This window comes from Cornus florida, unplaced genomic scaffold, assembly GCF_030987335.1.
Source record: "Cornus florida cultivar Cherokee Brave unplaced genomic scaffold, ASM3098733v1 CherokeeBrave_3.0.0_Hap2_Chr01, whole genome shotgun sequence".
NCBI lineage: Eukaryota > Viridiplantae > Streptophyta > Magnoliopsida > Cornales > Cornaceae > Cornus > Cornus florida.
In genome coordinates, this window is record NW_026775571.1 from 8,971,637 (window position 1) to 9,043,725 (window position 72,089).

Genomic DNA, 72,089 nt, shown 5'->3' on the forward strand with positions numbered 1-72,089 from the left:
AAAAGATTCAATCTTTATACATTAAAATGGTCTAGAGACATAATAAGTCCCCAAATTGAGGTAATTCAATTCAAGGACTCAATCTTAACTCATTAAAACACTCTTCGTTACGTCAAAGCGAATTCGAATAAGTTTAAATCAAGACTCTCATTTTCTTTCAAAGATTTAATCTTTATACAATAAAATGGTCTAGTGACATAATAGGCACATCGATTGAGGTATTTTCATTCGAAAAATTTATCTTTAGTCTTTAAAACACTCATCGCGACTTCATAGGGAACTTGAACAAGTTAAACTCAAAGCTCTCATTTTCTTTCAAAGATTCAGTCTTTATACGATTAAAAGGTCTAGTGGCATGATTTAATACCTTGATTGAAGTAATTTCATTCAAAGATTCAATCTTTACTCACTGAAACACTCTTCGTGATCTCAAAGGGAACTCAAATAAGTTTAACTCAAACCTCTAATTTTCTTTTAAAGATTTAATATTTATACATTAAAATGGTCTAGTGACATAATAGGTTCATTGATTGAGGCATTTTCATTCAAAGATTCAATCTTTAGTCATTAAAACACTCTTCGCGACTTTATAGGGGACTCGAATATGTTAAACTCAAAACTCTCATTTTCTTTCAATGACTCAATCTTTATACATTAAAAAGGCCTAGTGACATAATAGGTACCTTGATTGAGGTAATTTCATTCAGAGATTCAATCTTTATTCATTAAAACACACTTGGTGACGTCAAAGCGAACTCGAATATGTTGAACTCAAAACTCTAATTTTCTTTCAAAGATTTAATCTTTATACATTCAAATGGTCTAGTGACATATTGGGTACCTTCATTGACGTAATTTCATTCAAACCTTTAATGTTTATACATTAAAATGGTCTAGTGACATAATAGGTACCTTGATTGGGGTATTCTCGTACAAAGATTCAATCTTTAGTCATTAAAACACTCTTCGCGACTTCAGATGGAACTTGAAAAAGTTAAACTCAAAACTCTCATTTGTTTTCAAGGATTCAATCTTTATACATTAAAAGGTCTGATGACGTAATAGTTACCTTGATTGATGTAATCTCATCACAGATTCAGTCTTTAGTCTCTAAAACACTCTTTATAACGTCAAAAGAAACTCGAATAGGTTTAACTCAAAACTCCCATTTTCTTTCAAAGATTTAGAAATTGGGTAATACAATGGTTCAGTGACGTAACAAGTACCTTGACTGAGGTACTTTCATTCAAAGATTCAATCTTTTCTCATTAAAGCACTCTTCTGGACGTCAAAGGGAACTCGAACAAGCTTAACTCAAAACTCTCATTTTCTTTCTAAGATTTAATCTTTATAGATTAAAAAGGTATACTGACATAATAGGTACCTTGATTGAGGTATTTTTCTTTCAAAGATTCCACCTTTTGTCATTAAAGCACTCTTCGCAACTCTATAGGGAACTCGAAAAAGTTAATCTCAAAACTCTAATTTTCATTCAAAGATTCAATCTTTATACGTTAAAAAGGACTAGTGACATAATAGGTACCTTGATTGAGATAATTTCTTTCAAAGATTCAATCTTGACCCATGAAAACACTCTTCGGAACGTCGAAGGAAACTCGAATAAGTTTAACTCAATACTCTCGCTTTTCTTTCAAAGATTCAATCTTGAACCATTAAAGAGGTCCAGTGACATAATAGGTACCTTGATTGAAGTAATTTCATTCAAAGATTCAATCTTTACTCATTAAAACGCTATTCGTGACGTCAAAGCGAACTCGAATAAGATTAACTCAAAACTCTCATTTTCTTTCAAAGATTCAATTCTTTATATATTAAAAACGTCTAGGGACATAACAGGTACCTAGATTGAGGTAGTTTCATTCAAAGATTCAATCCTTACTCATTAAAACAATCTTCGTGAAGTCAAAGGGAACTCGAACGAGTTTAACAAAAAACTCTCATTTTTTTCAAAGATTTAATCTTTATACATTAAAATGGTCTAGTGACATAATATATACCTCGATTGAGGTATTTTCATTCAAGGATTCAATCTCTACTCATTAAAACACTCTTCGGGACGTCAATCGGAACTTGAATAAGTTTTACTAAAAACTCTCATTTTCTTTCAATGATTCAATTTTTATACATTATAATAGGCGAGTGGTATAGTAGGTACCTTGATTGATGTATTTTCTTTCAAAGATTCAATCTTTACTCATTAAAGCACTCTTCTGGATGTCAAAGGGTACTCTCAAATAAGTTTAACTCAAAACTCTAATTTTCTTTCAAAGATTCAATCTTCATAGATTAAAAAGGTCTAGTGACATAATAGGTACCTTGATTGAGATATTTTCTTTCAAGGATTAAATCTTTAGGGATTAAAACACTCTTCGCAACTTCATAGGGAACTCGAATAAGTTAAACTCGGAACTCTAATTTTCATTCAAAGATTTAACCTTTATAAGTTAAAAAGGTCTAGTGACATAATAGGTACCTTGATTGACATAATTTCATTCAAAGATTCAACCTTTGCTCATAAAATCCCTCTTCGGAATGTCGAAGGGAACTCGAATGAATTTGACTCGAAACTCTCATTTTATTTCAAAGATTCAATCTTTAAACATTAAATAGATCTAGTGACATAATAGGTACCTTGATTGAGGAAATTTCAATTAAAGATTCAACTTTCACTCATTAAAACACTCTTTGTGACGTCAAAGGGAACTCGAATATGTTTTAACTCAAAACTCTCATTTTCTTTCAAAGATTTAATCTCTGTACATTAAAATGGTCCAGTGACATAATAGGTCGAATGACATAATTGGTACATTGAATGAGGTAATTTCAATCAAAGATTGAATCTTTACTCATTAAAACGTTCTTCGTGACGTCAAAGGGAACTTGAATTAGCTTTGCACAAAACTCTCATTTTCTTTCAAAGATTTAATCTTCTTACGTTAAAACGGGTCTACTGACATAATATGTACCTTGATTGTTGTATTTTCATTCAAAGATTCATTTTTTACTCTTTAAAACGCTCTTCGGGACGTCAATGGGAACTCGATTAAGTTTAACTCAAATCTCACATTTTCTTTCAAAGATTCAATCTTTATACATTAAAAAGGTGGAGTGACATAAAAGGTACCTTGATTGGGGTATTTTCATACAAAGATTTAATCTTCAGTCATTGAAACACTGTTCACGACTTCCTAGGGAGCTTGAATAAGTTAAACTCAAAACTCAAATTTTCTTTAAAAGATTCAATCTTTATACATTAAAATGGTCTAGAGACATAATAAGTCCCCAAATTGAGGTAATTCAATTCAAGGACTCAATCTTAACTCATTAAAACACTCTTCGTTACGTCAAAGCGAATTCGAATAAGTTTAAATCAAGACTCTCATTTTCTTTCAAAGATTTAATCTTTATACAATAAAATGGTCTAGTGACATAATAGGCACATCGATTGAGGTATTTTCATTCGAAAAATTTATCTTTAGTCTTTAAAACACTCATCGCGACTTCATAGGGAACTTGAACAAGTTAAACTCAAAGCTCTCATTTTCTTTCAAAGATTCAGTCTTTATACGATTAAAAGGTCTAGTGGCATGATTTAATACCTTGATTGAAGTAATTTCATTCAAAGATTCAATCTTTACTCACTGAAACACTCTTCGTGATCTCAAAGGGAACTCAAATAAGTTTAACTCAAACCTCTAATTTTCTTTTAAAGATTTAATATTTATACATTAAAATGGTCTAGTGACATAATAGGTTCATTGATTGAGGCATTTTCATTCAAAGATTCAATCTTTAGTCATTAAAACACTCTTCGCGACTTTATAGGGGACTCGAATATGTTAAACTCAAAACTCTCATTTTCTTTCAATGACTCACTCTTTATACATTAAAAAGGCCTAGTGACATAATAGGTACCTTGATTGAGGTAATTTCATTCAGAGATTCAATCTTTATTCATTAAAACACACTTGGTGACGTCAAAGCGAACTCGAATATGTTGAACTCAAAACTCTAATTTTCTTTCAAAGATTTAATCTTTATACATTCAAATGGTCTAGTGACATATTGGGTACCTTCATTGACGTAATTTCATTCAAACCTTTAATGTTTATACATTAAAATGGTCTAGTGACATAATAGGTACCTTGATTGGGGTATTCTCGTACAAAGATTCAATCTTTAGTCATTAAAACACTCTTCGCGACTTCAGATGGAACTTGAAAAAGTTAAACTCAAAACTCTCATTTGTTTTCAAGGATTCAATCTTTATACATTAAAAGGTCTGATGACGTAATAGTTACCTTGATTGATGTAATCTCATCACAGATTCAGTCTTTACTCTCTAAAACACTCTTTATAACGTCAAAAGAAACTCGAATAGGTTTAACTCAAAACTCCCATTTTCTTTCAAAGATTTAGAAATTGGGTAATACAATGGTTCAGTGACGTAACAAGTACCTTGACTGAGGTACTTTCATTCAAAGATTCAATCTTTTCTCATTAAAGCACTCTTCTGGACGTCAAAGGGAACTCGAACAAGCTTAACTCAAAACTCTCATTTTCTTTCTAAGATTTAATCTTTATAGATTAAAAAGGTATACTGACATAATAGGTACCTTGATTGAGGTATTTTTCTTTCAAAGATTCCACCTTTTGTCATTAAAGCACTCTTCGCAACTCTATAGGGAACTCGAAAAAGTTAATCTCAAAACTCAAATTTTCATTCAAAGATTCAATCTTTATACGTTAAAAAGGACTAGTGACATAATAGGTACCTTGATTGAGATAATTTCTTTCAAAGATTCAATCTTGACCCATGAAAACACTCTTCGGAACGTCGAAGGAAACTCGAATAAGTTTAACTCAATACTCTCGCTTTTCTTTCAAAGATTCAATCTTGAACCATTAAAGAGGTCCAGTGACATAATAGGTACCTTGATTGAAGTAATTTCATTCAAAGATTCAATCTTTACTCATTAAAACGCTATTCGTGACGTCAAAGCGAACTCGAATAAGATTAACTCAAAACTCTCATTTTCTTTCAAAGATTCAATTCTTTATATATTAAAAACGTCTAGGGACATAACAGGTACCTAGATTGAGGTAGTTTCATTCAAAGATTCAATCCTTACTCATTAAAACATTCTTCGTGAAGTCAAAGGGAACTCGAACGAGTTTAACAAAAAACTCTCATTTTTTTCAAAGATTTAATCTTTATACATTAAAATGGTCTAGTGACATAATATATACCTCGATTGAGGTATTTTCATTCAAGGATTCAATCTCTACTCATTAAAACACTCTTCGGGACGTCAATCGGAACTTGAATAAGTTTTACTAAAAACTCTCATTTTCTTTCAATGATTCAATTTTTATACATTATAATAGGCGAGTGGTATAGTAGGTACCTTGATTGATGTATTTTCTTTCAAAGATTCAATCTTTACTCATTAAAGCACTCTTCTGGACGTCAAAGGGTACTCTCAAATAAGTTTAACTCAAAACTCTAATTTTCTTTCAAAGATTCAATCTTCATAGATTAAAAAGGTCTAGTGACATAATAGGTACCTTGATTGAGATATTTTCTTTCAAGGATTAAATCTTTAGGGATTAAAACACTCTTCGCAACTTCATAGGGAACTCGAATAAGTTAAACTCGGAACTCTAATTTTCATTCAAAGATTTAACCTTTATAAGTTAAAAAGGTCTAGTGACATAATAGGTACCTTGATTGACATAATTTCATTCAAAGATTCAACCTTTGCTCATAAAATCCCTCTTCGGAATGTCGAAGGGAACTCGAATGAATTTGACTCGAAACTCTCATTTTATTTCAAAGATTCAATCTTTAAACATTAAATAGATCTAGTGACATAATAGGTACCTTGATTGAGGAAATTTCAATTAAAGATTCAACTTTCACTCATTAAAACACTCTTTGTGACGTCAAAGGGAACTCGAATATGTTTTAACTCAAAACTCTCATTTTCTTTCAAAGATTTAATCTCTGTACATTAAAATGGTCCAGTGACATAATAGGTCGAATGACATAATTGGCACATTGAATGAGGTAATTTCAATCAAAGATTGAATCTTTACTCATTAAAACGTTCTTCGTGACGTCAAAGGGAACTTGAATTAGCTTTGCACAAAACTCTCATTTTCTGTCAAAGATTTAATCTTCTTACGTTAAAACGGGTCTACTGACATAATATGTACCTTGATTGTTGTATTTTCATTCAAAGATTCATTTTTTACTCTTTAAAACGCTCTTCGGGACGTCAATGGGAACTCGATTAAGTTTAACTCAAATCTCACATTTTCTTTCAAAGATTTAATCTTTATACATTAAAAAGGTGGAGTGACATAAAAGGTACCTTGATTGGGGTATTTTCATACAAAGATTTAATCTTCAGTCATTGAAACACTGTTCGCGACTTCCTAGGGAGCTTGAATAAGTTAAACTCAAAACTCAAATTTTCTTTAAAAGATTCAATCTTTATACATTAAAATGGTCTAGAGACATAATAAGTCCCCAAATTGAGGTAATTCAATTCAAGGACTCAATCTTAACTCATTAAAACACTCTTCGTTACGTCAAAGCGAATTCGAATAAGTTTAAATCAAGACTCTCATTTTCTTTCAAAGATTTAATCTTTATACAATAAAATGGTCTAGTGACATAATAGGCACATCGATTGAGGTATTTTCATTCGAAAAATTTATCTTTAGTCTTTAAAACACTCATCGCGACTTCATAGGGAACTTGAACAAGTTAAACTCAAAGCTCTCATTTTCTTTCAAAGATTCAGTCTTTATACGATTAAAAGGTCTAGTGGCATGATTTAATACCTTGATTGAAGTAATTTCATTCAAAGATTCAATCTTTACTCACTGAAACACTCTTCGTGATCTCAAAGGGAACTCAAATAAGTTTAACTCAAACCTCTAATTTTCTTTTAAAGATTTAATATTTATACATTAAAATGGTCTAGTGACATAATAGGTTCATTGATTGAGGCATTTTCATTCAAAGATTCAATCTTTAGTCATTAAAACACTCTTCGCGACTTTATAGGGGACTCGAATATGTTAAACTCAAAACTCTCATTTTCTTTCAATGACTCAATCTTTATACATTAAAAAGGCCTAGTGACATAATAGGTACCTTGATTGAGGTAATTTCATTCAGAGACTCAATCTTTATTCATTAAAACACACTTGGTGACGTCAAAGCGAACTCGAATATGTTGAACTCAAAACTCTAATTTTCTTTCAAAGATTTAATCTTTATACATTCAAATGGTCTAGTGACATATTGGGTACCTTCATTGACGTAATTTCATTCAAACCTTTAATGTTTATACATTAAAATGGTCTAGTGACATAATAGGTACCTTGATTGGGGTATTCTCGTACAAAGATTCAATCTTTAGTCATTAAAACACTCTTCGCGACTTCAGATGGAACTTGAAAAAGTTAAACTCAAAACTCTCATTTGTTTTCAAGGATTCAATCTTTATACATTAAAAGGTCTGATGACGTAATAGTTACCTTGATTGATGTAATTTCATCACAGATTCAGTCTTTACTCTCTAAAACACTCTTTATAACGTCAAAAGAAACTCGAATAGGTTTAACTCAAAACTCCCATTTTCTTTCAAAGATTTAGAAATTGGGTAATACAATGGTTCAGTGACGTAACAAGTACCTTGACTGAGGTACTTTCATTCAAAGATTCAATCTTTTCTCATTAAAGCACTCTTCTGGACGTCAAAGGGAACTCGAACAAGCTTAACTCAAAACTCTCATTTTCTTTCTAAGATTTAATCTTTATAGATTAAAAAGGTATACTGACATAATAGGTACCTTGATTGAGGTATTTTTCTTTCAAAGATTCCACCTTTTGTCATTAAAGCACTCTTCGCAACTCTATAGGGAACTCGAAAAAGTTAATCTCAAAACTCTAATTTTCATTCAAAGATTCAATCTTTATACGTTAAAAAGGACTAGTGACATAATAGGTACCTTGATTGAGATAATTTCTTTCAAAGATTCAATCTTGACTCATGAAAACACTCTTCGGAACGTCGAAGGAAACTCGAATAAGTTTAACTCAAAACTCTCGCTTTTCTTTCAAAGATTCAATCTTGAACCATTAAAGAGGTCCAGTGACATAATAGGTACCTTGATTGAAGTAATTTCATTCAAAGATTCAATCTTAACTCATTAAAACGCTATTCGTGACGTCAAAGCGAACTCGAATAAGATTAACTCAAAACTCTCATTTTCTTTCAAAGATTCAATTCTTTATATATTAAAAACGTCTAGGGACATAACAGGTACCTAGATTGAGGTAGTTTCATTCAAAGATTCAATCCTTACTCATTAAAACACTCTTCGTGAAGTCAAAGGGAACTCGAACGAGTTTAACAAAAAACTCTCATTTTTTTCAAAGATTTAATCTTTATACATTAAAATGGTCTAGTGACATAATATATACCTCGATTGAGGTATTTTCATTCAAGGATTCAATCTCTACTCATTAAAACACTCTTCGGGACGTCAATCGGAACTTGAATAAGTTTTACTAAAAACTCTCATTTTCTTTCAATGATTCAATTTTTATACATTATAATAGGCGAGTGGTATAGTAGGTACCTTGATTGATGTATTTTCTTTCAAAGATTCAATCTTTACTCATTAAAGCACTCTTCTGGACGTCAAAGGGTACTCTCAAATAAGTTTAACTCAAAACTCTAATTTTCTTTCAAAGATTCAATCTTCATAGATTAAAAAGGTCTAGTGACATAATAGGTACCTTGATTGAGATATTTTCTTTCAAGGATTAAATCTTTAGGGATTAAAACACTCTTCGCAACTTCATAGGGAACTCGAATAAGTTAAACTCGGAACTCTAATTTTCATTCAAAGATTTAACCTTTATAAGTTAAAAAGGTCTAGTGACATAATAGGTACCTTGATTGACATAATTTCATTCAAAGATTCAACCTTTGCTCATAAAATCCCTCTTCGGAATGTCGAAGGGAACTCGAATGAATTTGACTCGAAACTCTCATTTTATTTCAAAGATTCAATCTTTAAACATTAAATAGATCTAGTGACATAATAGGTACCTTGATTGAGGAAATTTCAATTAAAGATTCAACTTTCACTCATTAAAACACTCTTTGTGACGTCAAAGGGAACTCGAATATGTTTTAACTCAAAACTCTCATTTTCTTTCAAAGATTTAATCTCTGTACATTAAAATGGTCCAGTGACATAATAGGTCGAATGACATAATTGGTACATTGAATGAGGTAATTTCAATCAAAGATTGAATCTTTACTCATTAAAACGTTCTTCGTGACGTCAAAGGGAACTTGAATTAGCTTTGCACAAAACTCTCATTTTCTTTCAAAGATTTAATCTTCTTACGTTAAAACGGGTCTACTGACATAATATGTACCTTGATTGTTGTATTTTCATTCAAAGATTCATTTTTTACTCTTTAAAACGCTCTTCGGGACGTCAATGGGAACTCGATTAAGTTTAACTCAAATCTCACATTTTCTTTCAAAGATTCAATCTTTATACATTAAAAAGGTGGAGTGACATAAAAGGTACCTTGATTGGGGTATTTTCATACAAAGATTTAATCTTCAGTCATTGAAACACTGTTCGCGACTTCCTAGGGAGCTTGAATAAGTTAAACTCAAAACTCAAATTTTCTTTAAAAGATTCAATCTTTATACATTAAAATGGTCTAGAGACATAATAAGTCCCCAAATTGAGGTAATTCAATTCAAGGACTCAATCTTAACTCATTAAAACACTCTTCGTTACGTCAAAGCGAATTCGAATAAGTTTAAATCAAGACTCTCATTTTCTTTCAAAGATTTAATCTTTATACAATAAAATGGTCTAGTGACATAATAGGCACATCGATTGAGGTATTTTCATTCGAAAAATTTATCTTTAGTCTTTAAAACACTCATCGCGACTTCATAGGGAACTTGAACAAGTTAAACTCAAAGCTCTCATTTTCTTTCAAAGATTCAGTCTTTATACGATTAAAAGGTCTAGTGGCATGATTTAATACCTTGATTGAAGTAATTTCATTCAAAGATTCAATCTTTACTCACTGAAACACTCTTCGTGATCTCAAAGGGAACTCAAATAAGTTTAACTCAAACCTCTAATTTTCTTTTAAAGATTTAATATTTATACATTAAAATGGTCTAGTGACATAATAGGTTCATTGATTGAGGCATTTTCATTCAAAGATTCAATCTTTAGTCATTAAAACACTCTTCGCGACTTTATAGGGGACTCGAATATGTTAAACTCAAAACTCTCATTTTCTTTCAATGACTCAATCTTTATACATTAAAAAGGCCTAGTGACATAATAGGTACCTTGATTGAGGTAATTTCATTCAGAGATTCAATCTTTATTCATTAAAACACACTTGGTGACGTCAAAGCGAACTCGAATATGTTGAACTCAAAACTCTAATTTTCTTTCAAAGATTTAATCTTTATACATTCAAATGGTCTAGTGACATATTGGGTACCTTCATTGACGTAATTTCATTCAAACCTTTAATGTTTATACATTAAAATGGTCTAGTGACATAATAGGTACCTTGATTGGGGTATTCTCGTACAAAGATTCAATCTTTAGTCATTAAAACACTCTTCGCGACTTCAGATGGAACTTGAAAAAGTTAAACTCAAAACTCTCATTTGTTTTCAAGGATTCAATCTTTATACATTAAAAGGTCTGATGACGTAATAGTTACCTTGATTGATGTAATCTCATCACAGATTCAGTCTTTACTCTCTAAAACACTCTTTATAACGTCAAAAGAAACTCGAATAGGTTTAACTCAAAACTCCCATTTTCTTTCAAAGATTTAGAAATTGGGTAATACAATGGTTCAGTGACGTAACAAGTACCTTGACTGAGGTACTTTCATTCAAAGATTCAATCTTTTCTCATTAAAGCACTCTTCTGGACGTCAAAGGGAACTCGAACAAGCTTAACTCAAAACTCTCATTTTCTTTCTAAGATTTAATCTTTATAGATTAAAAAGGTATACTGACATAATAGGTACCTTGATTGAGGTATTTTTCTTTCAAAGATTCCACCTTTTGTCATTAAAGCACTCTTCGCAACTCTATAGGGAACTCGAAAAAGTTAATCTCAAAACTCTAATTTTCATTCAAAGATTCAATCTTTATACGTTAAAAAGGACTAGTGACATAATAGGTACCTTGATTGAGATAATTTCTTTCAAAGATTCAATCTTGACTCATGAAAACACTCTTCGGAACGTCGAAGGAAACTCGAATAAGTTTAACTCAAAACTCTCGCTTTTCTTTCAAAGATTCAATCTTGAACCATTAAAGAGGTCCAGTGACATAATAGGTACCTTGATTGAAGTAATTTCATTCAAAGATTCAATCTTTACTCATTAAAACGCTATTCGTGACGTCAAAGCGAACTCGAATAAGATTAACTCAAAACTCTCATTTTCTTTCAAAGATTCAATTCTTTATATATTAAAAACGTCTAGGGACATAACAGGTACCTAGATTGAGGTAGTTTCATTCAAAGATTCAATCCTTACTCATTAAAACACTCTTCGTGAAGTCAAAGGGAACTCGAACGAGTTTAACAAAAAACTCTCATTTTTTTCAAAGATTTAATCTTTATACATTAAAATGGTCTAGTGACATAATATATACCTCGATTGAGGTATTTTCATTCAAGGATTCAATCTCTACTCATTAAAACACTCTTCGGGACGTCAATCGGAACTTGAATAAGTTTTACTAAAAACTCTCATTTTCTTTCAATGATTCAATTTTTATACATTATAATAGGCGAGTGGTATAGTAGGTACCTTGATTGATGTATTTTCTTTCAAAGATTCAATCTTTACTCATTAAAGCACTCTTCTGGACGTCAAAGGGTACTCTCAAATAAGTTTAACTCAAAACTCTAATTTTCTTTCAAAGATTCAATCTTCATAGATTAAAAAGGTCTAGTGACATAATAGGTACCTTGATTGAGATATTTTCTTTCAAGGATTAAATCTTTAGGGATTAAAACACTCTTCGCAACTTCATAGGGAACTCGAATAAGTTAAACTCGGAACTCTAATTTTCATTCAAAGATTTAACCTTTATAAGTTAAAAAGGTCTAGTGACATAATAGGTACCTTGATTGACATAATTTCATTCAAAGATTCAACCTTTGCTCATAAAATCCCTCTTCGGAATGTCGAAGGGAACTCGAATGAATTTGACTCGAAACTCTCATTTTATTTCAAAGATTCAATCTTTAAACATTAAATAGATCTAGTGACATAATAGGTACCTTGATTGAGGAAATTTCAATTAAAGATTCAACTTTCACTCATTAAAACACTCTTTGTGACGTCAAAGGGAACTCGAATATGTTTTAACTCAAAACTCTCATTTTCTTTCAAAGATTTAATCTCTGTACATTAAAATGGTCCAGTGACATAATAGGTCGAATGACATAATTGGTACATTGAATGAGGTAATTTCAATCAAAGATTGAATCTTTACTCATTAAAACGTTCTTCGTGACGTCAAAGGGAACTTGAATTAGCTTTGCACAAAACTCTCATTTTCTTTCAAAGATTTAATCTTCTTACGTTAAAACGGGTCTACTGACATAATATGTACCTTGATTGTTGTATTTTCATTCAAAGATTCATTTTTTACTCTTTAAAACGCTCTTCGGGACGTCAATGGGAACTCGATTAAGTTTAACTCAAATCTCACATTTTCTTTCAAAGATTCAATCTTTATACATTAAAAAGGTGGAGTGACATAAAAGGTACCTTGATTGGGGTATTTTCATACAAAGATTTAATCTTCAGTCATTGAAACACTGTTCGCGACTTCCTAGGGAGCTTGAATAAGTTAAACTCAAAACTCAAATTTTCTTTAAAAGATTCAATCTTTATACATTAAAATGGTCTAGAGACATAATAAGTCCCCAAATTGAGGTAATTCAATTCAAGGACTCAATCTTAACTCATTAAAACACTCTTCGTTACGTCAAAGCGAATTCGAATAAGTTTAAATCAAGACTCTCATTTTCTTTCAAAGATTTAATCTTTATACAATAAAATGGTCTAGTGACATAATAGGCACATCGATTGAGGTATTTTCATTCGAAAAATTTATCTTTAGTCTTTAAAACACTCATCGCGACTTCATAGGGAACTTGAACAAGTTAAACTCAAAGCTCTCATTTTCTTTCAAAGATTCAGTCTTTATACGATTAAAAGGTCTAGTGGCATGATTTAATACCTTGATTGAAGTAATTTCATTCAAAGATTCAATCTTTACTCACTGAAACACTCTTCGTGATCTCAAAGGGAACTCAAATAAGTTTAACTCAAACCTCTAATTTTCTTTTAAAGATTTAATATTTATACATTAAAATGGTCTAGTGACATAATAGGTTCATTGATTGAGGCATTTTCATTCAAAGATTCAATCTTTAGTCATTAAAACACTCTTCGCGACTTTATAGGGGACTCGAATATGTTAAACTCAAAACTCTCATTTTCTTTCAATGACTCAATCTTTATACATTAAAAAGGCCTAGTGACATAATAGGTACCTTGATTGAGGTAATTTCATTCAGAGATTCAATCTTTATTCATTAAAACACACTTGGTGACGTCAAAGCGAACTCGAATATGTTGAACTCAAAACTCTAATTTTCTTTCAAAGATTTAATCTTTATACATTCAAATGGTCTAGTGACATATTGGGTACCTTCATTGACGTAATTTCATTCAAACCTTTAATGTTTATACATTAAAATGGTCTAGTGACATAATAGGTACCTTGATTGGGGTATTCTCGTACAAAGATTCAATCTTTAGTCATTAAAACACTCTTCGCGACTTCAGATGGAACTTGAAAAAGTTAAACTCAAAACTCTCATTTGTTTTCAAGGATTCAATCTTTATACATTAAAAGGTCTGATGACGTAATAGTTACCTTGATTGATGTAATCTCATCACAGATTCAGTCTTTACTCTCTAAAACACTCTTTATAACGTCAAAAGAAACTCGAATAGGTTTAACTCAAAACTCCCATTTTCTTTCAAAGATTTAGAAATTGGGTAATACAATGGTTCAGTGACGTAACAAGTACCTTGACTGAGGTACTTTCATTCAAAGATTCAATCTTTTCTCATTAAAGCACTCTTCTGGACGTCAAAGGGAACTCGAACAAGCTTAACTCAAAACTCTCATTTTCTTTCTAAGATTTAATCTTTATAGATTAAAAAGGTATACTGACATAATAGGTACCTTGATTGAGGTATTTTTCTTTCAAAGATTCCACCTTTTGTCATTAAAGCACTCTTCGCAACTCTATAGGGAACTCGAAAAAGTTAATCTCAAAACTCTAATTTTCATTCAAAGATTCAATCTTTATACGTTAAAAAGGACTAGTGACATAATAGGTACCTTGATTGAGATAATTTCTTTCAAAGATTCAATCTTGACTCATGAAAACACTCTTCGGAACGTCGAAGGAAACTCGAATAAGTTTAACTCAAAACTCTCGCTTTTCTTTCAAAGATTCAATCTTGAACCATTAAAGAGGTCCAGTGACATAATAGGTACCTTGATTGAAGTAATTTCATTCAAAGATTCAATCTTTACTCATTAAAACGCTATTCGTGACGTCAAAGCGAACTCGAATAAGATTAACTCAAAACTCTCATTTTCTTTCAAAGATTCAATTCTTTATATATTAAAAACGTCTAGGGACATAACAGGTACCTAGATTGAGGTAGTTTCATTCAAAGATTCAATCCTTACTCATTAAAACACTCTTCGTGAAGTCAAAGGGAACTCGAACGAGTTTAACAAAAAACTCTCATTTTTTTCAAAGATTTAATCTTTATACATTAAAATGGTCTAGTGACATAATATATACCTCGATTGAGGTATTTTCATTCAAGGATTCAATCTCTACTCATTAAAACACTCTTCGGGACGTCAATCGGAACTTGAATAAGTTTTACTAAAAACTCTCATTTTCTTTCAATGATTCAATTTTTATACATTATAATAGGCGAGTGGTATAGTAGGTACCTTGATTGATGTATTTTCTTTCAAAGATTCAATCTTTACTCATTAAAGCACTCTTCTGGACGTCAAAGGGTACTCTCAAATAAGTTTAACTCAAAACTCTAATTTTCTTTCAAAGATTCAATCTTCATAGATTAAAAAGGTCTAGTGACATAATAGGTACCTTGATTGAGATATTTTCTTTCAAGGATTAAATCTTTAGGGATTAAAACACTCTTCGCAACTTCATAGGGAACTCGAATAAGTTAAACTCGGAACTCTAATTTTCATTCAAAGATTTAACCTTTATAAGTTAAAAAGGTCTAGTGACATAATAGGTACCTTGATTGACATAATTTCATTCAAAGATTCAACCTTTGCTCATAAAATCCCTCTTCGGAATGTCGAAGGGAACTCGAATGAATTTGACTCGAAACTCTCATTTTATTTCAAAGATTCAATCTTTAAACATTAAATAGATCTAGTGACATAATAGGTACCTTGATTGAGGAAATTTCAATTAAAGATTCAACTTTCACTCATTAAAACACTCTTTGTGACGTCAAAGGGAACTCGAATATGTTTTAACTCAAAACTCTCATTTTCTTTCAAAGATTTAATCTCTGTACATTAAAATGGTCCAGTGACATAATAGGTCGAATGACATAATTGGTACATTGAATGAGGTAATTTCAATCAAAGATTGAATCTTTACTCATTAAAACGTTCTTCGTGACGTTAAAGGGAACTTGAATTAGCTTTGCACAAAACTCTCATTTTCTTTCAAAGATTTAATCTTCTTACGTTAAAACGGGTCTACTGACATAATATGTACCTTGATTGTTGTATTTTCATTCAAAGATTCATTTTTTACTCTTTAAAACGCTCTTCGGGACGTCAATGGGAACTCGATTAAGTTTAACTCAAATCTCACATTTTCTTTCAAAGATTCAATCTTTATACATTAAAAAGGTGGAGTGACATAAAAGGTACCTTGATTGGGGTATTTTCATACAAAGATTTAATCTTCAGTCATTGAAACACTGTTCGCGACTTCCTAGGGAGCTTGAATAAGTTAAACTCAAAACTCAAATTTTCTTTAAAAGATTCAATCTTTATACATTAAAATGGTCTAGAGACATAATAAGTCCCCAAATTGAGGTAATTCAATTCAAGGACTCAATCTTAACTCATTAAAACACTCTTCGTTACGTCAAAGCGAATTCGAATAAGTTTAAATCAAGACTCTCATTTTCTTTCAAAGATTTAATCTTTATACAATAAAATGGTCTAGTGACATAATAGGCACATCGATTGAGGTATTTTCATTCGAAAAATTTATCTTTAGTCTTTAAAACACTCATCGCGACTTCATAGGGAACTTGAACAAGTTAAACTCAAAGCTCTCATTTTCTTTCAAAGATTCAGTCTTTATACGATTAAAAGGTCTAGTGGCATGATTTAATACCTTGATTGAAGTAATTTCATTCAAAGATTCAATCTTTACTCACTGAAACACTCTTCGTGATCTCAAAGGGAACTCAAATAAGTTTAACTCAAACCTCTAATTTTCTTTTAAAGATTTAATATTTATACATTAAAATGGTCTAGTGACATAATAGGTTCATTGATTGAGGCATTTTCATTCAAAGATTCAATCTTTAGTCATTAAAACACTCTTCGCGACTTTATAGGGGACTCGAATATGTTAAACTCAAAACTCTCATTTTCTTTCAATGACTCAATCTTTATACATTAAAAAGGCCTAGTGACATAATAGGTACCTTGATTGAGGTAATTTCATTCAGAGATTCAATCTTTATTCATTAAAACACACTTGGTGACGTCAAAGCGAACTCGAATATGTTGAACTCAAAACTCTAATTTTCTTTCAAAGATTTAATCTTTATACATTCAAATGGTCTAGTGACATATTGGGTACCTTCATTGACGTAATTTCATTCAAACCTTTAATGTTTATACATTAAAATGGTCTAGTGACATAATAGGTACCTTGATTGGGGTATTCTCGTACAAAGATTCAATCTTTAGTCATTAAAACACTCTTCGCGACTTCAGATGGAACTTGAAAAAGTTAAACTCAAAACTCTCATTTGTTTTCAAGGATTCAATCTTTATACATTAAAAGGTCTGATGACGTAATAGTTACCTTGATTGATGTAATCTCATCACAGATTCAGTCTTTACTCTCTAAAACACTCTTTATAACGTCAAAAGAAACTCGAATAGGTTTAACTCAAAACTCCCATTTTCTTTCAAAGATTTAGAAATTGGGTAATACAATGGTTCAGTGACGTAACAAGTACCTTGACTGAGGTACTTTCATTCAAAGATTCAATCTTTTCTCATTAAAGCACTCTTCTGGACGTCAAAGGGAACTCGAACAAGCTTAACTCAAAACTCTCATTTTCTTTCTAAGATTTAATCTTTATAGATTAAAAAGGTATACTGACATAATAGGTACCTTGATTGAGGTATTTTTCTTTCAAAGATTCCACCTTTTGTCATTAAAGCACTCTTCGCAACTCTATAGGGAACTCGAAAAAGTTAATCTCAAAACTCTAATTTTCATTCAAAGATTCAATCTTTATACGTTAAAAAGGACTAGTGACATAATCGGTACCTTGATTGAGATAATTTCTTTCAAAGATTCAATCTTGACTCATGAAAACACTCTTCGGAACGTCGAAGGAAACTCGAATAAGTTTAACTCAAAACTCTCGCTTTTCTTTCAAAGATTCAATCTTGAACCATTAAAGAGGTCCAGTGACATAATAGGTACCTTGATTGAAGTAATTTCATTCAAAGATTCAATCTTTACTCATTAAAACGCTATTCGTGACGTCAAAGCGAACTCGAATAAGATTAACTCAAAACTCTCATTTTCTTTCAAAGATTCAATTCTTTATATATTAAAAACGTCTAGGGACATAACAGGTACCTAGATTGAGGTAGTTTCATTCAAAGATTCAATCCTTACTCATTAAAACACTCTTCGTGAAGTCAAAGGGAACTCGAACGAGTTTAACAAAAAACTCTCATTTTTTTCAAAGATTTAATCTTTATACATTAAAATGGTCTAGTGACATAATATATACCTCGATTGAGGTATTTTCATTCAAGGATTCAATCTCTACTCATTAAAACACTCTTCGGGACGTCAATCGGAACTTGAATAAGTTTTACTAAAAACTCTCATTTTCTTTCAATGATTCAATTTTTATACATTATAATAGGCGAGTGGTATAGTAGGTACCTTGATTGATGTATTTTCTTTCAAAGATTCAATCTTTACTCATTAAAGCACTCTTCTGGACGTCAAAGGGTACTCTCAAATAAGTTTAACTCAAAACTCTAATTTTCTTTCAAAGATTCAATCTTCATAGATTAAAAAGGTCTAGTGACATAATAGGTACCTTGATTGAGATATTTTCTTTCAAGGATTAAATCTTTAGGGATTAAAACACTCTTCGCAACTTCATAGGGAACTCGAATAAGTTAAACTCGGAACTCTAATTTTCATTCAAAGATTTAACCTTTATAAGTTAAAAAGGTCTAGTGACATAATAGGTACCTTGATTGACATAATTTCATTCAAAGATTCAACCTTTGCTCATAAAATCCCTCTTCGGAATGTCGAAGGGAACTCGAATGAATTTGACTCGAAACTCTCATTTTATTTCAAAGATTCAATCTTTAAACATTAAATAGATCTAGTGACATAATAGGTACCTTGATTGAGGAAATTTCAATTAAAGATTCAACTTTCACTCATTAAAACACTCTTTGTGACGTCAAAGGGAACTCGAATATGTTTTAACTCAAAACTCTCATTTTCTTTCAAAGATTTAATCTCTGTACATTAAAATGGTCCAGTGACATAATAGGTCGAATGACATAATTGGTACATTGAATGAGGTAATTTCAATCAAAGATTGAATCTTTACTCATTAAAACGTTCTTCGTGACGTCAAAGGGAACTTGAATTAGCTTTGCACAAAACTCTCATTTTCTTTCAAAGATTTAATCTTCTTACGTTAAAACGGGTCTACTGACATAATATGTACCTTGATTGTTGTATTTTCATTCAAAGATTCATTTTTTACTCTTTAAAACGCTCTTCGGGACGTCAATGGGAACTCGATTAAGTTTAACTCAAATCTCACATTTTCTTTCAAAGATTCAATCTTTATACATTAAAAAGGTGGAGTGACATAAAAGGTACCTTGATTGGGGTATTTTCATACAAAGATTTAATCTTCAGTCATTGAAACACTGTTCGCGACTTCCTAGGGAGCTTGAATAAGTTAAACTCAAAACTCAAATTTTCTTTAAAAGATTCAATCTTTATACATTAAAATGGTCTAGAGACATAATAAGTCCCCAAATTGAGGTAATTCAATTCAAGGACTCAATCTTAACTCATTAAAACACTCTTCGTTACGTCAAAGCGAATTCGAATAAGTTTAAATCAAGACTCTCATTTTCTTTCAAAGATTTAATCTTTATACAATAAAATGGTCTAGTGACATAATAGGCACATCGATTGAGGTATTTTCATTCGAAAAATTTATCTTTAGTCTTTAAAACACTCATCGCGACTTCATAGGGAACTTGAACAAGTTAAACTCAAAGCTCTCATTTTCTTTCAAAGATTCAGTCTTTATACGATTAAAAGGTCTAGTGGCATGATTTAATACCTTGATTGAAGTAATTTCATTCAAAGATTCAATCTTTACTCACTGAAACACTCTTCGTGATCTCAAAGGGAACTCAAATAAGTTTAACTCAAACCTCTAATTTTCTTTTAAAGATTTAATATTTATACATTAAAATGGTCTAGTGACATAATAGGTTAATTGATTGAGGCATTTTCATTCAAAGATTCAATCTTTAGTCATTAAAACACTCTTCGCGACTTTATAGGGGACTCGAATATGTTAAACTCAAAACTCTCATTTTCTTTCAATGACTCAATCTTTATACATTAAAAAGGCCTAGTGACATAATAGGTACCTTGATTGAGGTAATTTCATTCAGAGATTCAATCTTTATTCATTAAAACACACTTGGTGACGTCAAAGCGAACTCGAATATGTTGAACTCAAAACTCTAATTTTCTTTCAAAGATTTAATCTTTATACATTCAAATGGTCTAGTGACATATTGGGTACCTTCATTGACGTAATTTCATTCAAACCTTTAATGTTTATACATTAAAATGGTCTAGTGACATAATAGGTACCTTGATTGGGGTATTCTCGTACAAAGATTCAATCTTTAGTCATTAAAACACTCTTCGCGACTTCAGATGGAACTTGAAAAAGTTAAACTCAAAACTCTCATTTGTTTTCAAGGATTCAATCTTTATACATTAAAAGGTCTGATGACGTAATAGTTACCTTGATTGATGTAATCTCATCACAGATTCAGTCTTTACTCTCTAAAACACTCTTTATAACGTCAAAAGAAACTCGAATAGGTTTAACTCAAAACTCCCATTTTCTTTCAAAGATTTAGAAATTGGGTAATACAATGGTTCAGTGACGTAACAAGTACCTTGACTGAGGTACTTTCATTCAAAGATTCAATCTTTTCTCATTAAAGCACTCTTCTGGACGTCAAAGGGAACTCGAACAAGCTTAACTCAAAACTCTCATTTTCTTTCTAAGATTTAATCTTTATAGATTAAAAAGGTATACTGACATAATAGGTACCTTGATTGAGGTATTTTTCTTTCAAAGATTCCACCTTTTGTCATTAAAGCACTCTTCGCAACTCTATAGGGAACTCGAAAAAGTTAATCTCAAAACTCTAATTTTCATTCAAAGATTCAATCTTTATACGTTAAAAAGGACTAGTGACATAATAGGTACCTTGATTGAGATAATTTCTTTCAAAGATTCAATCTTGACTCATGAAAACACTCTTCGGAACGTCGAAGGAAACTCGAATAAGTTTAACTCAAAACTCTCGCTTTTCTTTCAAAGATTCAATCTTGAACCATTAAAGAGGTCCAGTGACATAATAGGTACCTTGATTGAAGTAATTTCATTCAAAGATTCAATCTTTACTCATTAAAACGCTATTCGTGACGTCAAAGCGAACTCGAATAAGATTAACTCAAAACTCTCATTTTCTTTCAAAGATTCAATTCTTTATATATTAAAAACGTCTAGGGACATAACAGGTACCTAGATTGAGGTAGTTTCATTCAAAGATTCAATCCTTACTCATTAAAACACTCTTCGTGAAGTCAAAGGGAACTCGAACGAGTTTAACAAAAAACTCTCATTTTTTTCAAAGATTTAATCTTTATACATTAAAATGGTCTAGTGACATAATATATACCTCGATTGAGGTATTTTCATTCAAGGATTCAATCTCTACTCATTAAAACACTCTTCGGGACGTCAATCGGAACTTGAATAAGTTTTACTAAAAACTCTCATTTTCTTTCAATGATTCAATTTTTATACATTATAATAGGCGAGTGGTATAGTAGGTACCTTGATTGATGTATTTTCTTTCAAAGATTCAATCTTTACTCATTAAAGCACTCTTCTGGACGTCAAAGGGTACTCTCAAATAAGTTTAACTCAAAACTCTAATTTTCTTTCAAAGATTCAATCTTCATAGATTAAAAAGGTCTAGTGACATAATAGGTACCTTGATTGAGATATTTTCTTTCAAGGATTAAATCTTTAGGGATTAAAACACTCTTCGCAACTTCATAGGGAACTCGAATAAGTTAAACTCGGAACTCTAATTTTCATTCAAAGATTTAACCTTTATAAGTTAAAAAGGTCTAGTGACATAATAGGTACCTTGATTGACATAATTTCATTCAAAGATTCAACCTTTGCTCATAAAATCCCTCTTCGGAATGTCGAAGGGAACTCGAATGAATTTGACTCGAAACTCTCATTTTATTTCAAAGATTCAATCTTTAAACATTAAATAGATCTAGTGACATAATAGGTACCTTGATTGAGGAAATTTCAATTAAAGATTCAACTTTCACTCATTAAAACACTCTTTGTGACGTCAAAGGGAACTCGAATATGTTTTAACTCAAAACTCTCATTTTCTTTCAAAGATTTAATCTCTGTACATTAAAATGGTCCAGTGACATAATAGGTCGAATGACATAATTGGTACATTGAATGAGGTAATTTCAATCAAAGATTGAATCTTTACTCATTAAAACGTTCTTCGTGACGTCAAAGGGAACTTGAATTAGCTTTGCACAAAACTCTCATTTTCTTTCAAAGATTTAATCTTCTTACGTTAAAACGGGTCTACTGACATAATATGTACCTTGATTGTTGTATTTTCATTCAAAGATTCATTTTTTACTCTTTAAAACGCTCTTCGGGACGTCAATGGGAACTCGATTAAGTTTAACTCAAATCTCACATTTTCTTTCAAAGATTCAATCTTTATACATTAAAAAGGTGGAGTGACATAAAAGGTACCTTGATTGGGGTATTTTCATACAAAGATTTAATCTTCAGTCATTGAAACACTGTTCGCGACTTCCTAGGGAGCTTGAATAAGTTAAACTCAAAACTCAAATTTTCTTTAAAAGATTCAATCTTTATACATTAAAATGGTCTAGAGACATAATAAGTCCCCAAATTGAGGTAATTCAATTCAAGGACTCAATCTTAACTCATTAAAACACTCTTCGTTACGTCAAAGCGAATTCGAATAAGTTTAAATCAAGACTCTCATTTTCTTTCAAAGATTTAATCTTTATACAATAAAATGGTCTAGTGACATAATAGGCACATCGATTGAGGTATTTTCATTCGAAAAATTTATCTTTAGTCTTTAAAACACTCATCGCGACTTCATAGGGAACTTGAACAAGTTAAACTCAAAGCTCTCATTTTCTTTCAAAGATTCAGTCTTTATACGATTAAAAGGTCTAGTGGCATGATTTAATACCTTGATTGAAGTAATTTCATTCAAAGATTCAATCTTTACTCACTGAAACACTCTTCGTGATCTCAAAGGGAACTCAAATAAGTTTAACTCAAACCTCTAATTTTCTTTTAAAGATTTAATATTTATACATTAAAATGGTCTAGTGACATAATAGGTTCATTGATTGAGGCATTTTCATTCAAAGATTCAATCTTTAGTCATTAAAACACTCTTCACGACTTTATAGGGGACTCGAATATGTTAAACTCAAAACTCTCATTTTCTTTCAATGACTCAATCTTTATACATTAAAAAGGCCTAGTGACATAATAGGTACCTTGATTGAGGTAATTTCATTCAGAGATTCAATCTTTATTCATTAAAACACACTTGGTGACGTCAAAGCGAACTCGAATATGTTGAACTCAAAACTCTAATTTTCTTTCAAAGATTTAATCTTTATACATTCAAATGGTCTAGTGACATATTGGGTACCTTCATTGACGTAATTTCATTCAAACCTTTAATGTTTATACATTAAAATGGTCTAGTGACATAATAGGTACCTTGATTGGGGTATTCTCGTACAAAGATTCAATCTTTAGTCATTAAAACACTCTTCGCGACTTCAGATGGAACTTGAAAAAGTTAAACTCAAAACTCTCATTTGTTTTCAAGGATTCAATCTTTATACATTAAAAGGTCTGATGACGTAATAGTTACCTTGATTGATGTAATCTCATCACAGATTCAGTCTTTACTCTCTAAAACACTCTTTATAACGTCAAAAGAAACTCGAATAGGTTTAACTCAAAACTCCCATTTTCTTTCAAAGATTTAGAAATTGGGTAATACAATGGTTCAGTGACGTAACAAGTACCTTGACTGAGGTACTTTCATTCAAAGATTCAATCTTTTCTCATTAAAGCACTCTTCTGGACGTCAAAGGGAACTCGAACAAGCTTAACTCAAAACTCTCATTTTCTTTCTAAGATTTAATCTTTATAGATTAAAAAGGTATACTGACATAATAGGTACCTTGATTGAGGTATTTTTCTTTCAAAGATTCCACCTTTTGTCATTAAAGCACTCTTCGCAACTCTATAGGGAACTCGAAAAAGTTAATCTCAAAACTCTAATTTTAATTCAAAGATTCAATCTTTATACGTTAAAAAGGACTAGTGACATAATAGGTACCTTGATTGAGATAATTTCTTTCAAAGATTCAATCTTGACTCATGAAAACACTCTTCGGAACGTCGAAGGAAACTCGAATAAGTTTAACTCAAAACTCTCGCTTTTCTTCCAAAGATTCAATCTTGAACCATTAAAGAGGTCCAGTGACATAATAGGTACCTTGATTGAAGTAATTTCATTCAAAGATTCAATCTTTACTCATTAAAACGCTATTCGTGACGTCAAAGCGAACTCGAATAAGATTAACTCAAAACTCTCATTTTCTTTCAAAGATTCAATTCTTTATATATTAAAAACGTCTAGGGACATAACAGGTACCTAGATTGAGGTAGTTTCATTCAAAGATTCAATCCTTACTCATTAAAACACTCTTCGTGAAGTCAAAGGGAACTCGAACGAGTTTAACAAAAAACTCTCATTTTTTTCAAAGATTTAATCTTTATACATTAAAATGGTCTAGTGACATAATATATACCTCGATTGAGGTATTTTCATTCAAGGATTCAATCTCTACTCATTAAAACACTCTTCGGGACGTCAATCGGAACTTGAATAAGTTTTACTAAAAACTCTCATTTTCTTTCAATGATTCAATTTTTATACATTATAATAGGCGAGTGGTATAGTAGGTACCTTGATTGATGTATTTTCTTTCAAAGATTCAATCTTTACTCATTAAAGCACTCTTCTGGACGTCAAAGGGTACTCTCAAATAAGTTTAACTCAAAACTCTAATTTTCTTTCAAAGATTCAATCTTCATAGATTAAAAAGGTCTAGTGACATAATAGGTACCTTGATTGAGATATTTTCTTTCAAGGATTAAATCTTTAGGGATTAAAACACTCTTTGCAACTTCATAGGGAACTCGAATAAGTTAAACTCGGAACTCTAATTTTCATTCAAAGATTTAACCTTTATAAGTTAAAAAGGTCTAGTGACATAATAGGTACCTTGATTGACATAATTTCATTCAAAGATTCAACCTTTGCTCATAAAATCCCTCTTCGGAATGTCGAAGGGAACTCGAATGAATTTGACTCGAAACTCTCATTTTATTTCAAAGATTCAATCTTTAAACATTAAATAGATCTAGTGACATAATAGGTACCTTGATTGAGGAAATTTCAATTAAAGATTCAACTTTCACTCATTAAAACACTCTTTGTGACGTCAAAGGGAACTCGAATATGTTTTAACTCAAAACTCTCATTTTCTTTCAAAGATTTAATCTCTGTACATTAAAATGGTCCAGTGACATAATAGGTCGAATGACATAATTGGCACATTGAATGAGGTAATTTCAATCAAAGATTGAATCTTTACTCATTAAAACGTTCTTCGTGACGTCAAAGGGAACTTGAATTAGCTTTGCACAAAACTCTCATTTTCTGTCAAAGATTTAATCTTCTTACGTTAAAACGGGTCTACTGACATAATATGTACCTTGATTGTTGTATTTTCATTCAAAGATTCATTTTTTACTCTTTAAAACGCTCTTCGGGACGTCAATGGGAACTCGATTAAGTTTAACTCAAATCTCACATTTTCTTTCAAAGATTCAATCTTTATACATTAAAAAGGTGGAGTGACATAAAAGGTACCTTGATTGGGGTATTTTCATACAAAGATTTAATCTTCAGTCATTGAAACACTGTTCGCGACTTCCTAGGGAGCTTGAATAAGTTAAACTCAAAACTCAAATTTTCTTTAAAAGATTCAATCTTTATACATTAAAATGGTCTAGAGACATAATAAGTCCCCAAATTGAGGTAATTCAATTCAAGGACTCAATCTTAACTCATTAAAACACTCTTCGTTACGTCAAAGCGAATTCGAATAAGTTTAAATCAAGACTCTCATTTTCTTTCAAAGATTTAATCTTTATACAATAAAATGGTCTAGTGACATAATAGGCACATCGATTGAGGTATTTTCATTCGAAAAATTTATCTTTAGTCTTTAAAACACTCATCGCGACTTCATAGGGAACTTGAACAAGTTAAACTCAAAGCTCTCATTTTCTTTCAAAGATTCAGTCTTTATACGATTAAAAGGTCTAGTGGCATGATTTAATACCTTGATTGAAGTAATTTCATTCAAAGATTCAATCTTTACTCACTGAAACACTCTTCGTGATCTCAAAGGGAACTCAAATAAGTTTAACTCAAACCTCTAATTTTCTTTTAAAGATTTAATATTTATACATTAAAATGGTCTAGTGACATAATAGGTTCATTGATTGAGGCATTTTCATTCAAAGATTCAATCTTTAGTCATTAAAACACTCTTCGCGACTTTATAGGGGACTCGAATATGTTAAACTCAAAACTCTCATTTTCTTTCAATGACTCAATCTTTATACATTAAAAAGGCCTAGTGACATAATAGGTACCTTGATTGAGGTAATTTCATTCAGAGATTCAATCTTTATTCATTAAAACACACTTGGTGACGTCAAAGCGAACTCGAATATGTTGAACTCAAAACTCTAATTTTCTTTCAAAGATTTAATCTTTATACATTCAAATGGTCTAGTGACATATTGGGTACCTTCATTGACGTAATTTCATTCAAACCTTTAATGTTTATACATTAAAATGGTCTAGTGACATAATAGGTACCTTGATTGGGGTATTCTCGTACAAAGATTCAATCTTTAGTCATTAAAACACTCTTCGCGACTTCAGATGGAACTTGAAAAAGTTAAACTCAAAACTCTCATTTGTTTTCAAGGATTCAATCTTTATACATTAAAAGGTCTGATGACGTAATAGTTACCTTGATTGATGTAATCTCATCACAGATTCAGTCTTTACTCTCTAAAACACTCTTTATAACGTCAAAAGAAACTCGAATAGGTTTAACTCAAAACTCCCATTTTCTTTCAAAGATTTAGAAATTGGGTAATACAATGGTTCAGTGACGTAACAAGTACCTTGACTGAGGTACTTTCATTCAAAGATTCAATCTTTTCTCATTAAAGCACTCTTCTGGACGTCAAAGGGAACTCGAACAAGCTTAACTCAAAACTCTCATTTTCTTTCTAAGATTTAATCTTTATAGATTAAAAAGGTATACTGACATAATAGGTACCTTGATTGAGGTATTTTTCTTTCAAAGATTCCACCTTTTGTCATTAAAGCACTCTTCGCAACTCTATAGGGAACTCGAAAAAGTTAATCTCAAAACTCTAATTTTCATTCAAAGATTCAATCTTTATACGTTAAAAAGGACTAGTGACATAATAGGTACCTTGATTGAGATAATTTCTTTCAAAGATTCAATCTTGACTCATGAAAACACTCTTCGGAACGTCGAAGGAAACTCGAATAAGTTTAACTCAAAACTCTCGCTTTTCTTTCAAAGATTCAATCTTGAACCATTAAAGAGGTCCAGTGACATAATAGGTACCTTGATTGAAGTAATTTCATTCAAAGATTCAATCTTTACTCATTAAAACGCTATTCGTGACGTCAAAGCGAACTCGAATAAGATTAACTCAAAACTCTCATTTTCTTTCAAAGATTCAATTCTTTATATATTAAAAACGTCTAGGGACATAACAGGTACCTAGATTGAGGTAGTTTCATTCAAAGATTCAATCCTTACTCATTAAAACACTCTTCGTGAAGTCAAAGGGAACTCGAACGAGTTTAACAAAAAACTCTCATTTTTTTCAAAGATTTAATCTTTATACATTAAAATGGTCTAGTGACATAATATATACCTCGATTGAGGTATTTTCATTCAAGGATTCAATCTCTACTCATTAAAACACTCTTCGGGACGTCAATCGGAACTTGAATAAGTTTTACTAAAAACTCTCATTTTCTTTCAATGATTCAATTTTTATACATTATAATAGGCGAGTGGTATAGTAGGTACCTTGATTGATGTATTTTCTTTCAAAGATTCAATCTTTACTCATTAAAGCACTCTTCTGGACGTCAAAGGGTACTCTCAAATAAGTTTAACTCAAAACTCTAATTTTCTTTCAAAGATTCAATCTTCATAGATTAAAAAGGTCTAGTGACATAATAGGTACCTTGATTGAGATATTTTCTTTCAAGGATTAAATCTTTAGGGATTAAAACACTCTTCGCAACTTCATAGGGAACTCGAATAAGTTAAACTCGGAACTCTAATTTTCATTCAAAGATTTAACCTTTATAAGTTAAAAAGGTCTAGTGACATAATAGGTACCTTGATTGACATAATTTCATTCAAAGATTCAACCTTTGCTCATAAAATCCCTCTTCGGAATGTCGAAGGGAACTCGAATGAATTTGACTCGAAACTCTCATTTTATTTCAAAGATTCAATCTTTAAACATTAAATAGATCTAGTGACATAATAGGTACCTTGATTGAGGAAATTTCAATTAAAGATTCAACTTTCACTCATTAAAACACTCTTTGTGACGTCAAAGGGAACTCGAATATGTTTTAACTCAAAACTCTCATTTTCTTTCAAAGATTTAATCTCTGTACATTAAAATGGTCCAGTGACATAATAGGTCGAATGACATAATTGGTACATTGAATGAGGTAATTTCAATCAAAGATTGAATCTTTACTCATTAAAACGTTCTTCGTGACGTCAAAGGGAACTTGAATTAGCTTTGCACAAAACTCTCATTTTCTTTCAAAGATTTAATCTTCTTACGTTAAAACGGGTCTACTGACATAATATGTACCTTGATTGTTGTATTTTCATTCAAAGATTCATTTTTTACTCTTTAAAACGCTCTTCGGGACGTCAATGGGAACTCGATTAAGTTTAACTCAAATCTCACATTTTCTTTCAAAGATTCAATCTTTATACATTAAAAAGGTGGAGTGACATAAAAGGTACCTTGATTGGGGTATTTTCATACAAAGATTTAATCTTCAGTCATTGAAACACTGTTCGCGACTTCCTAGGGAGCTTGAATAAGTTAAACTCAAAACTCAAATTTTCTTTAAAAGATTCACATAATAAGTCCCCAAATTGAGGTAATTCAATTCAAGGACTCAATCTTAACTCATTAAAACACTCTTCGTTACGTCAAAGCGAATTCGAATAAGTTTAAATCAAGACTCTCATTTTCTTTCAAAGATTTAATCTTTATACAATAAAATGGTCTAGTGACATAATAGGCACATCGATTGAGGTATTTTCATTCGAAAAATTTATCTTTAGTCTTTAAAACACTCATCGCGACTTCATAGGGAACTTGAACAAGTTAAACTCAAAGCTCTCATTTTCTTTCAAAGATTCAGTCTTTATACGATTAAAAGGTCTAGTGGCATGATTTAATACCTTGATTGAAGTAATTTCATTCAAAGATTCAATCTTTACTCACTGAAACACTCTTCGTGATCTCAAAGGGAACTCAAATAAGTTTAACTCAAACCTCTAATTTTCTTTTAAAGATTTAATATTTATACATTAAAATGGTCTAGTGACATAATAGGTTCATTGATTGAGGCATTTTCATTCAAAGATTCAATCTTTAGTCATTAAAACACTCTTCGCGACTTTATAGGGGACTCGAATATGTTAAACTCAAAACTCTCATTTTCTTTCAATGACTCAATCTTTATACATTAAAAAGGCCTAGTGACATAATAGGTACCTTGATTGAGGTAATTTCATTCAGAGATTCAATCTTTATTCATTAAAACACACTTGGTGACGTCAAAGCGAACTCGAATATGTTGAACTCAAAACTCTAATTTTCTTTCAAAGATTTAATCTTTATACATTCAAATGGTCTAGTGACATATTGGGTACCTTCATTGACGTAATTTCATTCAAACCTTTAATGTTTATACATTAAAATGGTCTAGTGACATAATAGGTACCTTGATTGGGGTATTCTCGTACAAAGATTCAATCTTTAGTCATTAAAACACTCTTCGCGACTTCAGATGGAACTTGAAAAAGTTAAACTCAAAACTCTCATTTGTTTTCAAGGATTCAATCTTTATACATTAAAAGGTCTGATGACGTAATAGTTACCTTGATTGATGTAATCTCATCACAGATTCAGTCTTTACTCTCTAAAACACTCTTTATAACGTCAAAAGAAACTCGAATAGGTTTAACTCAAAACTCCCATTTTCTTTCAAAGATTTAGAAATTGGGTAATACAATGGTTCAGTGACGTAACAAGTACCTTGACTGAGGTACTTTCATTCAAAGATTCAATCTTTTCTCATTAAAGCACTCTTCTGGACGTCAAAGGGAACTCGAACAAGCTTAACTCAAAACTCTCATTTTCTTTCTAAGATTTAATCTTTATAGATTAAAAAGGTATACTGACATAATAGGTACCTTGATTGAGGTATTTTTCTTTCAAAGATTCCACCTTTTGTCATTAAAGCACTCTTCGCAACTCTTTAGGAAACTCGAAAAAGTTAATCTCAAAACTCTAATTTTCATTCAAAGATTCAATCTTTATACGTTAAAAAGGACTAGTGACATAATAGGTACCTTGATTGAGATAATTTCTTTCAAAGATTCAATCTTGACTCATGAAAACACTCTTCGGAACGTCGAAGGAAACTCGAATAAGTTTAACTCAAAACTCTCGCTTTTCTTTCAAAGATTCAATCTTGAACCATTAAAGAGGTCCAGTGACATAATAGGTACCTTGATTGAAGTAATTTCATTCAAAGATTCAATCTTTACTCATTAAAACGCTATTCGTGACGTCAAAGCGAACTCGAATAAGATTAACTCAAAACTCTCATTTTCTTTCAAAGATTCAATTCTTTATATATTAAAAACGTCTAGGGACATAACAGGTACCTAGATTGAGGTAGTTTCATTCAAAGATTCAATCCTTACTCATTAAAACACTCTTCGTGAAGTCAAAGGGAACTCGAACGAGTTTAACAAAAAACTCTCATTTTTTTCAAAGATTTAATCTTTATACATTAAAATGGTCTAGTGACATAATATATACCTCGATTGAGGTATTTTCATTCAAGGATTCAATCTCTACTCATTAAAACACTCTTCGGGACGTCAATCGGAACTTGAATAAGTTTAACTAAAAACTCTCATTTTCTTTCAATGATTCAATTTTTATACATTATAATAGGCGAGTGGTATAGTAGGTACCTTGATTGATGTATTTTCTTTCAAAGATTCAATCTTTACTCATTAAAGCACTCTTCTGGACGTCAAAGGGTACTCTCAAATAAGTTTAACTCAAAACTCTAATTTTCTTTCAAAGATTCAATCTTCATAGATTAAAAAGGTCTAGTGACATAATAGGTACCTTGATTGAGATATTTTCTTTCAAGGATTAAATCTTTAGGGATTAAAACACTCTTTGCAACTTCATAGGGAACTCGAATAAGTTAAACTCGGAACTCTAATTTTCATTCAAAGATTTAACCTTTATAAGTTAAAAAGGTCTAGTGACATAATAGGTACCTTGATTGACATAATTTCATTCAAAGATTCAACCTTTGCTCATAAAATCCCTCTTCGGAATGTCGAAGGGAACTCGAATGAATTTGACTCGAAACTCTCATTTTATTTCAAAGATTCAATCTTTAAACATTAAATAGATCTAGTGACATAATAGGTACCTTGATTGAGGAAATTTCAATTAAAGATTCAACTTTCACTCATTAAAACACTCTTTGTGACGTCAAAGGGAACTCGAATATGTTTTAACTCAAAACTCTCATTTTCTTTCAAAGATTTAATCTCTGTACATTAAAATGGTCCAGTGACATAATAGGTCGAATGACATAATTGGTACATTGAATGAGGTAATTTCAATCAAAGATTGAATCTTTACTCATTAAAACGTTCTTCGTGACGTCAAAGGGAACTTGAATTAGCTTTGCACAAAACTCTCATTTTCTTTCAAAGATTTAATCTTCTTACGTTAAAACGGGTCTACTGACATAATATGTACCTTGATTGTTGTATTTTCATTCAAAGATTCATTTTTTACTCTTTAAAACGCTCTTCGGGACGTCAATGGGAACTCGATTAAGTTTAACTCAAATCTCACATTTTCTTTCAAAGATTCAATCTTTATACATTAAAAAGGTGGAGTGACATAAAAGGTACCTTGATTGGGGTATTTTCATACAAAGATTTAATCTTCAGTCATTGAAACACTGTTCGCGACTTCCTAGGGAGCTTGAATAAGTTAAACTCAAAACTCAAATTTTCTTTAAAAGATTCAATCTTTATACATTAAAATGGTCTAGAGACATAATAAGTCCCCAAATTGAGGTAATTCAATTCAAGGACTCAATCTTAACTCATTAAAACACTCTTCGTTACGTCAAAGCGAATTCGAATAAGTTTAAATCAAGACTCTCATTTTCTTTCAAAGATTTAATCTTTATACAATAAAATGGTCTAGTGACATAATAGGCACATCGATTGAGGTATTTTCAGTCGAAAAATTTATCTTTAGTCTTTAAAACACTCATCGCGACTTCATAGGGAACTTGAACAAGTTAAACTCAAAGCTCTCATTTTCTTTCAAAGATTCAGTCTTTATACGATTAAAAGGTCTAGTGGCATGATTTAATACCTTGATTGAAGTAATTTCATTCAAAGATTCAATCTTTACTCACTGAAACACTCTTCGTGATCTCAAAGGGAACTCAAATAAGTTTAACTCAAACCTCTAATTTTCTTTTAAAGATTTAATATTTATACATTAAAATGGTCTAGTGACATAATAGGTTCATTGATTGAGGCATTTTCATTCAAAGATTCAATCTTTAGTCATTAAAACACTCTTCGCGACTTTATAGGGGACTCGAATATGTTAAACTCAAAACTCTCATTTTCTTTCAATGACTCAATCTTTATACATTAAAAAGGCCTAGTGACATAATAGGTACCTTGATTGAGGTAATTTCATTCAGAGATTCAATCTTTATTCATTAAAACACACTTGGTGACGTCAAAGTGAACTCGAATATGTTGAACTCAAAACTCTAATTTTCTTTCAAAGATTTAATCTTTATACATTCAAATGGTCTAGTGACATATTGGGTACCTTCATTGACGTAATTTCATTCAAACCTTTAATGTTTATACATTAAAATGGTCTAGTGACATAATAGGTACCTTGATTGGGGTATTCTCGTACAAAGATTCAATCTTTAGTCATTAAAACACTCTTCGCGACTTCAGATGGAACTTGAAAAAGTTAAACTCAAAACTCTCATTTGTTTTCAAGGATTCAATCTTTATACATTAAAAGGTCTGATGACGTAATAGTTACCTTGATTGATGTAATCTCATCACAGATTCAGTCTTTACTCTCTAAAACACTCTTTATAACGTCAAAAGAAACTCGAATAGGTTTAACTCAAAACTCCCATTTTCTTTCAAAGATTTAGAAATTGGGTAATACAATGGTTCAGTGACGTAACAAGTACCTTGACTGAGGTACTTTCATTCAAAGATTCAATCTTTTCTCATTAAAGCACTCTTCTGGACGTCAAAGGGAACTCGAACAAGCTTAACTCAAAACTCTCATTTTCTTTCTAAGATTTAATCTTTATAGATTAAAAAGGTATACTGACATAATAGGTACCTTGATTGAGGTATTTTTCTTTCAAAGATTCCACCTTTTGTCATTAAAGCACTCTTCGCAACTCTATAGGGAACTCGAAAAAGTTAATCTCAAAACTCTAATTTTCATTCAAAGATTCAATCTTTATACGTTAAAAAGGACTAGTGACATAATAGGTACCTTGATTGAGATAATTTCTTTCAAAGATTCAATCTTGACTCATGAAAACACTCTTCGGAACGTCGAAGGAAACTCGAATAAGTTTAACTCAAAACTCTCGCTTTTCTTTCAAAGATTCAATCTTGAACCATTAAAGAGGTCCAGTGACATAATAGGTACCTTGATTGAAGTAATTTCATTCAAAGATTCAATCTTTACTCATTAAAACGCTATTCGTGACGTCAAAGCGAACTCGAATAAGATTAACTCAAAACTCTCATTTTCTTTCAAAGATTCAATTCTTTATATATTAAAAACGTCTAGGGACATAACAGGTACCTAGATTGAGGTAGTTTCATTCAAAGATTCAATCCTTACTCATTAAAACACTCTTCGTGAAGTCAAAGGGAACTCGAACGAGTTTAACAAAAAACTCTCATTTTTTTCAAAGATTTAATCTTTATACATTAAAATGGTCTTGTGACATAATATATACCTCGATTGAGGTATTTTCATTCAAGGATTCAATCTCTACTCATTAAAACACTCTTCGGGACGTCAATCGGAACTTGAATAAGTTTAACTAAAAACTCTCATTTTCTTTCAATGATTCAATTTTTATACATTATAATAGGCGAGTGGTATAGTAGGTACCTTGATTGATGTATTTTCTTTCAAAGATTCAATCTTTACTCATTAAAGCACTCTTCTGGACGTCAAAGGGTACACTCAAATAAGTTTAACTCAAAACTCTAATTTTCTTTCAAAGATTCAATCTTCATAGATTAAAAAGGTCTAGTGACATAATAGGTACCTTGATTGAGATATTTTCTTTCAATGATTAAATCTTTAGGGATTAAAACACTCTTCGCAACTTCATAGGGAACTCGAATAAGTTAAACTCGGAACTCTAATTTTCATTCAAAGATTTAACCTTTATAAGTTAAAAAGGTCTAGTGACATAATAGGTACCTTGATTGACATAATTTCATTCAAAGATTCAACCTTTGCTCATAAAATCCCTCTTCGGAATGTCGAAGGGAACTCGAATGAATTTGACTCGAAACTCTCATTTTATTTCAAAGATTCAATCTTTAAACATTAAATAGATCTAGTGACATAATAGGTACCTTGATTGAGGAAATTTCAATTAAAGATTCAACTTTCACTCATTAAAACACTCTTTGTGACGTCAAAGGGAACTCGAATATGTTTTAACTCAAAACTCTCATTTTCTTTCAAAGATTTAATCTCTGTACATTAAAATGGTCCAGTGACATAATAGGTCGAATGACATAATTGGTACATTGAATGAGGTAATTTCAATCAAAGATTGAATCTTTACTCATTAAAACGTTCTTCGTGACGTCAAAGGGAACTTGAATTAGCTTTGCACAAAACTCTCATTTTCTTTCAAAGATTTAATCTTCTTACGTTAAAACGGGTCTACTGACATAATATGTACCTTGATTGTTGTATTTTCATTCAAAGATTCATTTTTTACTCTTTAAAACGCTCTTCGGGACGTCAATGGGAGCTCGATTAAGTTTAACTCAAATCTCACATTTTCTTTCAAAGATTCAATCTTTATACATTAAAAAGGTGGAGTGACATAAAAGGTACCTTGATTGGGGTATTTTCATACAAAGATTTAATCTTCAGTCATTGAAACACTGTTCGCGACTTCCTAGGGAGCTTGAATAAGTTAAACTCAAAACTCAAATTTTCTTTAAAAGATTCAATCTTTATACATTAAAATGATCTAGAGACATAATAAGTCCCCAAATTGAGGTAATTCAATTCAAGGACTCAATCTTTACTCTTTAAAACACTCTTCGTTACGTCAAAGCGAATTCGAATAAGTTTAAATCAAGACTCTCATTTTCTTTCAAAGATTTAATCTTTATACAATAAAATGGTCTAGTGACATAATAGGCACATCGATTGAGGTATTTTCATTCGAAAAATTTATCTTTAGCCTTTAAAACACTCATCGGGACTTCATAGGGAACTTGAACAAGTTAAACTCAAAGCCCTTATTTTCTTTCAAAGATTCAGTCTTATACGATTAAAAGGTCTAGTGGCATAGTTAATACCTTGATTGAAGTAATTTCATTCAAAGATTCAATCTTTACTCACTGAAACACTCTTCGTGATCTCAAAGGGAACTCAAATAAGTTTAACTCAAACCTCTCATTTTCTTTTAAAGATTTAATATTTATACATTAAAATGGTCTAGTGACATAATAGGTTCATTGATTGAGGCATTTTCATTCACAGATTCAATCTTTAGTCATTAAAACACTCTTCGCGACTTTATAGGGGACTCGAATATGTTAAACTCAAAACTCTCATTTTCTTTCAATGACTCAATCTTTATACATTAAAAAGGCCTAGTGACATAATAGGTACCTTGATTGAGGTAATTTCATTCAGAGATTCAATCTTTATTCATTAAAACACACTTCGTGACGTCAAAGCGAACTCGAATATGTTGAACTCAAAACTCTAATTTTCTTTCAAAGATTTAATCTTTATACATTCAAATGGTCTAGTGACATATTGGGTACCTTCATTGACGTAATTTCATTCAAACCTTTAATGTTTATACATTAAAATGGTCTAGTGACGTAATAGGTACCTTGATTGGGGTATTCTCGTACAAAGATTCAATCTTTAGTCATTAAAACACTCTTCGCGACTTCAGAAGGAACTTGAAAAAGTTAAACTCAAAACTCTCATTTGTTTTCAATGATTCAATCTTTATACATTAAAAGGTCTGATGACGTAATAGTTACCTTGATTGATGTAATCTCATCACAGATTCAGTCTTTACTCTCTAAAACACTCTTTATAACGTCAAAAGAAACTCGAATAGGTTTAACTCAAAACTCCCATTTTCTTTCAAAGATTTAGAAATTAGGTAATACAATGGTTCAGTGACGTAACAAGTACCTTGACTGAGGTACTTTCATTCAAAGATTCAATCTTTTCTCATTAAAGCACTCTTCTGGACGTCAAAGGGAACTCGAACAAGCTTAACTCAAAACTCTCATTTTCTTTCTAAGATTTAATCTTTATAGATTAAAAAGGTATACTGACATAATAGGTACCTTGATAGAGGTATTTTTCTTTCAAAGATTCCACCTTTTGTCATTAAAGCACTCTTCGCAACTCTATAGGGAACTCGAAAAAGTTAATCTCAAAACTCTAATTTTCATTGAAAGATTCAATCTTTATACGTTAAAAAGGACTAGTGACATAATAGGTACCTTGATTGAGATAATTTCTTTCAAAGATTCAATCTTTACTCATGAAAACACTCTTCGGAACGTCGAAGGAAACTCGAATAAGTTTAACTCAAAACTCTCGCTTTTCTTTCAAAGATTCAATCTTGAACCATTAAAGAGGTCCAGTGACATAATAGGTACCTTGATTGAAGTAATTTCATTCAAAGATTCAATCTTTACTCATTAAAACGCTATTCGTGACGTCAAAGCGAACTCGAATAAGATTAACTCAAAACTCTCATTTTCTTTCAAAGATTCAATTCTTTATATATTAAAAACGTCTAGGGACATAACAGGTACCTAGATTGAGGTAGTTTCATTCAAAGATTCAATCCTTACTCATTACAACACTCTTCGTGAAGTCAAAGGGAACTCGAACGAGTTTAACAAAAAACTCTCATTTTTTTCAAAGATTTAATCTTTATACATTAAAATGGTCTAGTGACATAATATATACCTCGATTGAGGTATTTTCATTCAAGGATTCAATCTCTACTCATTAAAACACTCTTCGGGACGTCAATCGGAACTTGAATAAGTTTTACTAAAAACTCTCATTTTCTTTCAATGATTCAATTTTTATACATTATAATAGGCGAGTGGTATAGTAGGTACCTTGATTGATGTATTTTCTTTCAAAGATTCAATCTTTACTCATTAAAGCACTCTTCTGGACGTCAAAGGGTACACTCAAATAAGTTTAACTCAAAACTCTAATTTTCTTTCAAAGATTCAATCTTCATAGATTAAAAAGGTCTAGTGACATAATAGGTACCTTGATTGAGATATTTTCTTTCAAGGATTAAATCTTTAGGGATTAAAACACTCTTCGCAACTTCATAGGGAACTCGAATAAGTTAAACTCGGAACTCTAATTTTCGTTCAAAGATTTAACCTTTATAAGTTAAAAAGGTCTAGTGACATAATAGGTACCTTGATTGACATAATTTCATTCAAAGATTCAACCTTTGCTCATAAAATCCCTCTTCGGAATGTCGAAGGGAACTCGAATGAATTTGACTCGAAACTCTCATTTTATTTCAAAGATTCAATCTTTAAACATTAAATAGATCTAGTGACATAATAGGTACCTTGATTGAGGAAATTTCAATTAAAGATTCAACTTTCACTCATTAAAACACTCTTTGTGACGTCAAAGGGAACTCGAATATGTTTTAACTCAAAACTCTCATTTTCTTTCAAAGATTTAATCTCTGTACATTAAAATGGTCCAGTGACATAATAGGTCGAATGACATAATTGGTACATTGAATGAGGTAATTTCAATCAAAGATTGAATCTTTACTCATTAAAACGTTCTTCGTGACGTCAAAGGGAACTTGAATTAGCTTTGCACAAAACTCTCATTTTCTTTCAAAGATTTAATCTTCTTACGTTAAAACGGGTCTACTGACATAAATTTGTTCCTTGATTGTTGTATTTTCATCAAAGATTCATTTTTTACTCTTTAAAACGCTCTTCGGGACGTCAATGGGAACTCGATTAAGTTTAACTCAAATCTCACATTTTCTTTCAAAGATTCAATCTTTATACATTAAAAAGGTGGAGTGACATAAAAGGTACCTTGATTGGGGTATTTTCATACAAAGATTTAATCTTCAGTCATTGAAACACTGTTCGCGACTTCCTAGGGAGCTTGAATAAGTTAAACTCAAAACTCAAATTTTCTTTAAAAGATTCAATCTTTATACATTAAAATGGTCTAGAGACATAATAAGTCCCCAAATTGAGGTAATTCAATTCAAGGACTCAATCTTAACTCATTAAAACACTCTTCGTTACGTCAAAGCGAATTCGAATAAGTTTAAATCAAGACTCTCATTTTCTTTCAAAGATTTAATCTTTATACAATAAAATGGTCTAGTGACATAATAGGCACATCGATTGAGGTATTTTCATTCGAAAAATTTATCTTTAGTCTTTAAAACACTCATCGCGACTTCATAGGGATTGAACAAGTTAAACTCAAAGCTCTCATTTTCTTTCAAAGATTCAGTCTTTATACGATTAAAAGGTCTAGTGGCATGATTTAATACCTTGATTGAAGTAATTTCATTCAAAGATTCAATCTTTACTCACTGAAACACTCTTTGTGATCTCAAAGGGAACTCAAATAAGTTTAACTCAAACCTCTAATTTTCTTTTAAAGATTTAAAATTTATACATTAAAATGGTCTAGTGACATAATAGGTTCATTGATTGAGGCATTTTCATTCAAAGATTCAATCTTTAGTCATTAAAACACTCTTCGCGACTTTATAGGGGACTCGAATATGTTAAACTCAAAACTCTCATTTTCTTTCAATGACTCAATCTTTATACATTAAAAAGGCCTAGTGACATAATAGGTACCTTGATTGAGGTAATTTCATTCAGAGATTCAATCTTTATTCATTAAAACACACTTGGTGACGTCAAAGCGAACTCGAATATGTTTAACTCAAAACTCTAATTTTCTTTCAAAGATTTAATCTTTATACATTCAAATGGTCTAGTGACATATTGGGTACCTTCATTGACGTAATTTCATTCAAACCTTTAATGTTTATACATTAAAATGGTCTAGTGACATAATAGGTACCTTGATTGGGGTATTCTCGTACAAAGATTCAATCTTTAGTCATTAAAACACTCTTCGCGACTTCAGATGGAACTTGAAAAAGTTAAACTCAAAACTCTCATTTGTTTTCAAGGATTCAATCTTTATACATTAAAAGGTCTGATGACGTAATAGTTACCTTGATTGATGTAATCTCATCACAGATTCAGTCTTTACTCTCTAAAACACTCTTTATAACGTCAAAAGAAACTCGAATAGGTTTAACTCAAAACTCCCATTTTCTTTCAAAGATTTAGAAATTGGGTAATACAATGGTTCAGTGACGTAACAAGTACCTTGACTAAGGTACTTTCATTCAAAGATTCAATCTTTTCTCATTAAAGCACTCTTCTGGACATCAAAGGGAACTCGAACAAGCTTAACTCAAAACTCTCATTTTCTTTCTAAGATTTAATCTTTATAGATTAAAAAGGTATACTGACATAATAGGTACCTTGATTGAGGTATTTTTCTTTCAAAGATTCCACCTTTTGTCATTAAAGCACTCTTCGCAACTCTATAGGGAACTCGAAAAAGTTAATCTCAAAACTCTAATTTTCATTCAAAGATTCAATCTTTATACGTTAAAAAGGACTAGTGACATAATAGGTACCTTGATTGAGATAATTTCTTTCAAAGATTCAATCTTTACTCATGAAAACACTCTTCGGAACGTCGAAGGAAACTCGAATAAGTTTAACTCAAAACTCTCGCTTTTCTTTCAAAGATTCAATCTTGAACCATTAAAGAGGTCCAGTGACATAATAGGTACCTTGATTGAAGTAATTTCATTCAAAGATTCAATCTTTGCTCATTAAAACGCTATTCGTGACGTCAAAGCGAACTCGAATAAGATTAACTCAAAACTCTCATTTTCTTTCAAAGATTCAATTCTTTATATATTAAAAACGTCTAGGGACATAACAGGTACCTAGATTGAGGTAGTTTCATTCAAAGATTCAATCCTTACTCATTAAAACACTCTTCGTGAAGTCAAAGGGAACTCGAACGAGTTTAACAAAAAACTCTCATTTTTTTCAAAGATTTTATCTTTATACATTAAAATGGTCTAGTGACATAATATATACCTCGATTGAGGTATTTTCATTCAAGGATTCAATCTCTACTCATTAAAACACTCTTCGGGACGTCAATCGGAACTTGAATAAGTTTAACTAAAAACTCTCATTTTCTTTCAATGATTCAATTTTTATACATTATAATAGGCGAGTGGTATAGTAGGTACCTTGATTGATGTATTTTCTTTCAAAGATTCAATCTTTACTCATTAAAGCACTCTTCTGGACGTCAAAGGGTACTCTCAAATAAGTTTAACTCAAAACTCTAATTTTCTTTCAAAGATTTAATCTTTATAGATTAAAAAGGTCTAGTGACATAATAGGTACCTTGATTGAGATATTTTCTTTCAAGGATTAAATCTTTAGGGATTAAAACAATCTTCGCAACTTCATAGGGAACTCGAATAAGTTAAACTCGGAACTCTAATTTTCATTCAAAGATTTAACCTTTATAAGTTAAAAAGGTCTAGTGACATAATAGGTACCTTGATTGACATAATTTCATTCAAAGATTCAACCTTTGCTCATAAAATCCCTCTTCGGAATGTCGAAGGGAACTCGAATGAATTTGACTCGAAACTCTCATTTTATTTCAAAGATTCAATCTTTAAACATTAAATAGATCTAGTGACATAATAGGTACCTTGATTGAGGAAATTTCAATTAAAGATTCAACTTTCACTCATTAAAACACTCTTTGTGACGTCAAAGGGAACTCGAATATGTTTTAACTCAAAACTCTCATTTTCTTTCAAAGATTTAATCTCTGTACATTAAAATGGTCCAGTGACATAATTGGTCGAATGACATAATTGGTACATTGAATGAGGTAATTTCAATCAAAGATTGAATCTTTACTCATTAAAACGTTCTTCGTGACGTCAAAGGGAACTTGAATTAGCTTAGCACAAAACTCTCATTTTCTTTCAAAGATTTAATCTTCTTATGTTAAAACGGGTCTACTGACATAATATGTACCTTGATTGTTGTATTTTCATTCAAAGATTCATTTTTTACTCTTTAAAACGCTCTCCGGGACGTCAATGGGAGCTCGATTAAGTTTAACTCAAATCTCACATTTTCTTTCAAAGATTCAATCTTTATACATTAAAAAGGTGGAGTGACATAAAAGGTACCTTGATTGGGGTATTTTCATACAAAGATTTAATCTTCAGTCATTGAAACACTGTTCGCGACTTCCTAGGGAGCTTGAATAAGTTAAACTCAAAACTCAAATTTTCTTTAAAAGATTCAATCTTTATACATTAAAATGGTCTAGAGACATAATAAGTCCCCAAATTGAGGTAATTCAATTCAAGGACTCAATCTTTACTCATTAAAACACTCTTCGTTACGTCAAAGCGAATTCGAATAAGTTTAAATCAAGACTCTCATTTTCTTTCAAAGATTTAATCTTTATACAATAAAATGGTCTAGTGACATAATAGGCACATCGATTGAGGTATTTTCATTCGAAAAATTTATCTTTAGTCTTTAAAACACTCATCGCGACTTCATAGGGAACTTGAACAAGTTAAACTCAAAGCTCTCATTTTCTTTCAAAGATTCAGTCTTTATACGATTAAAAGGTCTAGTGGCATAGTTAATACCTTGATTGAAGTAATTTCATTCAAAGATTCAATCTTTACTCACTGAAACACTCTTCGTGATCTCAAAGGGAACTCAAATAAGTTTAACTCAAACCTCTCATTTTCTTTTAAAGATTTAATATTTATACATTAAAATGGTCTAGTGACATAATAGGTTCATTGATTGAGGCATTTTCATTCAAAGATTCAATCTTTAGTCATTAAAACACTCTTCGCGACTTTATAGGGGACTCGAATATGTTAAACTCAAAACTCTCATTTTCTTTCAATGACTCAATCTTTATACATTAAAAAGGCCTAGTGACATAATAGGTACCTTGATTGAGGTAATTTCATTCAGAGATTCAATCTTTATTCATTAAAACACACTTCGTGACGTCAAAGCGAACTCGAATATGTTTAACTCAAAACTCTAATTTTCTTTCAAAGATTTAATCTTTATACATTCAAATGGTCTAGTGACATATTGGGTACCTTCATTGACGTAATTTCATTCAAACCTTTAATGTTTATACATTAAAATGGTCTAGTGACATAATAGGTACCTTGATTGGGGTATTCTCGTACAAAGATTCAATCTTTAGTCATTAAAACACTCTTCGCGACTTCAGATGGAACTTGAAAAAGTTAAACTCAAAACTCTCATTTGTTTTCAATGATTCAATCTTTATACATTAAAAGGTCTGATGACGTAATAGTTACCTTGATTGATGTAATCTCATCACAGATTCAGTCTTTACTCTCTAAAACACTCTTTATAACGTCAAAAGAAACTCGAATAGGTTTAACTCAAAACTCCCATTTTCTTTCAAAGATTTAGAAATTGGGTAATACAATGGTTCAGTGACGTAACAAGTACCTTGACTGAGGTACTTTCATTCAAAGATTCAATCTTTTCTCATTAAAGCACTCTTCTGGACATCAAAGGGAACTCGAACAAGCTTAACTCAAAACTCTCATTTTCTTTCTAAGATTTAATCTTTATAGATTAAAAAGGTATACTGACATAATAGGTACCTTGATTGAGGTATTTTTCTTTCAAAGATTCCACCTTTTGTCATTAAAGCACTCTTCGCAACTCTATAGGGAACTCGAAAAAGTTAATCTCAAAACTCTAATTTTCATTCAAAGATTCAATCTTTATACGTTAAAAAGGACTAGTGACATAATAGGTACCTTGATTGAGATAATTTCTTTCAAAGATTCAATCTTTACTCATGAAAACACTCTTCGGAACGTCGAAGGAAACTCGAATAAGTTTAACTCAAAACTCTCGCTTTTCTTTCAAAGATTCAATCTTGAACCATTAAAGAGGTCCAGTGACATAATAGGTACCTTGATTGAAGTAATTTCATTCAAAGATTCAATCTTTGCTCATTAAAACGCTATTCGTGACGTCAAAGCGAACTCGAATAATATTAACTCAAAACTCTCATTTTCTTTCAAAGATTCAATTCTTTATATATTAAAAACGTCTAGGGACATAACAGGTACCTAGATTGAGGTAGTTTCATTCAAAGATTCAATCTTTACTCATTAAAACACTCTTCGTGAAGTCAAAGGGAACTCGAACGAGTTTAACAAAAAACTCTCATTTTTTTCAAAGATTTAATCTTTATACATTAAAATGGTCTAGTGACATAATATATACCTCGATTGAGGTATTTTCATTCAAGGATTCAATCTCTACTCATTAAAACACTCTTCGGGACGTCAATCGGAACTTGAATAAGTTTAACTAAAAACTCTCATTTTCTTTCAATGATTCAATTTTTATACATTATAATAGGCGAGTGGTATAGTAGGTACCTTGATTGATGTATTTTCTTTCAAAGATTCAATCTTTACTCATTAAAGCACTCTTCTGGACGTCAAAGGGTACTCTCAAATAAGTTTAACTCAAAACTCTAATTTTCTTTCAAAGATTCAATCTTTATAGATTAAAAAGGTCTAGTGACATAATAGGTACCTTGATTGAGATATTTTCTTTCAAGGATTAAATCTTTAGGGATTAAAACAATCTTCGCAACTTCATAGGGAACTCGAATAAGTTAAACTCGGAACTCTAATTTTCATTCAAAGATTTAACCTTTATAAGTAAAAAAGGTCTAGTGACATAATAGGTACCTTGATTGACATAATTTCATTCAAAGATTCAACCTTTGCTCATAAAATCCCTCTTCGGAATGTCGAAGGGAACTCGAATGAATTTGACTCGAAACTCTCATTTTATTTCAAAGATTCAATCTTTAAACATTAAATAGATCTAGTGACATAATAGGTACCTTGATTGAGGAAATTTCAAATAAAGATTTAACTTTCACTCATTAAAACACTCTTTGTGACGTCAAAGAGAACTCGAATATGTTTTAACTCAAAACTCTCATTTTCTTTCAAAGATTTAATCTCTGTACATTAAAATGGTCCAGTGACATAATAGGTCGAATGACATAATTGGTACATTGAATGAGGTAATTTCAATCAAAGATTGAATCTTTACTCATTAAAACGTTCTTCGTGACGTCAAAGGGAACTTGAATTAGCTTTGCACAAAACTCTCATTTTCTTTCAAAGATTTAATCTTCTTACGTTAAAACGGGTCTACTGACATAATATGTACCTTGATTGTTGTATTTTCATTCAAAGATTCATTTTTTACTCTTTAAAACGCTCTTCGGGACGTCAATGGGAGCTCGATTAAGTTTAACTCAAATCTCACATTTTCTTTCAAAGATTCAATCTTTATACATTAAAAAGGTGGAGTGACATAAAAGGTACCTTGATTGGGGTATTTTCATACAAAGATTTAATCTTCAGTCATTGAAACACTGTTCGCGACTTCCTAGGGAGCTTGAATAAGTTAAACTCAAAACTCAAATTTTCTTTAAAAGATTCAATCTTTATACATTAAAATGGTCTAGAGACATAATAAGTCCCCAAATTGAGGTAATTCAATTCAAGGACTCAATCTTTACTCATTAAAACACTCTTCGTTACGTCAAAGCGAATTCGAATAAGTTTAAATCAAGACTCTCATTTTCTTTCAAAGATTTAATCTTTATACAATAAAATGGTCCAGTGACATAATAGGCACATCGATTGAGGTATTTTCATTCGAAAAATTTATCTTTAGTCTTTAAAACACTCATCGCGACTTCATAGGGAACTTGAACAAGTTAAACTCAAAGCTCTCATTTTCTTTCAAAGATTCAGTCTTTATACGATTAAAAGGTCTAATGGCATAGTTAATACCTTGATTGAAGTAATTTCATTCAAAGATTCAATCTTTACTCACTGAAACACTCTTCGTGATCTCAAAGGGAACTCAAATAAGTTTAACTCAAACCTCTCATTTTCTTTTAAAGATTTAATATTTATACATTAAAATGGTCCAGTGACATAATAGGTTCATTGATTGAGGCATTTTCATTCAAAGATTCAATCTTTAGTCATTAAAACACTCTTCGCGACTTTATAGGGGACTCGAATATGTTAAACTCAAAACTCTCATTTTCTTTCAATGACTCAATCTTTATACATTAAAAAGGCCTAGTGACATAATAGGTACCTTGATTGAGGTAATTTCATTCAGAGATTCAATCTTTATTCATTAAAACACACTTCGTGACGTCAAAGCGAAATCGAATATGTTGAACTCAAAACTCTAATTTTCTTTCAAAGATTTAATCTTTATACATTCAAATGGTCTAGTGACATATTGGGTACCTTCATTGACGTAATTTCATTCAAACCTTTAATGTTTATACATTAAAATGGTCTAGTGACATAATAGGTACCTTGATTGGGGTATTCTCGTACAAAGATTCAATCTTTAGTCATTAAAACACTCTTCGCGACTTCAGATGGAACTTGAAAAAGTTAAACTCAAAACTCTCATTTGTTTTCAAGGATTCAATCTTTATACATTAAAAGGTCTGATGACGTAATAGTTACCTTGATTGATGTAATCTCATCACAGATTCAGTCTTTACTCTCTAAAACACTCTTTATAACGTCAAAAGAAACTCGAATAGGTTTAACTCAAAACTCCCATTTTCTTTCAAAGATTTAGAAATTGGGTAATACAATGGTTCAGTGACGTAACAAGTACCTTGACTGAGGTACTTTCATTCAAAGATTCAATCTTTTCTCATTAAAGCACTCTTCTGGACGTCAAAGGGAACTCGAACAAGCTTAACTCAAAACTCTCATTTTCTTTCTAAGATTTAATCTTTATAGATTAAAAAGGTATACTGACATAATAGGTACCTTGATTGAGGTATTTTTCTTTCAAAGATTCCACCTTTTGTCATTAAAGCACTCTTCGCAACTCTATAGGGAACTCGAAAAAGTTAATCTCAAAACTCTAATTTTCATTCAAAGATTCAATCTTTATACGTTAAAAAGGACTAGTGACATAATAGGTACCTTGATTGAGATAATTTCTTTCAAAGATTCAATCTTTACTCATGAAAACACTCTTCGGAACGTCGAAGGAAACTCGAATAAGTTTAACTCAAAACTCTCGCTTTTCTTTCAAAGATTCAATCTTGAACCATTAAAGAGGTCCAGTGACATAATAGGTACCTTGATTGAAGTAATTTCATTCAAAGATTCAATCTTTGCTCATTAAAACGCTATTCGTGACGTCAAAGCGAACTCGAATAAGATTAACTCAAAACTCTCATTTTCTTTCAAAGATTCAATTCTTTATATATTAAAAACGTCTAGGGACATAACAGGTACCTAGATTGAGGTAGTTTCATTCAAAGATTCAATCCTTACTCATTAAAACACTCTTCGTGAAGTCAAAGGGAACTCGAACGAGTTTAACAAAAAACTCTCATTTTTTTCAAAGATTTTATCTTTATACATTAAAATGGTCTAGTGACATAATATATACCTCGATTGAGGTATTTTCATTCAAGGATTCAATCTCTACTCATTAAAACACTCTTCGGGACGTCAATCGGAACTTGAATAAGTTTAACTAAAAACTCTCATTTTCTTTCAATGATTCAATTTTTATACATTATAATAGGCGAGTGGTATAGTAGGTACCTTGATTGATGTATTTTCTTTCAAAGATTCAATCTTTACTCATTAAAGCACTCTTCTGGACGTCAAAGGGTACTCTCAAATAAGTTTAACTCAAAACTCTAATTTTCTTTCAAAGATTCAATCTTTATAGATTAAAAAGGTCTAGTGACATAATAGGTACCTCGATTGAGATATTTTCTTTCAAGGATTAAATCTTTAGGGATTAAAACAATCTTCGCAACTTCATAGGGAACTCGAATAAGTTAAACTCGGAACTCTAATTTTCATTCAAAGATTTAACCTTTATAAGTTAAAAAGGTCTAGTGACATAATAGGTACCTTGATTGACATAATTTCATTCAAAGATTCAACCTTTGCACATAAAATCCCTCTTCGGAATGTCGAAGGGAACTCGTATGAATTTGACCTGAAACTCTCATTTTATTTCAAAGATTCAATCTTTAAACATTAAATAGATCTAGTGACATAATAGGTACCTTGATTGAGGAAATTTCAATTAAAGATTCAACTTTCACTCATTAAAACACTCTTTGTGACGTCAAAGGGAACTCGAATATGTTTTAACTCAAAACTCTCATTTTCTTTCAAAGATTTAATCTCTGTACATTAAAATGGTCCAGTGACATAATAGGTCGAATGACATAATTGGTACATTGAATGAGGTAATTTCAATCAAAGATTGAATCTTTACTCATTAAAACGTTCTTCGTGACGTCAAAGGGAACTTGAATTAGCTTTGCACAAAACTCTCATTTTCTTTCAAAGATTTAATCTTCTTACGTTAAAACGGGTCTACTGACATAATATGTACCTTGATTGTTGTATTTTCATTCAAAGATTCATTTTTTACTCTTTAAAACGCTCTTCGGGACGTCAATGGGAACTCGATTAAGTTTAACTCAAATCTCACATTTTCTTTCAAAGATTCAATCTTTATACATTAAAAAGGTGGAGTGACATAAAAGGTACCTTGATTGGGGTATTTTCATACAAAGATTTAATCTTCAGTCATTGAAACACTGTTCGCGACTTCCTAGGGAGCTTGAATAAGTTAAACTCAAAACTCAAATTTTCTTTAAAAGATTCAATCTTTATACATTAAAATGGTCTAGAGACATAATAAGTCCCCAAATTGAGGTAATTCAATTCAAGGACTCAATCTTAACTCATTAAAACACTCTTCGTTACGTCAAAGCGAATTCGAATAAGTTTAAATCAAGACTCTCATTTTCTTTCAAAGATTTAATCTTTATACAATAAAATGGTCTAGTGACATAATAGGCACATCGATTGAGGTATTTTCATTCGAAAAATTTATCTTTAGTCTTTAAAACACTCATCGCGACTTCATAGGGAACTTGAACAAGTTAAACTCAAAGCTCTCATTTTCTTTCAAAGATTCAGTCTTTATACGATTAAAAGGTCTAGTGGCATAGTTAATACCTTGATTGAAGTAATTTCATTCAAAGATTCAATCTTTACTCACTGAAACACTCTTCGTGATCTCAAAGGGAACTCAAATAAGTTTAACTCAAACCTCTCATTTTCTTTTAAAGATTTAATATTTATACATTAAAATGGTCTAGTGACATAATAGGTTCATTGATTGAGGCATTTTCATTCAAAGATTCAATCTTTAGTCATTAAAACACTCTTCGCGACTTTATAGGGGACTCGAATATGTTAAACTCAAAACTCTCATTTTCTTTCAATGACTCAATCTTTATACATTAAAAAGGCCTAGTGACATAATAGGTACCTTGATTGAGGTAATTTCATTCAGAGATTCAATCTTTATTCATTAAAACACACTTCGTGACGTCAAAGCGAAATCGAATATGTTGAACTCAAAACTCTAATTTTCTTTCAAAGATTTAATCTTTATACATTCAAATGGTCTAGTGACATATTGGGTACCTTCATTGACGTAATTTCATTCAAACCTTTAATGTTTATACATTAAAATGGTCTAGTGACATAATAGGTACCTTGATTGGGGTATTCTCGTACAAAGATTCAATCTTTAGTCATTAAAACACTCTTCGCGACTTCAGATGGAACTTGAAAAAGTTAAACTCAAAACTCTCATTTGTTTTCAAGGATTCAATCTTTATACATTAAAAGGTCTGATGACGTAATAGTTACCTTGATTGATGTAATCTCATCACAGATTCAGTCTTTACTCTCTAAAACACTCTTTATAACGTCAAAAGAAACTCGAATAGGTTTAACTCAAAACTCCCATTTTCTTTCAAAGATTTAGAAATTGGGTAATACAATGGTTCAGTGACGTAACAAGTACCTTGACTGAGGTACTTTCATTCAAAGATTCAATCTTTTCTCATTAAAGCACTCTTCTGGACGTCAAAGGGAACTCGAACAAGCTTAACTCAAAACTCTCATTTTCTTTCTAAGATTTAATCTTTATAGATTAAAAAGGTATACTGACATAATAGGTACCTTGATTGAGGTATTTTTCTTTCAAAGATTCCACCTTTTGTCACTAAAGCACTCTTCGCAAATCTATAGGGAACTCGAAAAAGTTAATCTCAAAACTCTAATTTTCATTCAAAGATTCAATCTTTATACGTTAAAAAGGACTAGTGACATAATAGGTACCTTGATTGAGATAATTTCTTTCAAAGATTCAATCTTTACTCATGAAAACACTCTTCGGAACGTCGAAGGAAACTCGAATAAGTTTAACTCAAAACTCTCGCTTTTCTTTCAAAGATTCAATCTTGAACCATTAAAGAGGTCCAGTGACATAATAGGTACCTTGATTGAAGTAATTTCATTCAAAGATTCAATCTTTGCTCATTAAAACGCTATTCGTGACGTCAAAGCGAACTCGAATAAGATTAACTCAAAACTCTCATTTTCTTTCAAAGATTCAATTCTTTATATATTAAAAACGTCTAGGGACATAACTGGTACCTAGATTGAGGTAGTTTCATTCAAAGATTCAATCCTTACTCATTAAAACACTCTTTGTGAAGTCAAAGGGAACTCGAACGAGTTTAACAAAAAACTCTCATTTTTTTCAAAGATTTAATCTTTATACATTAAAATGGTCTAGTGACATAATATATACCTCGATTGAGGTATTTTCATTCAAGGATTCAATCTCTACTCATTAAAACACTCTTCGGGACGTCAATCGGAACTTGAATAAGTTTAACTAAAAACTCTCATTTTCTTTCAATGATTCAATTTTTATACATTATAATAGGCGAGTGGTATAGTAGGTACCTTGATTGATGTATTTTCTTTCAAAGATTCAATCTTTACTCATTAAAGCACTCTTCTGGACGTCAAAGGGTACTCTCAAATAAGTTTAACTCAAAACTCTAATTTTCTTTCAAAGATTCAATCTTTATAGATTAAAAAGGTCTAGTGACATAATAGGTACCTCGATTGAGATATTTTCTTTCAAGGATTAAATCTTTAGGGATTAAAACAATCTTCGCAACTTCATAGGGAACTCGAATAAGTTAAACTCGGAACTCTAATTTTCATTCAAAGATTTAACCTTTATAAGTTAAAAAGGTCTAGTGACATAATAGGTACCTTGATTGACATAATTTCATTCAAAGATTCAACCTTTGCACATAAAATCCCTCTTCGGAATGTCGAAGGGAACTCGTATGAATTTGACCTGAAACTCTCATTTTATTTCAAAGATTCAATCTTTAAACATTAAATAGATCTAGTGACATAATAGGTACCTTGATTGAGGAAATTTCAATTAAAGATTCAACTTTCACTCATTAAAACACTCTTTGTGACGTCAAAGGGAACTCGAATATGTTTTAACTCAAAACTCTCATTTTCTTTCAAAGATTTAATCTCTGTACATTAAAATGGTCCAGTGACATAATAGGTCGAATGACATAATTGGTACATTGAATGAGGTAATTTCAATCAAAGATTGAATCTTTACTCATTAAAACGTTCTTCGTGACGTCAAAGGGAACTTGAATTAGCTTTGCACAAAACTCTCATTTTCTTTCAAAGATTTAATCTTCTTACGTTAAAACGGGTCTACTGACATAATATGTACCTTGATTGTTGTATTTTCATTCAAAGATTCATTTTTTACTCTTTAAAACGCTCTTCGGGACGTCAATGGGAACTCGATTAAGTTTAACTCAAATCTCACATTTTCTTTCAAAGATTCAATCTTTATACATTAAAAAGGTGGAGTGACATAAAAGGTACCTTGATTGGGGTATTTTCATACAAAGATTTAATCTTCAGTCATTGAAACACTGTTCGCGACTTCCTAGGGAGCTTGAATAAGTTAAACTCAAAACTCAAATTTTCTTTAAAAGATTCAATCTTTATACATTAAAATGGTCTAGAGACATAATAAGTCCCCAAATTGAGGTAATTCAATTCAAGGACTCAATCTTTACTCATTAAAACACTCTTCGTTACGTCAAAGCGAATTCGAATAAGTTTAAATCAAGACTCTCATTTTCTTTCAAAGATTTAATCTTTATACAATAAAATGGTCTAGTGACATAATAGGCACATCGATTGAGGTATTTTCATTCGAAAAATTTATCTTTAGTCTTTAAAACACTCGTCGCGACTTCATAGGGAACTTGAACAAGTTAAACTCAAAGCTCTCATTTTCTTTCAAAGATTCAGTCTTTATACGATTAAAAGGTCTAGTGGCATAGTTAATACCATGATTGAAGTAATTTCGTTCAAAGATTCAATCTTTACTCACTGAAACACTCTTCGTGATCTCAAAGGGAACTCAAATAAGTTTAACTCAAACCTCTCATTTTCTTTTAAAGATTTAATATTTATACATTAAAATGGTCTAGTGACATAATAGGTTCATTGATTGAGGCATTTTCATTCAAAGATTCAATCTTTAGTCATTAAAACACTCTTCGCGACTTTATAGGGGACTCGAATATGTTAAACTCAAAACTCTCATTTTCTTTCAATGACTCAATCTTTATACATTAAAAAGGCCTAGTGACATAATAGGTACCTTGATTGAGGTAATTTCATTCAGAGATTCAATCTTTATTCATTAAAACACACTTCGTGACGTCAAAGCGAAATCGAATATGTTGAACTCAAAACTCTAATTTTCTTTCAAAGATTTAATCTTTATACATTCAAATGGTCTAGTGACATATTGGGTACCTTCATTGACGTAATTTCATTCAAACCTTTAATGTTTATACATTAAAATGGTCTAGTGACATAATAGGTACCTTGATTGGGGTATTCTCGTACAAAGATTCAATCTTTAGTCATTAAAACACTCTTCGCGACTTCAGATGGAACTTGAAAAAGTTAAACTCAAAACTCTCATTTGTTTTCAAGGATTCAATCTTTATACATTAAAAGGTCTGATGACGTAATAGTTACCTTGATTGATGTAATCTCATCACAGATTCAGTCTTTACTCTCTAAAACACTCTTTATAACGTCAAAAGAAACTCGAATAGGTTTAACTCAAAACTCCCATTTTCTTTTAAAGATTTAGAAATTGGGTAATACAATGGTTCAGTGACGTAACAAGTACCTTGACTGAGGTACTTTCATTCAAAGATTCAATCTTTTCTCATTAAAGCACTCTTCTGGACGTCAAAGGGAACTCGAACAAGCTTAACTCAAAACTCTCATTTTCTTTCTAAGATTTAATCTTTATAGATTAAAAAGGTATACTGACATAATAGGTACCTTGATTGAGGTATTTTTCTTTCAAAGATTCCACCTTTTGTCATTAAAGCACTCTTCGCAACTCTATAGGGAACTCGAAAAAGTTAATCTCAAAACTCTAATTTTCATTCAAAGATTCAATCTTTATACGTTAAAAAGGACTAGTGACATAATAGGTACCTTGATTGAGATAATTTCTTTCAAAGATTCAATCTTTACTCATGAAAACACTCTTCGGAACGTCGAAGGAAACTCGAATAAGTTTAACTCAAAACTCTCGCTTTTCTTTCAAAGATTCAATCTTGAACCATTAAAGAGGTCCAGTGACATAATAGGTACCTTGATTGAAGTAATTTCATTCAAAGATTCAATCTTTGCTCATTAAAACGCTATTCGTGACGTCAAAGCGAACTCGAATAAGATTAACTCAAAACTCTCATTTTCTTTCAAAGATTCAATTCTTTATATATTAAAAACGTCTAGGGACATAACAGGTACCTAGATTGAGGTAGTTTCATTCAAAGATTCAATCCTTACTCATTAAAACACTCTTCGTGAAGTCAAAGGGAACTCGAACGAGTTTAACAAAAAACTCTCATTTTTTTCAAAGATTTAATCTTTATACATTAAAATGGTCTAGTGACATAATATATACCTCGATTGAGGTATTTTCATTCAAGGATTCAATCTCTACTCATTAAAACACTCTTCGGGACGTCAATCGGAACTTGAATAAGTTTAACTAAAAACTCTCATTTTCTTTCAATGATTCAATTTTTATACATTATAATAGGCGAGTGGTATAGTAGGTACCTTGATTGATGTATTTTCTTTCAAAGATTCAATCTTTACTCATTAAAGCACTCTTCTGGACGTCAAAGGGTACTCTCAAATAAGTTTAACTCAAAACTCTAATTTTCTTTCAAAGATTCAATCTTTATAGATTAAAAAGGTCTAGTGACATAATAGGTACCTCGATTGAGATATTTTCTTTCAAGGATTAAATCTTTAGGGATTAAAACAATCTTCGCAACTTCATAGGGAACTCGAATAAGTTAAACTCGGAACTCTAATTTTCATTCAAAGATTTAACCTTTATAAGTTAAAAAGGTCTAGTGACATAATAGGTACCTTGATTGACATAATTTCATTCAAAGATTCAACCTTTGCACATAAAATCCCTCTTCGGAATGTCGAAGGGAACTCGTATGAATTTGACCTGAAACTCTCATTTTATTTCAAAGATTCAATCTTTAAACATTAAATAGATCTAGTGACATAATAGGTACCTTGATTGAGGAAATTTCAATTAAAGATTCAACTTTCACTCATTAAAACACTCTTTGTGACGTCAAAGGGAACTCGAATATGTTTTAACTCAAAACTCTCATTTTCTTTCAAAGATTTAATCTCTGTACATTAAAATGGTCCAGTGACATAATAGGTCGAATGACATAATTGGTACATTGAATGAGGTAATTTCAATCAAAGATTGAATCTTTACTCATTAAAACGTTCTTCGTGACGTCAAAGGGAACTTGAATTAGCTTTGCACAAAACTCTCATTTTCTTTCAAAGATTTAATCTTCTTACGTTAAAACGGGTCTACTGACATAATATGTACCTTGATTGTTGTATTTTCATTCAAAGATTCATTTTTTACTCTTTAAAACGCTCTTCGGGACGTCAATGGGAACTCGATTAAGTTTAACTCAAATCTCACATTTTCTTTCAAAGATTCAATCTTTATACATTAAAAAGGTGGAGTGACATAAAAGGTACCTTGATTGGGGTATTTTCATACAAAGATTTAATCTTCAGTCATTGAAACACTGTTCGCGACTTCCTAGGGAGCTTGAATAAGTTAAACTCAAAACTCAAATTTTCTTTAAAAGATTCAATCTTTATACATTAAAATGGTCTAGAGACATAATAAGTCCCCAAATTGAGGTAATTCAATTCAAGGACTCAATCTTTACTCATTAAAACACTCTTCGTTACGTCAAAGCGAATTCGAATAAGTTTAAATCAAGACTCTCATTTTCTTTCAAAGATTTAATCTTTATACAATAAAATGGTCTAGTGACATAATAGGCACATCGATTGAGGTATTTTCATTCGAAAAATTTATCTTTAGTCTTTAAAACACTCGTCGCGACTTCATAGGGAACTTGAACAAGTTAAACTCAAAGCTCTCATTTTCTTTCAAAGATTCAGTCTTTATACGATTAAAAGGTCTAGTGGCATAGTTAATACCATGATTGAAGTAATTTCGTTCAAAGATTCAATCTTTACTCACTGAAACACTCTTCGTGATCTCAAAGGGAACTCAAATAAGTTTAACTCAAACCTCTCATTTTCTTTTAAAGATTTAATATTTATACATTAAAATGGTCTAGTGACATAATAGGTTCATTGATTGAGGCATTTTCATTCAAAGATTCAATCTTTAGTCATTAAAACACTCTTCGCGACTTTATAGGGGACTCGAATATGTTAAACTCAAAACTCTCATTTTCTTTCAATGACTCAATCTTTATACATTAAAAAGGCCTAGTGACATAATAGGTACCTTGATTGAGGTAATTTCATTCAGAGATTCAATCTTTATTCATTAAAACACACTTCGTGACGTCAAAGCGAAATCGAATATGTTGAACTCAAAACTCTAATTTTCTTTCAAAGATTTAATCTTTATACATTCAAATGGTCTAGTGACATATTGGGTACCTTCATTGACGTAATTTCATTCAAACCTTTAATGTTTATACATTAAAATGGTCTAGTGACATAATAGGTACCTTGATTGGGGTATTCTCGTACAAAGATTCAATCTTTAGTCATTAAAACACTCTTCGCGACTTCAGATGGAACTTGAAAAAGTTAAACTCAAAACTCTCATTTGTTTTCAAGGATTCAATCTTTATACATTAAAAGGTCTGATGACGTAATAGTTACCTTGATTGATGTAATCTCATCACAGATTCAGTCTTTACTCTCTAAAACACTCTTTATAACGTCAAAAGAAACTCGAATAGGTTTAACTCAAAACTCCCATTTTCTTTTAAAGATTTAGAAATTGGGTAATACAATGGTTCAGTGACGTAACAAGTACCTTGACTGAGGTACTTTCATTCAAAGATTCAATCTTTTCTCATTAAAGCACTCTTCTGGACGTCAAAGGGAACTCGAACAAGCTTAACTCAAAACTCTCATTTTCTTTCTAAGATTTAATCTTTATAGATTAAAAAGGTATACTGACATAATAGGTACCTTGATTGAGGTATTTTTCTTTCAAAGATTCCACCTTTTGTCATTAAAGCACTCTTCGCAACTCTATAGGGAACTCGAAAAAGTTAATCTCAAAACTCTAATTTTCATTCAAAGATTCAATCTTTATACGTTAAAAAGGACTAGTGACATAATAGGTACCTTGATTGAGATAATTTCTTTCAAAGATTCAATCTTTACTCATGAAAACACTCTTCGGAACGTCGAAGGAAACTCGAATAAGTTTAACTCAAAACTCTCGCTTTTCTTTCAAAGATTCAATCTTGAACCATTAAAGAGGTCCAGTGACATAATAGGTACCTTGATTGAAGTAATTTCATTCAAAGATTCAATCTTTGCTCATTAAAACGCTATTCGTGACGTCAAAGCGAACTCGAATAAGATTAACTCAAAACTCTCATTTTCTTTCAAAGATTCAATTCTTTATATATTAAAAACGTCTAGGGACATAACAGGTACCTAGATTGAGGTAGTTTCATTCAAAGATTCAATCCTTACTCATTAAAACACTCTTCGTGAAGTCAAAGGGAACTCGAACGAGTTTAACAAAAAACTCTCATTTTTTTCAAAGATTTAATCTTTATACATTAAAATGGTCTAGTGACATAATATATACCTCGATTGAGGTATTTTCATTCAAGGATTCAATCTCTACTCATTAAAACACTCTTCGGGACGTCAATCGGAACTTGAATAAGTTTAACTAAAAACTCTCATTTTCTTTCAATGATTCAATTTTTATACATTATAATAGGCGAGTGGTATAGTAGGTACCTTGATTGATGTATTTTCTTTCAAAGATTCAATCTTTACTCATTAAAGCACTCTTCTGGACGTCAAAGGGTACTCTCAAATAAGTTTAACTCAAAACTCTAATTTTCTTTCAAAGATTCAATCTTTATAGATTAAAAAGGTCTAGTGACATAATAGGTACCTCGATTGAGATATTTTCTTTCAAGGATTAAATCTTTAGGGATTAAAACAATCTTCGCAACTTCATAGGGAACTCGAATAAGTTAAACTCGGAACTCTAATTTTCATTCAAAGATTTAACCTTTATAAGTTAAAAAGGTCTAGTGACATAATAGGTACCTTGATTGACATAATTTCATTCAAAGATTCAACCTTTGCACATAAAATCCCTCTTCGGAATGTCGAAGGGAACTCGTATGAATTTGACCTGAAACTCTCATTTTATTTCAAAGATTCAATCTTTAAACATTAAATAGATCTAGTGACATAATAGGTACCTTGATTGAGGAAATTTCAAATAAAGATTTAACTTTCACTCATTAAAACACTCTTTGTGACGTCAAAGGGAACTCGAATATGTTTTAACTCAAAACTCTCATTTTCTTTCAAAAATTTAATCTCTGTACATTAAAATGGTCCAGTGACATAATAGGTCTAATGACATAATTGGTACCTTGAATGAGGTAATTTCAATCAAAGATTGAATCTTTACTCATTAAAACGTTCTTCGTGACGTCAAAGGGAACTTGAATTAGCTTAGCACAAAACTCTCATTTTCTTTCAAAGATTTAATCTTCTTACGTTAAAACGGGTCTACTGACATAATATGTACCTTGATTGTTGTATTTTCATTCAAAGATTCATTTTTTACTCTTTAAAACGCTCTTCGGGACGTCAATGGGAGCTCGATTAAGTTTAACTCAAATCTCACATTTTCTTTCAAAGATTCAATCTTTATACATTAAAAAGGTGGAGTCACATAAAAGGTACCTTGATTGGGGTATTTTCATACAAAGATTTAATCTTCAGTCATTGAAACACTGTTCGCGACTTCCTAGGGAGCTTGAATAAGTTAAACTCAAAACTCAAATTTTCTTTAAAAGATTCAATCTTTATACATTAAAATGGTCTAGAGACATAATAAGTCCCCAAATTGAGGTAATTCGATTCAAGGACTCAATCTTTACTCATTAAAACACTCTTCGTTACGTCAAAGCGAATTCGAATAAGTTTAAATCAAGACTCTCATTTTCTTTCAAAGATTTAATCTTTATACAATAAAATGGTCTAGTGACATAATAGGCACATCGATTGAGGTATTTTCATTCGAAAAATTTATCTTTAGTCTTTAAAACACTCATCGCGACTTCATAGGGAACTTGAACAAGTTAAACTCAAAGCTCTCATTTTCTTTCAAAGATTCAGTCTTTATACGATTAAAAGGTCTAGTGGCATAGTTAATACCTTGATTGAAGTAATTTCATTCAAAGATTCAATCTTTACTCACTGAAACACTCTTCGTGATCTCAAAGGGAACTCAAATAAGTTTAACTCAAACCTCTCATTTTCTTTTAAAGATTTAATATTTATACATTAAAATGGTCTAGTGACATAATAGGTTCATTGATTGAGGCATTTTCATTCAAAGATTCAATCTTTAGTCATTAAAACACTCTTCGCGACTTTATAGGGGACTCGAATATGTTAAACTCAAAACTCTCATTTTCTTTCAATGACTCAATCTTTATACATTAAAAAGGCCTAGTGACATAATAGGTACCTTGATTGAGGTAATTTCATTCAGAGATTCAATCTTTATTCATTAAAACACACTTCGTGACGTCAAAGCGAACTCGAATATGTTGAACTCAAAACTCTAATTTTCTTTCAAAGATTTAATCTTTATACATTCAAATGGTCTAGTGACATATTGGGTACCTTCATTGACGTAATTTCATTCAAACCTTTAATGTTTATACATTAAAATGGTCTAGTGACATAATAGGTACCTTGATTGGGGTATTCTCGTACAAAGATTCAATCTTTAGTCATTAAAACACTCTTCGCGACTTCAGATGGAACTTGAAAAAGTTAAACTCAAAACTCTCATTTGTTTTCAAGGATTCAATCTTTATACATTAAAAGGTCTGATGACGTAATAGTTACCTTGATTGATGTAATCTCATCACAGATTCAGTCTTTACTCTCTAAAACACTCTTTATAACGTCAAAAGAAACTCGAATAGGTTTAACTCAAAACTCCCATTTTCTTTTAAAGATTTAGAAATTGGGTAATACAATGGTTCAGTGACGTAACAAGTACCTTGACTGAGGTACTTTCATTCAAAGATTCAATCTTTTCTCATTAAAGCACTCTTCTGGACGTCAAAGGGAACTCGAACAAGCTTAACTCAAAACTCTCATTTTCTTTCTAAGATTTAATCTTTATAGATTAAAAAGGTATACTGACATAATAGGTACCTTGATTGAGGTATTTTTCTTTCAAAGATTCCACCTTTTGTCATTAAAGCACTCTTCGCAACTCTATAGGGAACTCGAAAAAGTTAATCTCAAAACTCTAATTTTCATTCAAAGATTCAATCTTTATACGTTAAAAAGGACTAGTGACATAATAGGTACCTTGATTGAGATAATTTCTTTCAAAGATTCAATCTTTACTCATGAAAACACTCTTCGGAACGTCGAAGGAAACTCGAATAAGTTTAACTCAAAACTCTCGCTTTTCTTTCAAAGATTCAATCTTGAACCATTAAAGAGGTCCAGTGACATAATAGGTACCTTGATTGAAGTAATTTCATTCAAAGATTCAATCTTTGCTCATTAAAACGCTATTCGTGACGTCAAAGCGAACTCGAATAAGATTAACTCAAAACTCTCATTTTCTTTCAAAGATTCAATTCTTTATATATTAAAAACGTCTAGGGACATAACAGGTACCTAGATTGAGGTAGTTTCATTCAAAGATTCAATCCTTACTCATTAAAACACTCTTCGTGAAGTCAAAGGGAACTCGAACGAGTTTAACAAAAAACTCTCATTTTTTTCAAAGATTTAATCTTTATACATTAAAATGGTCTAGTGACATAATATATACCTCGATTGAGGTATTTTCATTCAAGGATTCAATCTCTACTCATTAAAACACTCTTCGGGACGTCAATCGGAACTTGAATAAGTTTAACTAAAAACTCTCATTTTCTTTCAATGATTCAATTTTTATACATTATAATAGGCGAGTGGTATAGTAGGTACCTTGATTGATGTATTTTCTTTCAAAGATTCAATCTTTACTCATTAAAGCACTCTTCTGGACGTCAAAGGGTACTCTCAAATAAGTTTAACTCAAAACTCTAATTTTCTTTCAAAGATTCAATCTTTATAGATTAAAAAGGTCTAGTGACATAATAGGTACCTCGATTGAGATATTTTCTTTCAAGGATTAAATCTTTAGGGATTAAAACAATCTTCGCAACTTCATAGGGAACTCGAATAAGTTAAACTCGGAACTCTAATTTTCATTCAAAGATTTAACCTTTATAAGTTAAAAAGGTCTAGTGACATAATAGGTACCTTGATTGACATAATTTCATTCAAAGATTCAACCTTTGCACATAAAATCCCTCTTCGGAATGTCGAAGGGAACTCGTATGAATTTGACCTGAAACTCTCATTTTATTTCAAAGATTCAATCTTTAAACATTAAATAGATCTAGTGACATAATAGGTACCTTGATTGAGGAAATTTCAATTAAAGATTCAACTTTCACTCATTAAAACACTCTTTGTGACGTCAAAGGGAACTCGAATATGTTTTAACTCAAAACTCTCATTTTCTTTCAAAGATTTAATCTCTGTACATTAAAATGGTCCAGTGACATAATAGGTCGAATGACATAATTGGTACATTGAATGAGGTAATTTCAATCAAAGATTGAATCTTTACTCATTAAAACGTTCTTCGTGACGTCAAAGGGAACTTGAATTAGCTTTGCACAAAACTCTCATTTTCTTTCAAAGATTTAATCTTCTTACGTTAAAACGGGTCTACTGACATAATATGTACCTTGATTGTTGTATTTTCATTCAAAGATTCATTTTTTACTCTTTAAAACGCTCTTCGGGACGTCAATGGGAACTCGATTAAGTTTAACTCAAATCTCACATTTTCTTTCAAAGATTCAATCTTTATACATTAAAAAGGTGGAGTGACATAAAAGGTACCTTGATTGGGGTATTTTCATACAAAGATTTAATCTTCAGTCATTGAAACACTGTTCGCGACTTCCTAGGGAGCTTGAATAAGTTAAACTCAAAACTCAAATTTTCTTTAAAAGATTCAATCTTTATACATTAAAATGGTCTAGAGACATAATAAGTCCCCAAATTGAGGTAATTCAATTCAAGGACTCAATCTTTACTCATTAAAACACTCTTCGTTACGTCAAAGCGAATTCGAATAAGTTTAAATCAAGACTCTCATTTTCTTTCAAAGATTTAATCTTTATACAATAAAATGGTCTAGTGACATAATAGGCACATCGATTGAGGTATTTTCATTCGAAAAATTTATCTTTAGTCTTTAAAACACTCGTCGCGACTTCATAGGGAACTTGAACAAGTTAAACTCAAAGCTCTCATTTTCTTTCAAAGATTCAGTCTTTATACGATTAAAAGGTCTAGTGGCATAGTTAATACCATGATTGAAGTAATTTCGTTCAAAGATTCAATCTTTACTCACTGAAACACTCTTCGTGATCTCAAAGGGAACTCAAATAAGTTTAACTCAAACCTCTCATTTTCTTTTAAAGATTTAATATTTATACATTAAAATGGTCTAGTGACATAATAGGTTCATTGATTGAGGCATTTTCATTCAAAGATTCAATCTTTAGTCATTAAAACACTCTTCGCGACTTTATAGGGGACTCGAATATGTTAAACTCAAAACTCTCATTTTCTTTCAATGACTCAATCTTTATACATTAAAAAGGCCTAGTGACATAATAGGTACCTTGATTGAGGTAATTTCATTCAGAGATTCAATCTTTATTCATTAAAACACACTTCGTGACGTCAAAGCGAAATCGAATATGTTGAACTCAAAACTCTAATTTTCTTTCAAAGATTTAATCTTTATACATTCAAATGGTCTAGTGACATATTGGGTACCTTCATTGACGTAATTTCATTCAAACCTTTAATGTTTATACATTAAAATGGTCTAGTGACATAATAGGTACCTTGATTGGGGTATTCTCGTACAAAGATTCAATCTTTAGTCATTAAAACACTCTTCGCGACTTCAGATGGAACTTGAAAAAGTTAAACTCAAAACTCTCATTTGTTTTCAAGGATTCAATCTTTATACATTAAAAGGTCTGATGACGTAATAGTTACCTTGATTGATGTAATCTCATCACAGATTCAGTCTTTACTCTCTAAAACACTCTTTATAACGTCAAAAGAAACTCGAATAGGTTTAACTCAAAACTCCCATTTTCTTTTAAAGATTTAGAAATTGGGTAATACAATGGTTCAGTGACGTAACAAGTACCTTGACTGAGGTACTTTCATTCAAAGATTCAATCTTTTCTCATTAAAGCACTCTTCTGGACGTCAAAGGGAACTCGAACAAGCTTAACTCAAAACTCTCATTTTCTTTCTAAGATTTAATCTTTATAGATTAAAAAGGTATACTGACATAATAGGTACCTTGATTGAGGTATTTTTCTTTCAAAGATTCCACCTTTTGTCATTAAAGCACTCTTCGCAACTCTATAGGGAACTCGAAAAAGTTAATCTCAAAACTCTAATTTTCATTCAAAGATTCAATCTTTATACGTTAAAAAGGACTAGTGACATAATAGGTACCTTGATTGAGATAATTTCTTTCAAAGATTCAATCTTTACTCATGAAAACACTCTTCGGAACGTCGAAGGAAACTCGAATAAGTTTAACTCAAAACTCTCGCTTTTCTTTCAAAGATTCAATCTTGAACCATTAAAGAGGTCCAGTGACATAATAGGTACCTTGATTGAAGTAATTTCATTCAAAGATTCAATCTTTGCTCATTAAAACGCTATTCGTGACGTCAAAGCGAACTCGAATAAGATTAACTCAAAACTCTCATTTTCTTTCAAAGATTCAATTCTTTATATATTAAAAACGTCTAGGGACATAACAGGTACCTAGATTGAGGTAGTTTCATTCAAAGATTCAATCCTTACTCATTAAAACACTCTTCGTGAAGTCAAAGGGAACTCGAACGAGTTTAACAAAAAACTCTCATTTTTTTCAAAGATTTAATCTTTATACATTAAAATGGTCTAGTGACATAATATATACCTCGATTGAGGTATTTTCATTCAAGGATTCAATCTCTACTCATTAAAACACTCTTCGGGACGTCAATCGGAACTTGAATAAGTTTAACTAAAAACTCTCATTTTCTTTCAATGATTCAATTTTTATACATTATAATAGGCGAGTGGTATAGTAGGTACCTTGATTGATGTATTTTCTTTCAAAGATTCAATCTTTACTCATTAAAGCACTCTTCTGGACGTCAAAGGGTACTCTCAAATAAGTTTAACTCAAAACTCTAATTTTCTTTCAAAGATTCAATCTTTATAGATTAAAAAGGTCTAGTGACATAATAGGTACCTCGATTGAGATATTTTCTTTCAAGGATTAAATCTTTAGGGATTAAAACAATCTTCGCAACTTCATAGGGAACTCGAATAAGTTAAACTCGGAACTCTAATTTTCATTCAAAGATTTAACCTTTATAAGTTAAAAAGGTCTAGTGACATAATAGGTACCTTGATTGACATAATTTCATTCAAAGATTCAACCTTTGCACATAAAATCCCTCTTCGGAATGTCGAAGGGAACTCGTATGAATTTGACCTGAAACTCTCATTTTATTTCAAAGATTCAATCTTTAAACATTAAATAGATCTAGTGACATAATAGGTACCTTGATTGAGGAAATTTCAAATAAAGATTTAACTTTCACTCATTAAAACACTCTTTGTGACGTCAAAGGGAACTCGAATATGTTTTAACTCAAAACTCTCATTTTCTTTCAAAAATTTAATCTCTGTACATTAAAATGGTCCAGTGACATAATAGGTCTAATGACATAATTGGTACCTTGAATGAGGTAATTTCAATCAAAGATTGAATCTTTACTCATTAAAACGTTCTTCGTGACGTCAAAGGGAACTTGAATTAGCTTAGCACAAAACTCTCATTTTCTTTCAAAGATTTAATCTTCTTACGTTAAAACGGGTCTACTGACATAATATGTACCTTGATTGTTGTATTTTCATTCAAAGATTCATTTTTTACTCTTTAAAACGCTCTTCGGGACGTCAATGGGAGCTCGATTAAGTTTAACTCAAATCTCACATTTTCTTTCAAAGATTCAATCTTTATACATTAAAAAGGTGGAGTCACATAAAAGGTACCTTGATTGGGGTATTTTCATACAAAGATTTAATCTTCAGTCATTGAAACACTGTTCGCGACTTCCTAGGGAGCTTGAATAAGTTAAACTCAAAACTCAAATTTTCTTTAAAAGATTCAATCTTTATACATTAAAATGGTCTAGAGACATAATAAGTCCCCAAATTGAGGTAATTCGATTCAAGGACTCAATCTTTACTCATTAAAACACTCTTCGTTACGTCAAAGCGAATTCGAATAAGTTTAAATCAAGACTCTCATTTTCTTTCAAAGATTTAATCTTTATACAATAAAATGGTCTAGTGACATAATAGGCACATCGATTGAGGTATTTTCATTCGAAAAATTTATCTTTAGTCTTTAAAACACTCATCGCGACTTCATAGGGAACTTGAACAAGTTAAACTCAAAGCTCTCATTTTCTTTCAAAGATTCAGTCTTTATACGATTAAAAGGTCTAGTGGCATAGTTAATACCTTGATTGAAGTAATTTCATTCAAAGATTCAATCTTTACTCACTGAAACACTCTTCGTGATCTCAAAGGGAACTCAAATAAGTTTAACTCAAACCTCTCATTTTCTTTTAAAGATTTAATATTTATACATTAAAATGGTCTAGTGACATAATAGGTTCATTGATTGAGGCATTTTCATTCAAAGATTCAATCTTTAGTCATTAAAACACTCTTCGCGACTTTATAGGGGACTCGAATATGTTAAACTCAAAACTCTCATTTTCTTTCAATGACTCAATCTTTATACATTAAAAAGGCCTAGTGACATAATAGGTACCTTGATTGAGGTAATTTCATTCAGAGATTCAATCTTTATTCATTAAAACACACTTCGTGACGTCAAAGCGAACTCGAATATGTTGAACTCAAAACTCTAATTTTCTTTCAAAGATTTAATCTTTATACATTCAAATGGTCTAGTGACATATTGGGTACCTTCATTGACGTAATTTCATTCAAACCTTTAATGTTTATACATTAAAATGGTCTAGTGACATAATAGGTACCTTGATTGGGGTATTCTCGTACAAAGATTCAATCTTTAGTCATTAAAACACTCTTCGCGACTTCAGATGGAACTTGAAAAAGTTAAACTCAAAACTCTCATTTGTTTTCAAGGATTCAATCTTTATACATTAAAAGGTCTGATGACGTAATAGTTACCTTGATTGATGTAATCTCATCACAGATTCAGTCTTTACTCTCTAAAACACTCTTTATAACGTCAAAAGAAACTCGAATAGGTTTAACTCAAAACTCCCATTTTCTTTTAAAGATTTAGAAATTGGGTAATACAATGGTTCAGTGACGTAACAAGTACCTTGACTGAGGTACTTTCATTCAAAGATTCAATCTTTTCTCATTAAAGCACTCTTCTGGACGTCAAAGGGAACTCGAACAAGCTTAACTCAAAACTCTCATTTTCTTTCTAAGATTTAATCTTTATAGATTAAAAAGGTATACTGACATAATAGGTACCTTGATTGAGGTATTTTTCTTTCAAAGATTCCACCTTTTGTCATTAAAGCACTCTTCGCAACTCTATAGGGAACTCGAAAAAGTTAATCTCAAAACTCTAATTTTCATTCAAAGATTCAATCTTTATACGTTAAAAAGGACTAGTGACATAATAGGTACCTTGATTGAGATAATTTCTTTCAAAGATTCAATCTTTACTCATGAAAACACTCTTCGGAACGTCGAAGGAAACTCGAATAAGTTTAACTCAAAACTCTCGCTTTTCTTTCAAAGATTCAATCTTGAACCATTAAAGAGGTCCAGTGACATAATAGGTACCTTGATTGAAGTAATTTCATTCAAAGATTCAATCTTTGCTCATTAAAACGCTATTCGTGACGTCAAAGCGAACTCGAATAAGATTAACTCAAAACTCTCATTTTCTTTCAAAGATTCAATTCTTTATATATTAAAAACGTCTAGGGACATAACAGGTACCTAGATTGAGGTAGTTTCATTCAAAGATTCAATCCTTACTCATTAAAACACTCTTCGTGAAGTCAAAGGGAACTCGAACGAGTTTAACAAAAAACTCTCATTTTTTTCAAAGATTTAATCTTTATACATTAAAATGGTCTAGTGACATAATATATACCTCGATTGAGGTATTTTCATTCAAGGATTCAATCTCTACTCATTAAAACACTCTTCGGGACGTCAATCGGAACTTGAATAAGTTTAACTAAAAACTCTCATTTTCTTTCAATGATTCAATTTTTATACATTATAATAGGCGAGTGGTATAGTAGGTACCTTGATTGATGTATTTTCTTTCAAAGATTCAATCTTTACTCATTAAAGCACTCTTCTGGACGTCAAAGGGTACTCTCAAATAAGTTTAACTCAAAACTCTAATTTTCTTTCAAAGATTCAATCTTTATAGATTAAAAAGGTCTAGTGACATAATAGGTACCTCGATTGAGATATTTTCTTTCAAGGATTAAATCTTTAGGGATTAAAACAATCTTCGCAACTTCATAGGGAACTCGAATAAGTTAAACTCGGAACTCTAATTTTCATTCAAAGATTTAACCTTTATAAGTTAAAAAGGTCTAGTGACATAATAGGTACCTTGATTGACATAATTTCATTCAAAGATTCAACCTTTGCACATAAAATCCCTCTTCGGAATGTCGAAGGGAACTCGTATGAATTTGACCTGAAACTCTCATTTTATTTCAAAGATTCAATCTTTAAACATTAAATAGATCTAGTGACATAATAGGTACCTTGATTGAGGAAATTTCAATTAAAGATTCAACTTTCACTCATTAAAACACTCTTTGTGACGTCAAAGGGAACTCGAATATGTTTTAACTCAAAACTCTCATTTTCTTTCAAAGATTTAATCTCTGTACATTAAAATGGTCCAGTGACATAATAGGTCGAATGACATAATTGGTACATTGAATGAGGTAATTTCAATCAAAGATTGAATCTTTACTCATTAAAACGTTCTTCGTGACGTCAAAGGGAACTTGAATTAGCTTTGCACAAAACTCTCATTTTCTTTCAAAGATTTAATCTTCTTACGTTAAAACGGGTCTACTGACATAATATGTACCTTGATTGTTGTATTTTCATTCAAAGATTCATTTTTTACTCTTTAAAACGCTCTTCGGGACGTCAATGGGAACTCGATTAAGTTTAACTCAAATCTCACATTTTCTTTCAAAGATTCAATCTTTATACATTAAAAAGGTGGAGTGACATAAAAGGTACCTTGATTGGGGTATTTTCATACAAAGATTTAATCTTCAGTCATTGAAACACTGTTCGCGACTTCCTAGGGAGCTTGAATAAGTTAAACTCAAAACTCAAATTTTCTTTAAAAGATTCAATCTTTATACATTAAAATGGTCTAGAGACATAATAAGTCCCCAAATTGAGGTAATTCAATTCAAGGACTCAATCTTTACTCATTAAAACACTCTTCGTTACGTCAAAGCGAATTCGAATAAGTTTAAATCAAGACTCTCATTTTCTTTCAAAGATTTAATCTTTATACAATAAAATGGTCTAGTGACATAATAGGCACATCGATTGAGGTATTTTCATTCGAAAAATTTATCTTTAGTCTTTAAAACACTCGTCGCGACTTCATAGGGAACTTGAACAAGTTAAACTCAAAGCTCTCATTTTCTTTCAAAGATTCAGTCTTTATACGATTAAAAGGTCTAGTGGCATAGTTAATACCATGATTGAAGTAATTTCGTTCAAAGATTCAATCTTTACTCACTGAAACACTCTTCGTGATCTCAAAGGGAACTCAAATAAGTTTAACTCAAACCTCTCATTTTCTTTTAAAGATTTAATATTTATACATTAAAATGGTCTAGTGACATAATAGGTTCATTGATTGAGGCATTTTCATTCAAAGATTCAATCTTTAGTCATTAAAACACTCTTCGCGACTTTATAGGGGACTCGAATATGTTAAACTCAAAACTCTCATTTTCTTTCAATGACTCAATCTTTATACATTAAAAAGGCCTAGTGACATAATAGGTACCTTGATTGAGGTAATTTCATTCAGAGATTCAATCTTTATTCATTAAAACACACTTCGTGACGTCAAAGCGAAATCGAATATGTTGAACTCAAAACTCTAATTTTCTTTCAAAGATTTAATCTTTATACATTCAAATGGTCTAGTGACATATTGGGTACCTTCATTGACGTAATTTCATTCAAACCTTTAATGTTTATACATTAAAATGGTCTAGTGACATAATAGGTACCTTGATTGGGGTATTCTCGTACAAAGATTCAATCTTTAGTCATTAAAACACTCTTCGCGACTTCAGATGGAACTTGAAAAAGTTAAACTCAAAACTCTCATTTGTTTTCAAGGATTCAATCTTTATACATTAAAAGGTCTGATGACGTAATAGTTACCTTGATTGATGTAATCTCATCACAGATTCAGTCTTTACTCTCTAAAACACTCTTTATAACGTCAAAAGAAACTCGAATAGGTTTAACTCAAAACTCCCATTTTCTTTTAAAGATTTAGAAATTGGGTAATACAATGGTTCAGTGACGTAACAAGTACCTTGACTGAGGTACTTTCATTCAAAGATTCAATCTTTTCTCATTAAAGCACTCTTCTGGACGTCAAAGGGAACTCGAACAAGCTTAACTCAAAACTCTCATTTTCTTTCTAAGATTTAATCTTTATAGATTAAAAAGGTATACTGACATAATAGGTACCTTGATTGAGGTATTTTTCTTTCAAAGATTCCACCTTTTGTCATTAAAGCACTCTTCGCAACTCTATAGGGAACTCGAAAAAGTTAATCTCAAAACTCTAATTTTCATTCAAAGATTCAATCTTTATACGTTAAAAAGGACTAGTGACATAATAGGTACCTTGATTGAGATAATTTCTTTCAAAGATTCAATCTTTACTCATGAAAACACTCTTCGGAACGTCGAAGGAAACTCGAATAAGTTTAACTCAAAACTCTCGCTTTTCTTTCAAAGATTCAATCTTGAACCATTAAAGAGGTCCAGTGACATAATAGGTACCTTGATTGAAGTAATTTCATTCAAAGATTCAATCTTTGCTCATTAAAACGCTATTCGTGACGTCAAAGCGAACTCGAATAAGATTAACTCAAAACTCTCATTTTCTTTCAAAGATTCAATTCTTTATATATTAAAAACGTCTAGGGACATAACAGGTACCTAGATTGAGGTAGTTTCATTCAAAGATTCAATCCTTACTCATTAAAACACTCTTCGTGAAGTCAAAGGGAACTCAAACGAGTTTAACAAAAAACTCTAATTTTTTTCAAAGATTTCATCTTTATACATTAAAATGGTCTAGTGACATAATATATACCTCGATTGAGGTATTTTCATTCAAGGATTCAATCTCTACTCATTAAAACACTCTTCGGGACGTCAATCGGAACTTGAATAAGTTTAACTAAAAACTCAAATTTTCTTTCAATGATTCAATTTTTATACATTATAATAGGCGAGTGGTATAGTAGGTACCTTGATTGATGTATTTTCTTTCAAAGATTCAATCTTTACTCATTAAAGCACTCTTCTGGACGTCAAAGGGTACTCTCAAATAAGTTTAACTCAAAACTCTAATTTTCTTTCAAAGATTCAATCTTTATAGATTAAAAAGGTCTAGTGACATAATAGGTACCTTGATTGAGATATTTTCTTTCAAGGATTAAATCTTTAGGGATTAAAACACTCTTCGCAACTTCATAGGGAACTCGAATAAGTTAAACTCGGAACTCTAATTTTCATTCAAAGATTTAACCTTTATAAGTTAAAAAGGTCTAGTGACATAATAGGTACCTTGATTGACATAATTTCATTCAAAGATTCAACCTTTGCTCATAAAATCCCTCTTCGGAATGTCGAAGGGAACTCGAATGAATTTGACTCGAAACTCTCATTTTATTTCAAAGATTCAATCTTTAAACATTAAATAGAACTAGTGACATAATAGGTACCTTGATTGAGGAAATTTCAAATAAAGATTTAACTTTCACTCATTAAAACACTCTTTGTGACGTCAAAGGGAACTCGAATATGTTTTAACTCAAAACTCTCATTTTCTTTCAAAAATTTAATCTCTGTACATTAAAATGGTCCAGTGACATAATAGGTCTAATGACATAATTGGTACCTTGAATGAGGTAATTTCAATCAAAGATTGAATCTTTACTCATTAAAACGTTCTTCGTGACGTCAAAGGGAACTTGAATTAGCTTAGCACAAAACTCTCATTTTCTTTCAAAGATTTAATCTTCTTACGTTAAAACGGGTCTACTGACATAATATGTACCTTGATTGTTGTATTTTCATTCAAAGATTCATTTTTTACTCTTTAAAACGCTCTTCGGGACGTCAATGGGAGCTCGATTAAGTTTAACTCAAATCTCACATTTTCTTTCAAAGATTCAATCTTTATACATTAAAAAGGTGGAGTCACATAAAAGGTACCTTGATTGGGGTATTTTCATACAAAGATTTAATCTTCAGTCATTGAAACACTGTTCGCGACTTCCTAGGGAGCTTGAATAAGTTAAACTCAAAACTCAAATTTTCTTTAAAAGATTCAATCTTTATACATTAAAATGGTCTAGAGACATAATAAGTCCCCAAATTGAGGTAATTCGATTCAAGGACTCAATCTTTACTCATTAAAACACTCTTCGTTACGTCAAAGCGAATTCGAATAAGTTTAAATCAAGACTCTCATTTTCTTTCAAAGATTTAATCTTTATACAATAAAATGGTCTAGTGACATAATAGGCACATCGATTGAGGTATTTTCATTCGAAAAATTTATCTTTAGTCTTTAAAACACTCATCGCGACTTCATAGGGAACTTGAACAAGTTAAACTCAAAGCTCTCATTTTCTTTCATAGATTCAGTCTTTATACGATTAAAAGGTCTAGTGGCATAGTTAATACCTTGATTGAAGTAATTTCATTCAAAGATTCAATCTTTACTCACTGAAACACTCTTCGTGATCTCAAAGGGAACTCAAATAAGTTTAACTCAAACCTCTCATTTTCTTTTAAAGATTTAATATTTATACATTAAAATGGTCTAGTGACATAATAGGTTCATTGATTGAGGCATTTTCATTCAAAGATTCAATCTTTAGT